The following is a 71,823-nucleotide window of genomic DNA, read 5'->3' as shown; positions in this document are numbered from 1 at the left end:
ACTCGCTATACAGTGGACGCTAGATGCAGATATGTATAGCACTGTAGTATACAATACATGGTTAGGTAGTTCACGTATTCGTCCCATCTTAAGCATTTATGCCAGTTCGCGGATTGACAAGCCTTTCAGCGACTAGAAGTTGCGTACAACAAATAGTACTAACGTCTATTCTCGTTCTATTTATATCTATAAAAGTCATCATGCTATTTATCACAATACTTGACGGCCACAACTATGACGTTCACCTTTAACCCGGACATGTCGGCGGATGCGGATGTATCAATACCGCGTATTGACAAGTTAGTAAACACAAACTGTTCTTAGACCTGTCAGGATAACACTACTCTGACATATTAGTACGAATGTATTACGCCCTCGATGCTGATGCTGTTCATTTGACTTCATCTCTATGGGCCTCAACACAAATACAATGCGCAGATGTAGTAATGTCATACATGAATATATCGTCAACTCCTGTACCCTGTACGTGCTTACGGCGTATAACATTTAATCTACAATTGGCACGCTTCTCTCGATTAAGTTGCGAATTCTGTCGTTCTATACGTTGAATTGGGCCAAATCTACTACTCCATGCAGGGTTCTTAATTCGTTCGACAAAACAAACAGCTGCGCTGGCTGTTTAGCTTGTGTTGGGTTTTTTTCACCTGGTAGCGCTGTTGCCGAAATCTTCGGATTTGGTAGAACGACGAGGACATCTTGGTGGTACCGACGCCTCGAATTTCAGTTAGCGCCGGGATTTGTGGAGGACGGGAACCAGGTTCGGAAGAATGTAAACAGTAGATAAATTCTACCGATGCCTGGTCATTGTTGCACAGTTTTCCCCAAAAGAGCGGCGCAGCAGTTCTTGCAACAGGCCCGCTGGGCGCGCTACCTGTACCGAACAACGACTAGTTCTGAAGCCGGCTGCAAGTTACTGTAACAGTGAAGACCCGTCTGTCGTTCCACAAGGTCGATGCAACTCGTTGTTGAAGCGCACTATGTGTATGAGCGGTATTTGCGATAATATTTCGGTATTTGTGTCTCGCTTGCATTTTCTGTCTGCGCCTGATTGGGGATGTCGCCATAAAACGTTACATCTGACTTCCTTTTGAATAGGATAGATGACGCACGTATGGAGAAAACATAATAACGAAATTTGTAACATGTATTACGTTGTAGGAAGCGCCTTTTCTAAATCGTTCTGTTGTCATATCTGTTTTTTTTTTTTTATTAAAATGCCTGGTAAATAAGCAGAAAGAAATCTTACGTACTTTTAAGATTTAGGCAAGTTTTTGGCACAAGTCACGTTAAGGAAGGATTTCTTCCCGAGTGTTAACATTCGCGTTTCTCCTAAACAATTTATCGATTCTAATTCATTTGAGCCATGTTAGGTTGACGATCATCAACTTGGTTTCGACCCTACTTTCCTTGACTAATCACAATTGTATCTTACTTAGATAAAAATCATTCACTCCATGACGAGACTATCACTCAGGCCTCATTTATCATTGTCGTTCAGAATGGTCATTGGTGCCGCCTTTATCTTCGTACGTGTCTCTATTACATCTCGAAACATTGTATGTCCGGCGAGTCACTTCGTTTACTCTATCCGGAAAGCGTCATTTTATATGGCCATTATTCTGCTCAGGCTGACGGTGTACTTGTCGAATGTCAGAGCCACACAATTGAGACTTCTTGGAACTTCTATTTCTACTAGAGAAACCAGTGGACCTTTATCGTTCATTAGTCTATCTATCTATCATGCATGTCATTAAGGCCGTGTTTCTGTATGTATGGTTGGATGTATCTGTCCTCTGCACACTCCTAAACTATCCAGCTAACCCAATTTGGACTTACGGGCCATCGCACCCAAACCGTACATATATATCTTATATTGCTCAAAGGATTACTAGTTTCCTTTGATTATTCGATCCCCATTTTGGCACTGGAGTATTTACCACTGGATGCCCCGTAGGTCGTTCGCGTTCAAACTACCGATGCTGTCAAACCTCATCACACCCCACGCCTTTCTCTCCACTGTGAGCCATATCCTATTAATGGCTTTGCCTGACCCGTTTTTCTACTGGTCGACCAACGAGTTTGTTCACTTGGAAATGTCCATTTCCGCATAGACATTGCCCTCATCCCTGTTGCCACTGGGGTAAAGCGATGTGCCACAGACAAGAGGAAAGTTGATCGCTAACCTTCAATGTTGCCGGTACCTGGTCCTGTACCGTCTATAATGGACGAGTCAGGCCCGAAGCGCTGAAGTCTCATAGCCCTCGTATTATTTCCCAACGATCAGCAACCCTCCTCCGTAAAGAGTACCCGTCGTATAAGCTCAGCTGGAAATACCTGGCTGCATTCGTATAGCTATGCAATCATTAGTATGTCACTAATTAAATTTCTATTGAACTGAAAATCAGTGTACATCAGAAGGTAATCTACAATGAAGAATAATCGAAGGGAGTCTGGAAGAGTTAGTTGGATGGATATCATGTAAAAAAATATGCGTTATCTAATCGAACAGTTGTGTTGGACCCTATAAAGTTATCGCATAATGTTAAGAGAGCAGTCGTAGCGATTTTAAATGTGCCCCGTGTGTTGTACTCGGAAAAGCAATACCTTCAACGATATCTAGGGAGCTAGCTTGGTAAACGGTCGTTAGTATTTTGATAAAGATTCATAGTTGCCTTCGAGTGCTGCGCAAACAAGCTGACAATTAATTGTTTATTCGAGTTCCTGACTGTATACAAAAAGAATTACAAGATTTCCATGTCTTATGACTAGCATTTCCTATTAGCTTCCTGTAAGCCCATACGGTCGTATGCGTAAAGTGGTATATCGTATATAGCCGCTCCAGCTATACCACGCGTATTTGTTTACATTGCATTTCCTACCGCCTTTGTTAATGGCGATAGCTTGGCGAAAAAAGTCTAGCCGAAAACCGTTTCGCCCGTTACGAAACACTGTTCTTTTCGGTCTTGTACATAGACATACATGTAGACTTCATATTCCTTTCGTCGACCTATCCACGACCTAGCATGTTTCGAATCTACCGATGGGCCATTCTTACTTTAGCCTAAATGTCCCGTTTTCCCAAATGGCTGCATTATAGATGTGGAATATATGACGCTATATTGATTGAGGAAAGCTCCCCTAGCCGGCGTTCTTTTCGTGCCAGAACTCCCCTATAAGCGTGTATAGCTTAACGGCCATAGGTGGCTATAGTAGTTTAACAGTAATGCAATTCTAGTCGATGCCGTAGTAAAGGCCAAAATAAAAGTCTATTAGCTACATGGAATAATGACTCGCCCCGGGTCCGGCAAAACGGTAGGATAAAGTAAAAACTACATAGTTCATGGTAAGCGGGCAACCGGACCCGGTGGAAAAGTATTGCAGCTGACCCAAGGTAAGGCTGTGAGCGCCTTCATATGAAACGAAGAGACTTTCGAGTACGAGCCGAACCTTCCTGGACACTTCTGCCAGATCATCGTTTTGTACCGTTATAGGACTTACTCTTTCTTCCTAAAAGAGTTAAACCCCACAAAATACACCCGGCTTCATAACCGTCATTTTAGGGGTAGTTGACATATGGCTCAAGGCGACAAAGCCCCAGAACAGAAAAATTCACGCCCCTTAGGCAAAATACAGCGGGTCACAAGCCCAGTGTCTGTCTTCAAGAGGTTCTACGTGTGGAAAACTGTATATATATACATATATATATGTGTATGTAAAATATAGAGTTGTCTGTGTATACCCATTGAATACAGACGTCTGTAGACGAATGTTCATAAGTAGTACACATGTTCATATCATTTACAAGAAAATTGACTTTGATAATAGAAAACGATGTATCCGCCCAGTAAAAAGTACGCTACTCACTGTGTCAGTCATTCACAGATCTACAATCAGGGGTTGTTATCTGCCTACTTCGGAGTCCATTGTCTTCAACGACTCCCTTCGGTGAATTTCAGTAACATAGTAGAAAGACTATGGAGAACTATCCCGTCCATTCGACCTACGTAGGTCTTTGGTCGCACTCGATTTTCAGCTGTCCTTTCAATTCCAGTTGTTATAAACTTCCTAGGTGTCTGTAGCAGGCGAAGTAACTCGAAGCGTAATGCCAAGCATATACTACGAGTCTAGTGGGTCTCTTACTTTTAGCGTTTTCTCGGCCAAAATATAAGTTCTTGATTTCCGCCGTATAGTTGTGCCCTTCACTACCCGAGGACAAAAGGGTATATGGAGACATCAACTACAGCAGTACCACAGGCGTACCACAATAATAATGCGTGCATGCTTTAAGGGTTGTTCTATTGTTAAGCTCGTGGTACTGACAAACACGATTTTGGGCTAATGAATCAATAGAGATTTGGCCAATTGGACGGACACAAAGACGGGGCGAGAAGGCAGCATTGAATAAGAGACGATGGGAAGTCAAGTGGACGATAGTCAGAGCTGTAGGCACATAAAAGACGTCCCATACATATTGCTGTTAGTTAGGCTAAATCAGGCAGTTTCTAAAAGATCCCGGGATTGCTTGCTGTAGTGGTGGAAGACACCATTTGAAAGCGGGCACGATTATTATTAGGTTTAGTCCACGAAGCACTCCGGTCTCGTTGCCCGTTGCTGACTGGTACAACTCGCGAGTTCCTGGAAATTTAGAGAGTCCGTAGTAATTCTTGGCCCGTAGGAGCTCTGTAGTTTTAGGTACTCCAGAGTTCGTAAGTCCAGTCGTTCTGCAATCGTCAATGGTTCAGCCATTCAACCACCCAGCGAAGTAAATACACTTTTTGATAGGATTTGGAATTGTTGAATAATTTGCGTCGTCCGCTCGCCATTGGCCTGCCTCCATCTTTTTCGGCCGTCAATTTTTAAATTACTTCCTTTTCTTATTTTCTTTTGGCGCCGGAGTATTACCAGATTGCTGCAAACCATTACTTCTTTTGGCCTTTTCCATGTTTTATAGAATATCTGTGCTTGAGTCATAGAATCTTGAGCAGTTTCCCCGACCATTTTCTACTGTTACTTAGGTGATTCCAACAACAAAGTTCAAATAAGTTACTTTTTTTCGAAATATCGAAAAGGCTCTAATATCACAGGTAAGAGACCTTCGGGTTTAGAGCCGTCTAGCAGAGTTGCTGTGCTTCTGAAAGTTTCTCGGTCGTCTCGAACTTTCTGACGACTCATCGCGCAACGCCTGAATAGACAATGGCATAATAAAAGCAAATGTACCCATTCGCAGTCGCGTTTACCTTCACAGGCAATGATGAGACTCTACCTAGTTATACACTTGCGGCATTTGTAAGTCTTTTTTTTTGTAAATTTTTCAATAAACGTTTGCTACAGATGAATGGCCTAACCAATTTAGGGATTGCTAGCAACCTCCGATAGAAGGTTAGTTCCAAGTTATTAGAACCTCGTTAGTATTACCTTAGTGAAATTCATTAAAAATTGGTGATTCGCAGAGCCTCTGAGAGATTCGCCAGTGTCGGGATCCAGGTGGATTTTATTTCACGACGTAGTTGTTGTTATTGTTATTGTGTGTCCATGTCGTATCCCTCTACCTACCTCCTACAGTTTTTCCTTTTGTTGTTCCAGGTACGCATTTCTGTTGACTATGCCAATTCGTTGTTTTCACATATTTCCATTGTCGTCGTTTTGCCGTATCTGACTTTTGTCAATGCCTCGGAATCCTCGAGGGTTTTTGATTCGAATAATGGCCTTTCTCCAACCGGCACGTGTATGTTTTGTCTATGATATTCACGAGCTTACCTGTTCCGCATCGCTATGCCGAGAGTTTAGCTGCGTTAACAGCGATAAAGAACCGGATTTCATAGTAAAATTTTGGACCTTTGAGGGTGTACATGAAATGTGCAAAAGGAGGTGCCCTCATGAAATTTCTTCGGCCTGAAATTCCATGATTCCTATCTAGGTAGACGTGTTTCATGATACATCTTTGCGGCTAGTCTTTTGTTTTCTACTGGATGTTCTTTGTTTCTGGAGCCCATTCTCTATGTGTATAGATGTGGCGGCGGATATGTGTAGGTGTGAGTCCTGTGGCAGACCTAGTGAGGGAAAACAAGAAAGGAGAAAAAAAGAATACGTGAGTGAGTACTTCCTGTATCTGTATACACACTAAATACCTTCACAAGTTGTCCTACAACTCATTTCTTCTTCTTTCCACATCTGGGCTAAAAGTGAGGAGTCGAGCGCTAGCGGCGCAAGCAATAGGACGTAGTACAATATATGCTACCAAGAAAGATGTACTTGACTGTCGACAAGACCTAAATCGAGCTATGTCCGGTCTGCTAAAATGCTGTGACTTTTATACTTCCTTAACCGCCTCAATTTCACAGACGTTTTTTTGACTTCCCCTGGCTGTGTCCTGGGTGGGCCGTGTGTGGGTTGCATTGAAACAAGCAGAAACTGAGGCTGCTCGGAGACCATGGTACGTGTCCAGGAATTGTTTAAAGGTCGTTCTCGGCAATCCCAGAATGATGATAACATAATCACACTGACTTAAGTAGGGCAAAGAAGCCTAAAAGAAATGAGCCTACAACATAAACAGGACCGTTTGGTAAACAAAGCTACGTGTGAAGACATCTAACGGAACCGGGCTGTAGCGTAACAAAGAAACGGAACGGAGGTCACGTAAAGAGCTACATGATACGAACTAAAGGACCACGATGGTTAAGAAGCCATTATAGAAAAACAGTGTCTCAGTTTATTGATCTTCCGCGGGATTGTCTGAGGGCTCTCGAGGAGCGGGATGGTCGCGGGAGACTAGGGTGTGCTCTAGGAAGTAGAAAACGCGGCGAGGGTGATGGCCCGATACGCACAAGCCGAAGGCCCACTACCAGTGGTATTTATTATAAGAAAAACAAATGCAGAAGACTGCGATGCCGCTGAGGCCATCAAGTACAATGACGAAGAGGTTTATATATCAGAAGGTGAGCGATTTTTTGTTGACGTACTATTGGCGGAACTGTAAAGCTATTACGCGCGAATCCGGCCTTCAGTTTGGACACAAAATGCCTTATGGTGAGTTCAGGCTCGCGTGACGTTTTATAAAGTGTGAACCAAGGTGTGACTCTAGTATATATGACAAGATATACTTTCGAGGTTATAATTTTGTATGACTTGTATAATTTTTAGGCATGCACATAAACGTAATTCTAATAGGTCAGTACGAATTAAATACAACGCGAATGGCTGCTTATTTGTAAGATGTGTTCATGATGCGATGCCTTTATTGAACGTAAGTTCAATTTCTGTGCGATATACTAGGCTTTTTAGGGTGATAACGTGCAAATTAACAGTTGCATTTGAGCAGTAACAAAGAAAGTTCTTAGAAGTTAAATTATGGCCACCGTAAATAAACCGCCCTCATTACTAAAATCCTGTCTGCGTCACAGTCTCATTTACCGTCCGTGAATTTTTCCCGACCGCAGCTGTACCGTATTTATTTTTCTGCTCGTAAATGTTAGCGGTCTAGTCGTATTCCCGTTTTGTTTGTGAAATCCAAAGTCAAGAAACTGTAAACTTTATTGTTTTTGACTTACCCTGTTTTGGTTTTAATTTCAGTGTTTCTTCGGGGTCAGCTGCGCTACGCTTTGTACTTTTGCTAGGTTGCTGAACGAACTTTATATCGTCTAACCAGGACAAACCTTAACATGCCAGACGTAGGCAAACGTGCATAGAAACAAATAAAGAAAACAACGATTCCATTACAGCTGCAGTACGTAGTCATACAGAATATGTTTTATGCTCTGATTGGTTTTTTAGGCATGACAGTTTGCGGCTTGAAGCCTTGCGGCGACTCTGAAAGAATCCCTAGGTATTTTTGCCTTGCTAAGGAACCCCTTAGGGCCCTATGATTTTCGATGCCACCCTGCCACTACACGCAATGAGGGGTCCTCCGAACCTCAGTAAATACATCGAGGAAGTTGGTAGAAGGGCGATGTTAGTAGGAGGGTCGAGAGTGCTGGAGCCGATTCTGGAATAAGCGTCGCAAAAGGGAAGAGAAAATGGGCAGCGCACTCGCGAAAGCTTTAAGGAAATGAGCGAGACCTTATTGAAGCGAAGGTAGGCGATAACGGAGAAAAGCGGGTGGCTAGGTTGGTGTTCGTTTGTAATCGTTGCTACAAAAAAAAAGAACCGCATGTTGCGTCTTACATACACGGAGTGGAACAGGAGCCTAAGAAAGGAGAACAGATTTACATGAGTAGTGTATGTAGCTTTATAAGGGATACGTAGAGGACGAGGGGTCGAAACATGACTACAGGCCTGTAGAGTGTATGCTGCCCTGACAAAGGCGACGTATAGAAGGGCCGCCAGAAGCAATGGGAATACAAGGGGAACGAAGTTGTCTGGTCTTGCCAGGGGTGAAATAGCTGCGTAGCTGCAGTTGTTGCATTTGCTACAGTCTATGGCAGTAGCCCAGGTTATTGCTTTATTCAACTATAAAGATGTAGAGTACTAGGCGTGGATATGCCTCGGTCAACCGAACGCCGTTATAGTTGTATAGGGACTTGCAGTCTACTGGCGTAAGCTGTGCGGTTTGTGAAATTTTTACTATTACTGCACCAAGAATCAAGAACAAAATGAGAGGTATACGTGATCTTCACACATACACTCAGACACAGAAGCATTTATCTAAGACGATACAATGTGGCTTATATATTTGCAATCATACTAGAGATGGTGCTTATTACGGGTATTGCATCGACTATAATAGCAATTACATAGACGGCGAAATAACGATAATAACCTTCAAAACATGTCTTTTGGGTGCGCAGGTGCCCTTTTTTCTCACCCCTTTTAGCCTGTGGATGCAGAAGCCTTGGGCGAAAAGAAAAGCTTAGAGTGAGGGAGAAAGACTGAAATCGATAACGGAAATGAAAAAGTTTGAGGCGTTTGAGGAGCATTGTACACAGTGGTGCACTAACCTAAGTAATGTAGAAATTGGCGTGTGAGCTTGTCGCTCACATCAAGCGACTTCGGTACTCAAGTATATGTTCGCAAAAAGAGAGTCACGTTAACGGTGTTTGCATGTAGAGCCTTCTTACGAGGCGCAACAACATGGCGTGCTGTGGTTAAAATACGCTGCAACGTGACATGTTGGAGGGTCAGTCGCGAGTGTAATCACCATAGAGTTATGTCATAAACTAGCGGTAGACCAAACAGAGTCGATCAAGAGAATCTAGACAGGCATAGACGGTAAGACAGGTGCTTTTTAGATTCTTATACAAAAAGGTCGCTCCGATACTTGGCCGAGGAAAGGGATCTGTAAGCAGCGGCCAATAAGCAATAGCCTAGAGCATAGAAACGAAGTTTTTCGTGGAAAACGGCAGTTAACACTGCTAACTCACAAGGCCTCGTTCGGAAGTCAGCTTGGCTACGCTCGCTGGCAGGAAACTGTATAGAAGCAAGCTCAGATGCTAAGCCACTGGAGAGCTGCCCGCTAGACTGTCGAGGAAAGCCTATTGATTTCAAAAGAAAAAGTACTAGCAAGAAATGCAAGAAGGCGGAACAACCAAACCAAGACGGACGAAACAACAAAAGGCGATGTAGGAAAATACGGGAAACAGCCGTGGAACCACGGGACCGTTATGGGGAAGCCGCTTCACAATGACGTAAACGAAAAAGTTTACAAAAAGCGGAAGAACAAACACCGCCTCGGGGGGGTCATGGGGACTTGGCAAGGAACGGATGCAGTGCGGAGCATCCAACATTTCCACTATTACATTATATCCAATAGAAAGGTTGGCACGAACTCTGTGTATGTCTCGTTTTCTTTATCCTTAAAAAAAACTAGGTACTTTATATCGAGGAAACGGTGAGGAATCTTTTGGGGAATATACATTTTAAATACTGATCTTGCATTAGTAACGGTCACGATGATGGCTATGTCACGGTAAGGGTGCAAGATCGAATGTTTGTCTCTCTCTCACTCTCTCTCTCTCTCTCTCTCTCTCTCTCTATATATATATATATATATATATATATATATATATGAGTGGTTGCACATCTGGGCATATTTAGAAGCAAGAGGAAATCTTTGTGGAAAAGAGATGAAAACCAAAGAAGCCGAACATAATTGAAAAACAACTGAAAGCCGTTCAAAGCGAAAATAGCCGATGTAAAAGTGAAAACCCCTTGCCCTACGCTTCCAAGAGTTTATCACTAGTACCATTGCCTCTACCAGCAACTTAAAGGCAACGACCGTTCGGACCGCCTTCAAGACCTTTGAGACGACACATCGAGCAACTTTGGATTGAAGTTAGTCTCCAGGCGGCAAAAGAAACTGCTCATCGGCCATAAACGTCTGGATTCTCTAAGACGATGAAGTGACCCCACGCCTATACATACTTACGCACCATGGCGATTTGAGAAACGCCCCAGTAACGAAGCGAAGAAGACTTCTTGCGCCTCGTAATCGAGAGAGAAAATGCAGGGAAGCAAGAAGGAGCGTGTGAAGCAATAGGCAAAACGTCTCGAGAAAGGAAGAGAGAAATGATTCTTTTAAACCGGGAAAGGCAAACGGTTTTTGCCACCTTCCGAGAAGAAGCGGCGAGTTAAAAAAGGAATCATGAGCTTGGCGTGGCAGTCGGCAGCGATGTTGGTCGATGTCCTCCCGGGCGAGTATCTAGACGTATGGCGCACAAATGTGAACCTCACGAGTTTTTACGAGTGATGACAAACATTGCCTCAAGAGCGTTGCCTGAACAGAGGTAGACGACTGAGAGGAAAGCCTTGAAGGTGATTTTCGGTTAGTACAAGCTCTGTGTATTGTATTAATTATGCTTGTAAGTGCTGTATGTTTTAGTGTATGTTTCTGTGTGTCTCAACGTCGTTCTTCATTAGGAACATGGTATATTAAATAAAGCGCGTTGCTAGCGTACCAGTCGTAGTCGTCTGCGTAAGAGATGACATAACAACGAATATCTTTTGCTTTTTTCCGGCTAAATGCTCTGCATAGCGTCGCAAACGGCTCGGCAGGCCGCAAAAAGCGTAGCAGTATTCGAGAAAGGGGCTGTTCGCTAAAAAAAATGTGGGAAAATTTCACGTTTACTCCGAGGCTTCTGTGTAGCCCAGGTAGAAGGATCGGCTTGCCATGCCTTATGGCTTCGTTCAAGTTGCTTCCAAAACTCGCTCTATATCCCGAAAAAGTCTCAGTGGCACTGAACTCTCCTTTATATGATGTTTTCGTTAACTTTCCATTAGACCTTTTGCCTCTCTTTTTTCGCTGCAGTGTTGCTCTGGGTTCATGATATGATAAGTGGGTGTCGCTCCGTGACTAGAGCTTCTCCTAGAACTGTCGCTATTGCCGCCTGATAGCCTATAGTTCTCCACCAGTGTATTAAGCAGTGAACACGTAAAGCGAAACGCATGAAGAACGAACACAAGCGCCATGCAGGACGAGGACATCTATGAGAGCCCCTATGAGAAAGAAGCATGGGCGTATGAAGGAGACCAGTTCATTGCAACATACAAACAGGGAAATTGTGCTCCGTAAATAAAGAGCTGCTATACTCAGTTCCCAATGGAATAGAGAAGTGGAACCGGAGCGTTGTACCACACCAAGGGAGATACATACGAAGTAGGGAACGAGGGCAACAGGCAGAGAGCCAGAGGTCCCCCCGTGTGGCGGACTATGTGTCGCTTATGTCAAGAGTTTTCGTATAGCAAAAGGGCGACCATCAAACAGGAATTACGGAACGACGTAGTTCCAAACTTGTAGAATACAGGAGTTGCTCTGCGACGTGCTGGAACCTGCAGGGCCCACGACGGACAGGCACAGCATCCAACCAGTCTTCATGGTATCCATGTTCTATGTGACGGTACGAGATAGGAAAGCGCGTATCGCATGAACGCGTTGTGGGTCATTAGGGCATAAAGTTGGGAACGCTGCAGGGGGTCCCAGAAAGGGTTACGAAAAATATGAGGGAAAATATAGCGAGAGAGGATGGGTTGTCGATTTCCTCGGTGTCTACGTCGACGAAAGCAAGTCCTGTAGTGGTGCACTACTTGCTCTTACTCCGACTACTTTCCGAACAATAACTCCAACAATACGATGACCCCCTAATGTACCTACGAACAGTAGCTGCGTGCACGAATTGTATAGATGGCGTTGCCAACGGCCCCTGCGAAAACGACAGAATTATTACGCTCTTTCTAGTGATGGCCGCATAAATGAGGAATGCTATGGAGGGCACGAAAGGAGCAAATATAAAATGAAAAATCAACGAAGTCTTGAATTGTACAATGGATAGTAGACATGCGACGAAATACGGGCACAGAGTAATCATGAACGTCTATGAGATCTCGACATCGCATAAGCATAATGTGCCTTCCCATTATGTATATTCTTGTGTAAGATTAATTACTACACACTACTTGAACGTAATTACGTCGTTGATTTCTATTATGCTTAAAGCCTGTATACACTAGAAATTTTTCACAGATTTTTCCTGTTTCGTTTTGACCTTATTTGAGCCCTTAAATAGCACCGCTTTACTTCTTCAATGTATTAGTCTAACACAGTTTTCCGCATATCGACGTTATGCTCGAATCACCCAACAAGGGATTAATAAAGACGTTGTTTGTCTCGTGGATGGAAGGTTCGAAAGGTGAATTGGCCATGGGCTTCCAGATTTGACTACCAGTGACATACGATGTATCGATGAGTTTCACTCATTAGGAAAGCACGAACGTCTTGGTAGGCGGGACTGTATAGGTAGACGCGCTTAAGGAAAAACGCCTAAACGGAAACAGTGCTAATATATGTGGTCCAAAAAAAAGGTTTCAGAAGAAGCAAAAACAAAAAAAAAAGAAAACCAATTAAAAACAAACGAAAAGTTCATTTTTCTCTCAAATCCAACGGAGATCTAAAACGCATATAATGAATGTGAGACTTTAGGATTGTATGCATTTACTGAGCAATGTTTCTTAAATCGTTTAATCCTTAGCAAAAAGTGGTAAGAGAATACGAATTTGCTGTGTAAATATCAAAGTATGAGAATTGCTTACTGCTGTTATAAATAAAGGAACTGAAAGGTACATCTTCTTGCAGTAGAAATAGAAGGGCGTCCCGGCGAGTGTGTAACGATGAGAACCTAATAAGATTCAATGGATACTAATCACATTAAGCTTTAAACAAACTTTATGCTTGTCGTGTGATTGAACAGAAGGTTTCTCGGATACGTTACTGGCACATTGTCTACAGAAGGACAGTAGTGTTGAAACCACAGATAAAAATGATCATTGTGTTTTTTTTTCAGAAATACTTCCAGTATATTCTGTAAAAATAAAATGAGTGGTTCGCTTCTGGCGTTCACTCGCGTGACACTTAGGCTCTGTTCCGCTAATGACATTGACAGTACGTCAGGGTAATGGTTCAAACCTCGAGTTTAGGTCGTTCCGCCCCATTTTGCCCCACACCAGTCTTGGACTGATCGGTAAGGGGACTTTGATATAAGCTTGGCCAGCTTCGACACAATACAGGCCGCGTTTGAAAAACGGGCAGAGAAATCGGTTCTCCGATTTAAAGACTTCCAATAGCGGACTCTGTAAGCTGACGTCAATCGTTTCCGGAGCCTTGTATCGGTTAGGAGCAGGACGATCATGTGTTTCGCGGGTAGTTGTGAGCCGTTGAGTCTAGAGATCAGAGTTTGGTTCGGATTAATGCTGCGCTAACAACAAGCAGAATGTTAGCCATTTTGACAGGCAATTGGCGTTGGTCGCGTTTGAGCAGGGTGCGCTCTGTTAATAAATTAATTACTGAATTCTATAGTATATACACAGTAGAGTGAAGGTTTCCTAGATAATTTGAGGAGAGGTTATATATATATCGTCTGTACAGGATGAAAGCGTCAAAAAAGGTTTTGCTCTGTCGTAGATATACAAATATTCTACCTAATACTATATGCTATGGCGTTATTTTCGTCATAGCTAGCGAGTACCTCATGCCATATCAACGGCAGGGTCAAATAGCGACCGGTCTGCTTAACATCGTATACAAACTCGATGTATATTCTCATATTGTATAGATGATCAATGAAATGGCTAGTGCCTACATATAACATAAACAGTGATATCCTATAAGTTCTGACACAGTCCACAGTCTTTCACTCTTTGTGAAGCTGCTCACATAGCGCAAGTGAGCTCCAGTAATATTCGATTGAGAACGAGCCCATCACGATAACTGGCGGTTGTAGGAGTCGTCTTAGAAGCCTTGTTATTGCTACAAAATCATCCTGTTTGTTCTCTGCCCTCGTCTTCCCCCCTACACGACGACACACTTGCCCATCAGGTTTATTCGACGTCTCTTGTTGCTTCCCAGAAGAGACCAAGTAGGGCTAGGGTAGGAATTAGCCCCAGAAATGAATTTAACTTTACCAAAAGCTGCATTACTTGCCAAATCTACACATTGAATGGTTTCACAGAAGAAAGCAAAACAAAAGCCGCTCATCAGCGGCAATAGCATAGATGCTGCACTTAGCTACAATCTGTTTGCTGAGTGCTACATGATGGATGTTAAGCGCATAGCGTATATAACTAATTTAGCTTAAACGATTCGACTTTTTGTTCGTTTTCCCTGAATGAATCGTTTCAGAGATCAGTCACAAAATGTCTCCCTTATCCGGTCAACGCTTGAGCGTTTTAACTTTCTGTTTATTAGCTGCTAGAATTAATATCGTTACCAATTTTCCCAAACGTTTGGTAACAAATAAAAATGCCAATCATCATTGTATATCTCATATTGGATTCACTGTTTCCGTCTTGAATTTGTAAGCTTTGCATTTAGTCTTAGTTTTAACTAACAAAACCCTTGTTCTAAAAATATCTAAGATTGCCAGACATATTTTAGTGTGACCCAATCATTGACACGAAGCAACAACGAAATGACTCAAATAAACCGGCAGATGCAACTAATTCCAGCGGCCAGAATTCATTAGTTGTACTATATTAAACGGTGGAAACAACTCCAGTCATAAAATGTCGACATAGCCATATTAGATAGTCCTGCCTGCTCTTCTTCCGTGACACTGTCGCAATATGTTAGAACATCGTAATATTAAGTTGTCAGATCTGCATCGAAGCGCACGATATGTCTTCGTATGCCGACCTAATATTCGCCTAACCCTTGAGGGTAAGGTAGGTGCACGAGATAAGGAAAGAGACTAAACGAAGTAACCTTTTAGAGAGAACTTAAATTTTGGTTCGCATTTACACGATTTTTCAATATTAGTTCTTAATAACGTTAAGTTTATCATAGCCATCGAACGCAGTTGTACATCGTGCGGCGAATCGCGAATGAATCACTTTAGGCTACAAACCTAACTAAGCACTTGTAATAAACATATTTTTCAAAAAAAACAAATGTTATCAAATACTGTTTCTGGTTCTTGTGCACCGCCTACTCATTTAAATCCAGCTAATGTTTCTCATACAAGCTAGCACACGGCTATAGTCTGCCATATTTTTCTGCTTATGTCCAACTATTAAACTTTATGCCCTTCTATGGCTGTATGATTAAACACAAAGATGTCATCACAGCCTCGTTCGTATTGTGACCGTGCCTACACATGACGCCCTTCATCTGTTACCCCTTACGTGTCCCATAAAGCCCCTGTATTTTTAAACACAAACGCAGAATTCACTCTGTTAGCGTCCCTGGCAAGTCTCCTGGACGATTATCGACGCGGGCTGGTAGCCTCTTGCGCTGTTGCCATCGCTACCCAGTATCTCTAAGCTTCTACAGCGTCACTTCGATCCTTTAGGCCCGACGCTAGCGGTACTCATTCTCATCGAGCAAATTTCTTATAAGTATTTAGATACAGGGAGCGATGGACTTTTCGCTCGCTACCTGCCGCTCTCATTTTCTTGCCGACAAGTTCCTTGCGGCTTTTCGGAACTCGTCCGAAGCAAGCCAGCTAGAAAGCCGTTAGGATGTGGCCTATGACCATAATCCTCAATATGCAGGTTTTTTCAAGTGCTTTTTTACAATTCCTGACTCTTGCCAACCCCAAAAGGAGCACAGAAAAGCGGCCGAAAAATTCGGCACCGGTTTTTGGTTTCTCTACTAATCCGGGTTTTCTTTCTTCCTCTCAATAAAGGTAACGGACAGTAGGTACGATAGATCTGTTTTCAACAATGCTGCTTAAGCAGCACTATATTAGCCATTGGACGGAATAATATTTACAGTTAAATGCTATAAAAGAGCGAAAATAAGGACCGATGGTGCGCGTTTTCTACTCACAGGTTCATACTTCGTACGGATGTCTACCTCGCCAATACTGTACTTAAGCTAGTATCGATTCCTTCGTCTATAGAAATACACGATCCGCAGAAAGGTGTGAATTATATTATTTTCGAATTTATCCGCCCATAATAAAATTTTATAAAACAGAGGCTATTCTTTTGGTGTAGGCAACTAACGATAGGATCAATTCAATTAATTCTCTTTTCTGTACCAATTTTCCAGACGATATCTTATTGAAGGCACTACGAAATCCAGTGTTATTTCTTAGTTATTACCCGCTTTCCCAAACCGCTGTAATTTTTCAGTTTTTTATTGCCACAGGAATTTATAGGCGCAGCGTAATTAGGTTTTCCATGGAGCCTTTCTGTTTTCCTGCATCTCGAAAATATTTAACCATACCACGAATTTTTTCCTTTTGTTCAATGTTTTCTGTACCACTTTATCCTTTTTGCTTTACGAATATCTTTACGTGTCGGTAGAGTTATGAGCCTAATTTGGTATTTCCGTTCCTGGCCATTACACTGGGATATACTGACAGATACAGACGCACACATCTACCGCGTACAAGTTCTCCTGCTTCCTTTCCGTTCGCGCCCTTGGTGCTGCGGTATTTGCCTATCGGTGTTCTAAGTCACAGTTCGCTCCCTTCTGTTTCGCCTTCCCGGGCCATCTTTTAACACAGTGGTACAGACCCAGTGTCGAAAAGCCTCCTACTGATCCATCCGCTTCCGCCAGCTGTTCGTTCGACACAGTTTGCCTGTTTCTCGAGGATCCTCCCGACCCCACTTCACCACACAACCCACCGCTGCGTGGCAGTGAGCCTCTCGTGACGATCCCATTTGCACCCTTGCGATCTCGTTGCTTGCCTTGTCCTACTTTTATCGTTTGGCTTGGTGGGACCAGAAACCGGAAGATGGCACCGAAGGACAAGCAAGAAGAGAGGGTTTCTGCTCGCTGTTTTTCTTGCTAGCGAAGTGTCGACGCCAGCACCACTCGGGATAGTCGACAGGCTGGTCCCGTTCCCGGTTGTAAGATGGTCGTCTGAGGCCCCGGGGATTTGGTGCTGTTTGGATTCGTTCCTTTTCCCGTCGGCCAGTATTCAAACTGCTTATTTAGGCCCCCGTTATTTTCTTTTTGGTAAGCTTTGACGACAACTGTGGGGTGTTTATGAGAATGACATAGAAAGAAACAGGTAGAGAAATAAGAAGTAAGAAAATGCCTCAGACAAGTGAGATACAATCATAGGCCATCTGATATGACAACCAAAAAGGCCTCATGCACATTTTTCGTACCTTTTTTTTGCTTGGCACCGCACAATGTGTTAATTCTGTTTTTAAATAAACAATGATTTATTGATTGGGGTGCCGTTGATGGATAAAGCCGTCGCAGCAAAGCAGAGTAAACCTTGCATATTCACTGAGTTCATAGAAAAAAAACTATGATTGTTATAATAATGCTTCGGTAAGAGCAGAACGCTGTACTGTTTAACATTACGAACTATATACTAGCCAGTTCAGTACTACAAGAAATTACACCGCTATAATTTAATTTCGCAGAAAAGATAGCATGTGGATATATATTAAAACTTGGTAAATCGTGGAAAAAATCGTGTCGCCAATTTAAACACGGCTCTCGCATTGCCTTTTTGCACCCTGGTAGACAGTTTTCAATGAAAAAAAATTCCACCTATTTTTTCGCTATTCTCGTATAAATATAATTCGGAAAGTCGGTCGTTAGCCCTTCCAAAACTAACAGAGTCTACCACTTGAACCAAGAATTTTCCTTTGATCCGACGTATGTGGTACCACTTCCTTACTACTTCATGTCTGCGATCGCTGCCGCTTTTCGACTCTCCTGTCTTCAGTACAAATGTACATTTGACGGTCCCAAACGATTGCATGCCGAAACAGACGCTTTTCTCACGACAATGGTAATAATGTCCTTTTTAGGACAAAGAAGTTATCTGGTCGTTAGGGCCGCCAGTTTCTTACGACCGTTACGTCGGTCAACTGCAGAACGTTGACGGCAACATCATTCATGCTCAATATAGAATGTTTGCGAGACGGTCTTATAGTTTTGAACTGAATTGTTGATCAGAATATCTAGACGATTAAAGGACGAGTTGAAGCATTATAAAACGTAGGCAACTCGCGACGAGAGAGGACTGATACAGGGAAAAAAGGAGACAAAAACTACGACCGTGAGCATCGCGATATCTGGAGGTTTGCTTTTCCTATGAGCACCACTTCTAAGCACTCCTCGCTCGACTGCGTTCCCACTGGTTCCATCTAACATGGAAAACTCACTTTGACGTGTGGGCTGTTGCTGTACGGTATGTCTTATCCCCAGTTATTAGGGTACTATACTACTTATCAGATCTATTTTTTAACGAATTTATGTACTTCACTAAATCGAGGCTCGTTGAATGTTATCATGCGGTAATGTTTTTATTATATTTCAAATATTTCTAACAGGTATTTGTTATTCAAGGGTGCATCCAACATGAGCTGCATTTTGTGGCTGTCCATATAATAAACCAACTATATCACTTAGCATCACAATCTATAGGCTATTTAGATTGTTAATTATTGCTTATTACTGTCGTCTTTAAGTAAGTGTGCGAGCTGAAATACTTGAGAAAATATGGAAACTAATAGAGGTATGAAATTAAAGACGAAGACCTGAAAATTGCAAGAGAGAACAGGCGCTCTTCAACGTAACGTCAGATCATCACGGATCATCAACTCACATGCGGAGATCATAACGCCTAATTAGTCAGTACCAACGTATAGGGTATAACAACGGCATAACTACTTCGGCTCTCCGGAGTCCGTCGCCCGCTCTGCCCTTGCCCCTTTATTGCGGCTACAAGCACCGTTTTGCCAATCGCTTCTTCATAACCACCCAAGGATTTCTCCCACAAGTCTTCTTCTCGGAGAAACAGATTGTCTTGCTTTCTTTTTCCCTCGTCCACTTTCACTATTCTTTGGGGCAACGGCTACCCGGTAATTGCCCCTGTTGAGTGGGCCAACAACAGACTGGACAACTCTTGTTTGATATCAACCTACAAAAATATCCTGGTTGAGTCAGTCAAGCAGCCATGGGTTATATACCTGAAGAGATCGGATGAGAGAAGCTATAGAAAGCGAGTGAAGCCCTTAGCCCTTCTGTAGGGTTGAAACTATCCAAGCTGTCTACAAACGGTCTGTTTAGGGTTTTACGTCCAGCACCACCGAATCACTCTATTAAATGCCTGATTTTTTACACCACGAGACAAGCTGTAGGTCTGCGTCCGGATTGTTTGAACATAGACCAACCACGCGTCCTCAAAATTAGCAGGAGAACACGTTATCCATTAAGCTATCATGGCGCCTATCCAGACTCCCTGTCATATGCGCATTACTCCTAATCGTTTTTCCTAAGTAAGCCGCCAATGCTCCTCGCTAGCAGAGAGTACACGAATGGCCTTTTGTGCAGTGGGCCCTAGCGCCTTCAACAATCGGTTCGGCAAGAAACTTTGGTATAGTAATTATGGACTTTCTTTTTTAATTCAGCCTTGTTCTTAGTTCGTCTTCTCCACCTCGAAAGTTTCCCCAGATACTTCTGATCCCAGTGGACGACCATGTTGTCCGATTCTTCTTTTTCTTGCTGCTACTCTGAGCCGTACAGGCAGTTCAGACTGTCTCTGGTAGCCGTAACCAATGTTGTTTGGTCCGTTGATGAGCACTTCTCGTTCAGGCCGCTACGACCTGTCTGCGACTGCTTGTCGACCATTCGAATTCTTCACCCTCTGCACCCGGAACTCAGGTGAAGGTGATCGGTGGTTGGGTTCGGTAAATATGAACTATTCGCCTCGTTTCGCGAACCGCTGCGTCCGCTAGCGACAAGAAGAAAGAACTTCAAAAGACTGAAGCGTCCCATGATGACCACGAAAGCCAGCCATGAAGTGAGGATAAAGTATCGTTGGAAGAGGATGAACAGCGGTGTTTTATAAGATGATAAATTAAGTGAAAATAGAATAGTGCTTATCGATTGCTAACAAAACTCCATAGGCATTTTACAAACGACATTCGAGTTAATAAGCAGTGTCACAGACAAATATGATTGCTAACAAATTCAACCTATGGCATAACTACGCCCCAGTGCATATTTACTCCGAGTATAGCAGTAACGTTGTAGATATAAGTCGAACACGATATGTCTGCGCTCTTCGGAATGACTGGTCCAAAAAAGGATCAATGTAGTTTCGTTCATTGTATGGCATATACACTTCTAGTAAATGTTCCCGTACAGTATACAAACCTAACTTTATCTCATGCGAAATAATCCATTGCACTTAAAATTTCGATGATCATTTATTAACTGCCGAGCTGCTTTGTAGCGTTGCGAAACGTCATATTGGCAAATGGCCACAGCATACATTTATCTAGTCAGGATCATTCTCAAGCTAAGTATTCGTTCAGGAAGACTCAGGAAGACTTGTTCAGGAAGAAGAAGAGATTCCAGCGTAGCCTCCTTTCGAATCGATACCTTCGTTACCGGCCATGTTATTTCTGCTAAGCGGTTGCCCAGCAATTTCTGATCGAGTGTGTTAAGTTCTAACTTCAGGCTTCTTTTATGATCTTTTGTATCTCGTAGTTGCCGATGTCACTGTCGATTAATATCTTCGAATAGATTCTAGTTAGAGCCGTTTCCTCTATCGGATAACAAAAAATAAGGCAAAACATTTTTCGAACGAGAAACGCCGTTTTGAAAAACAACGTGTTCGTCTAACGTAGCGTAACACTCAGGCGACCTTTAGGTATCGATACTTATTACGCTGTAAAACAACGACTCGTAAAATCATATTTACCCTACTGAGCTTACTAAGTACCTACTCAAACAAGTTAGACCGCGTGAAATCATATATAGACCCCCCCCCCCTCTCCTCCGCGAAAAAAATTAAATTCCAGGACGGTGACTGCAACGCTATTGTATTACGCGTCGATCCACGTGCTCGTACATGTACTTAATAGTATACAAAGGAGCGCACGATCTTCAGTCGTTTTTATAGACGATGATCCTACCACTACTGCAATGTTCCCGACCAATCCACGTTTTCATAAAATGGAAACTGCCGCAACCAGCCCTACGGACATGGCCTTAAGGCTACCTTATGGCCAGCAGTCGAATGTAGTACAAGCTACTAAACAAGGCCGCGCTCATCGTACCACTAAGGGTTTACCCCTCACCTTCACAAGGTCGTAACATCGCTAAAAGTAACATTACTTGTTGTTGAACTGATGCCTGTCTCAGCCGTGCCTCAGTAGGCGGTAGTGAAGGCCTTCAACTTCAAGAGTGCTGCATTGAAGACGCCATCCGAGACCAATAGTGCAGAGGCACCCAGTGAATACTCCAGTGCATGCGCCAGTGAACGCAGCTGAACGCGCCCTACTTGGTAGCCAACTTGTAGTAAGAAGAAGGCCGGGTTAGTTGCGAATCAACGGGAAATTCGAAAAGAGAAGGCCAGCTGCAAGTTACCGTTAGCTTCTCTGGGGGGTATGGGTCAAAATGGGGCGGCAAGATGGGAATGGCTGGATAAGATGGATTGACGACCTATCGGTCATGGGCAGCTTGCCAGCAGCTTCTTCTCTTGTCTTTCTTGCTACATTTCATAAGGATGTTGAAAGAACAACGTTAGAAGTGCAGGCTGCACAAGAAATTTTGGAACATGGTCAAATCCGTGACCTGATTGAGAGATATCTTATACAGGAAGATGGTCTGCAAGCAAAAATTCTACCAAAGTCAAAATTGACAGAAAACGGAGTATGCATTGATTACTTTAATGACTTGACACTCACGTGTCTTCAAAAAAAAGATTCGGTTGTAGGGTTCGCGTACCACTTACTGTAATAAATCCATAGCGAATCTCAAGTATATGTAACAGTAGCAGTGTGAGGGCTTTCGCTTAACGTGGCACTTCGGGCACGAATGCATGTTGTATGGACAAACCGTTACGCTATTTCTCTTGCTTTTTTCTCTGACTGTTTTAGCGTTGAGAGGAAGCAATCGATTTTACAATCTATTGCAGAAAGTAACGTTTTTTCTATCTCAGAATTGCCCCCGTGTGTTGTACCTTTTTTAGGTCGACCTCAGCACCGACTTCGGAACTCTATTCGGAAGTTTAACGCTCATATGCACTCTGGTTCTTTGTTCACTATCGTACGGAGTCTAGGTAGCAGCCCTCCATTTTACGGGATCGAAAAGTCCAAAAATACCATTGTTGTATTGCAGGTAAGCCCGACTCTAGATTCTCTCCTGGCTGCAATCCAGTTGGTTCTTTTTCTCATTGTATTCTTCCTATGTTGGTCCCTCCTGGTCAAGCTCACGGCGAGGTAGCCCAAGGCCATAGGAGTGTCCTGGACATACCTAGTCCACGCCGTTTGGCCGGGAGCCAGAACCGAGTCAAATTACAAGCAACATACACGGGGTGCCTCCTGCCGATATACGGCCTGTCGGGCATTCCTTACAACCCATTGCACTGTATGCTACCAACTACTCAAATTGACAACGTTGCCACGCACGTACCTGCTGCTCCCAAATGGTGGCCAAGTGGATGGACTTAAAGATGATACTGCAGTGGTTAAGCACCACGAGATAGTAAAGCAGGATAAAACGTAGGCTTGAACTTTAAGCCCGGGTATTTGATAGGAATGGCCACTCAATTCCCTAAACATCGAGGGTTGCCATCTAGATTGTTTGGCCAGGAAGTGCGTCTTGGGAGAGCAAAGCACGTTGCTGCGTGCACATTATACCGCATGGGTTTGCGCGATAGTATCGAAAAGCCACTGGTCAACTAGCCAAGCAGACTTTTTTAGACATTGGTATCTTACGTACTATACTCAAAAAGTACTAAGATGACCAGTTCTCTAGCTGCTACAAGTCACTTCGATAGCTTTAGTTTAGATCTTATTGCTTATTTTACGGGGAAGCACGTAAGAGTCTAAATGCGTTTCTAGCATGGCAAAATAGACTCGATATTTGACAGCCTCAATATTGTACACTATAGAATTGCCAAGTAGGATTAATCAACAGTACAAAACAATATTTCTCTATTCTATATTTCGATATTGTGACGATTGTCGGAAGCTTGGGTGGTACATTTACGCCTTACATGTACGCCTCACTAGCTATTCTGCCTGATGGATCACTTCAAGCATAAGCACAAAAACAACCTTTGAGGTAGATTACGATACAAGCTTTTCATGTCTGCTGCCCAAAGACGTCGCAGCTTATCTACGTACTACTAGCCATGCTTTGATAACTTGATCAAAGGTAGCTGTTGTCGCGTCTATCGACACACTGTTTTTAGTTATTTGACGATAATGATATTTCTGACTGCAAAAGTTCTCTTTGAACAAGTTAATTCTTATGAACAAAATTATATACGCGTACATCAAAAAATGAATAAATAACATGGCATTACAGAATAACCTTCACATGTGCCTTTTGTGCTAAATGGTCATGACCAGCTTCATCAGCATAATGATTCGCAACCCCTGCTCTATTTTTACTTACATGATAGATTAAATCTCCTTTTTTAGCTGATCGAAAACATAGTGTTGCTTCATAAGATCAAACTGCCAAGTCTTAGCACCGCACTATACATTCGAAATTCCCGTTAACAACACCCCATTATGGATGAGCACGCGACTCATAACCAGGGATTAAATAACTAACAGGAATTTCCTCGCGGTCAGCTTCCAGCCTGTTTCTTACAACTGCTTGCTGTTTGTACAACTGCTTGCATAAGTTGTTTAAACATAACGAAAAGTACAAGTAGTGAAAAACAAACGAGATCAATCATCGTTCATCAAAATGGCGTCCGGTAATCGAATAGAGGTGGTACGATCGATGCCGTCGTAACCACACCAGATCCATGTAAGTTGTGTCTGATGTATATGGGGTATGAGGAAAGAACCAAGAACAGAATTCAATTTGTGTAGATCGCTCTGCACCCTTCAAAGTTTCCGCATCGTTGTGGCTCTATTTACCAGAGGCATTCTTTACGGTAGTGACACAGAAAGACTACCAACCGCTGAGTTATGTGAATGCCCTTTGGCCATCTCTTCTAGAAATTAAGAGCCAATTTTACTTTATAACTGATGTCAATCGACGATAATGATAGTAATCAAGAACGCTTTATCGGCTAGCCGTCTAATTTCTTGAATCACTTTACTCCAGCCACTGCTGACCGTTTAGACATTGTGGGCATAGCTTTAGCGGACCTCTTGTCCACTTCTACTGAAAAGTCATCGTGTCCTGAAATCGCAACTCCCTTTGCGTTACTTTCTCTCCGTCCGATATAGTGCTCGTCCCTTCTGTTTCCGCTGTTACTGCTGCCAATCGTTCCTGGTGTCTGCTTTCCTTTCTCTAGGCGTATATCCCACATTTGTATTTCCTTTATTTCAGTTATCCAGGGTTATGGGCGTTGCTTTACGGGCAGACCGATCACTGACTGTAGATGACGGAACCGAGCTGCAATCAAAGCCAGTACGTCTAATATCCATCTGACATCGCGGCAGCTTGAAGAAAAGTGACCTGCTTTTGCATTCCACGATGAGCAATGCCATTTGTACGGCTACAAGTTCCATTCCCGCCTGCTCCCAACTGCCTCGGGTCTTTGATGTCGGCCGTACAAGATAGCTTGTTGGAGCTATGTCTCTGATCGAGAAGTTTTGTGCGAGTAATGCTGGACGGTGTGAAGCAGTTGCGGAAGAAAGCACGCCAATGTCGATTTATCAGTGCAACAAGATACGAGACAATGTTTAGGAGCCCTGTAACCTGTGCTAGTTGCAGACGACATTAGTTCTTAGGTAAAACACAACCCGTTTTCGTTGTAAAGAAGAGACGTTGTATTCTTGTAAACGTGCTGGCCAACTAGGATTTACAGAGCGCGAACAGCAATGGAACATACGGCAACGGTCGCTCAGATTCAGAGTTTTACCCTTTTCGTTTACTGCCTTAATTAAGCATTGCTTGAGATAGCCGGCCTCTTCCAGCACCGGATAAAATATGCCTGAACCTGCTTTTGAACGCGTGCACAGCTACTTACTGAAAGCATACACGGTATTTGGGCCGTATTGCCCTTATCTAGGATATATAGAAATTTTGTTGTTGACAAAAGGCCTCGTAATGTTGACATCGCTGTTGTATGGAAGCCATTTTGACCACTACCACTTCGAGGTCAGCTTCAACCTAGAAGGAAAGAAGGGTATTTCTCCCACGGAATATGCGGATGTAACTGGGTTATTAAACTCGGTGCCGATTACCATAATGGACGTAGATCACCAACGGTTAGAATAGGATAGGATAGGCTTGCGTAAAAGTTAGCTCACTATACGTATGCATGTTGATTAATCGGCTACAATACGATAGTGCCTGCCTCAAGTGACTTCTTTGCAGCTTGCCAACATTTACGTACGTTGATCCTAATTATTTATTTACTTTTTTTTTTATTAATAATTCATTTTTATGCTTCGATTACAGGACCAGGAGGTGTTGTCTCTGTGGTTAAAAAATCTCCACTTTGAGGAATATCTTCCGCTATTTGTTAACTCAGGGTATGACATGCCGACTATCTCAAGGATGACACCTGAAGATCTTACGGCCATTGGCATCACTCGGCCGCAGCACCGGCGCAAGCTCAAGCAAGAAATTTCGAAGCTAAACATTTCAGACGGAATTCCCGGTAAGCAGAACAAAGTTTGCTAAGACATTTCCCCTCGTTTTTATTTTCAGCCAAACTTAAACAGGGCATAGATTCATTTAAAATCAACTTTGTCATTCTACATTGTCGGTTTAATAAATTAACACGGATGGATTATCACTCGACGAGACATAAACGGTATAACCCTAAGTAGTTTCTCGACGCAAGTGTAGATCTTCGGTATGCTTTAATTTTATTCAGCCTTTTTTCGAAGGCAAAGCTTTGAATATGTTTTCATTATAGATTTTTCGATCGTCAATACTTCTGTGGTGCAGAACGCCTGATTCCTCCACGGAGACTGTTAGTGAATTCCCTTTAGCCACTTATGTTTACATCATCTTCGCCGTACAGGAAAGGACATTGTATCAAACGACGAACGGCTGCCGAGCCTAGTCCTTCGAAATCTTTGCGTAGCCCACCATAGCACTGTTCTGTGGGGTTATTAGTTTTTAAACAACGGCGTCCCTACGTATTGATATAACCACATACTCGATAGCTATATATTTCCCCAGACATGATTTATGCGCATTTATTGAACTACACAGAAGCTAAGAAGGGAGGTAGTGACGGTTTGTAAAATAATTGATTGTGCCATTAAGTCACTGCTGAGCTATTTGCTGACATAACGTTCTTAGTCGATCATGGATCTGAGCATTGGTGTTGTGCAAAGGACCGACTTCGGGTCGACGCTAGCATGAGCGATACCGGCTGCAGCGGATTCTACGCCATCTTATGTCGTTAGCATCACCCCTCATGTCTGCCCTACGTCAAAGAAATTATTCGGTTTCGGCAGCTTTTTCAAAGCAAGGCGACTAACTGAGCGAAGATATATTACCTGAAGGGACTAGCAATACTCATACGCTGCGATTGTCATTGTTGCATCGTGATGCGCTTTGAGTGATTTCTAAGGAACTCGTTGAGGGTAGTAGGGATGAATAGTTAAGTAAAGACCTCGAGTCACTTAAACATTAAGAGCCATTAAAATGTAAACGGTTAATAACGTTGCGTTTTGAGTACGTTCAATGATTTTCGATTTATTCCTGTCTTTGTTATTATGATCTAAGCATTTTTAGAACAAATATTTCCATGTTCTTAGCTTTTTTCCTATTGGAATTATAATAGGCGATATGAACAATGGCGTAGCTATCGAGTTTTTTAGTACTGTTGATTTGTATGACATTCAGTTGATTTTGAACAGCCTTTAAATTGATCTTTTTTTAGCTCTAATAAGTCCGACCCGAAAGAGTCTTTAGACCAACGCCAGCTACGCTGCGATACTATTTGTTGATATGAAAGCACCGGCTCCCTATGGCACCCTACTTGTTTCACTGCCTCATGCCGTAGGCTTTTCCAACGCGCAGTGAAGCTGATGCGACGCCAATCCATTATTACCGACACAAGCCACGTTGGTAGATTTTTCTTCGATGGGCTGGCCGTGGACGACAGATGACGAACGAGATGTTGTAGCGTGCTTTGCTGTCGATGGTGTCGTGGGGCGGAAACGCACTCGCGCAGAACCACTACCCTTTGCCTGTTGGCCGCCTTACCATGCAGTTCTCTCTTGTTGGGGTTCGATTTACCACGCCCCGTGGCGGACGATATCGTGGGGCGATGTGGCGCAAACCCCTCTAAAGCGTCCCAAGGGACCCCTAGGAAATGTTTAACGTAGCGAAGGTGTCGCCGTTTATTTAGGTTCAATAGCATCTAACAGTCTTCCTGTTAGATCCGTCTGGCAGGCTTTGCCCCATTGTTGGATTAGGCACTTTTTCCGCGAGTCAACCCAGCGAACAAAAATTCAGTGGGCCAAGCCACGTAGTAGATCATGGCTGACTTCGATGAGCAAGTGTTTCCCAGCAAGGTTCAGAGCGTTCCGTCGGGAACACCCTTCTGCGTCGAAAATCCGTCTTGACTCCTAGCTGATAGTAAAATAGACAGAGAGAAAACAAATAAAGAAGCTAACTTGGAGAGAAGCGATGAGCCGCTTAAGTCAGAAAGGCGTAATTTAATCCTTACCGTCTTTGCGCGTATACGGGATTAGCAAACAGGCTACAACCTATCTGTGATAAGGTAAAATATGCCCGGTAGAGCTGGGTGCGTAATTGCGACGCCCAGACAATACAACGTATGCGTATGAAAAGTTTCACGAGGAGGTGTCGAAAAGTTTAGAAGCATAAAAGAACTATGTGAAGGTGGGCTGTGAATCTAATTGATTCTAGATAAGAGAAGAAATGATCCAAGCTCATTAAGGGAGCAAACGGACGGAGTAATGAATATACTATAGTACTAATTAATAACTACTGCACATGAATATTTGTAATAATTATACTTATTGTTTTCTTTTCTCTCAGACCAAGCTGCGAAGGCACACATTCAAGAAATGATCACCTCGATCACAGGAGACGCTACTCCACGTTGGTCCAACGCCTTAATTGATTTAGTTTCGAATCATCACTCAGTTAGCAGTTCTCTCGCCTCGAATCAATCGCCATTGTTCTCTTCGCCATGCCTCACTTGTATTGAGGCCTATTTTTACCTATCATTTTATAAGCACCTTACGAGGGTAACATACATCAGCATGTATCGAGCGACAGTATTAAGTTTCTGCTACTACCAAACGCTCCTTTATTGTTTGCCTAATCGGCTTTTGCTGACAACGTCTATCAGTGCTATTACAGCCTCACAGACTAAATTGGACCTATCGTCATGAATGATAGACAGCGATGCTTCTACACTCCAAGCCGGTAAAGGTAACGAGACAAAGAGAAAAAGAAAACATTGAAGAACATTTCTGCTCGACTTCACACTTCGAGGACGCTCACTAGTTTTACCTTCGCCTGCTTCCTAAGTAAACCGAAGGTAGCAAGGATAAGCGGCATATCTTTAACAGTAGTTGCAACGATGTTGTGGGGACGGAGGAATAATTACAAGCAACCTATACCAATGACAAGGGGGTAGTTAGATGTTTCTATGAAAATCAAGATGACAATGTTTCTCGTCAATGCAAGGGCCTCGATGTTAGGATCCTTTAGAAAACCAATGTCAGTGAAGGGTTATGGTGTAGCTCTGTGATTGATAGCAAACAGTGTTAAAGTACTGAAATAAGTATAATGTTGTCCTGGGTTAAATTAGAAGAGACTAAATATGTCTAGAAAACTGGGCATGTTGGCAATCGAGTGACAATGCGCGCCGAAGCTACCCAGGAACTGGTAATCTTGGATTGATCACCTGTGCTAACTGATATACATTCAATTTACTCCGGTGTGAAGCTCGTAAAGGCTTATAGGCTGAACCCCCGTTAAGGCACGACATAACAAAAGGAAGTTAGGTAGCCACCAACTTAATCTAACATAAATTAACAGTAACAACTATAAGACGCACATATTATCAGTTATGCTATTTCCCCTAATTAATAATATCGTTCTATAAAGTATCAAAGAAAATCGTAAATGTACACCGTTCACAGATCGCGACGTGTGCGGTGACTATCATAAATTACATTTATTATTACGCCAACCGAGTAGCTTAGGAGCTATTGAAATGGCAGCATTTAAACAGTGCTTCTTTAAAAAGATTTCGACACTCGCTTGTAACAATAATAATTTCGAATTTGGATAAGTTACATATTTCCTATGTCGACATGTTTCACTGCTCTGTATAGATAAGAGCAGGGCTTTGCTTAACGCTGTTGTTGGTGGCACAAGAAAGAAGGAATCATATCAGTATATTTGTCAAAAACCTTTAATTTAGAGTCGTAAAAACTCATTCATTCTGAAGGAAATACCAGTTTGAGACTTCATTGTCACGTAGTACTACGAGATGGGTTTACATGGGGCGGAGATTACGCCATATATACGTATAGCCTTTGTCTTGCATAGCTCCAGCTTGCCCTGTGTATCGCCGTTGCTTGGATTTTTCGTAGGAGAAATTAAATACTAAGAACTGCGAGTAGAAAACTCTTTACTAGCTAATGAGATTACAATATTGCAAAACCAATAAATGAAATCTAATTTTCCGCGAAAATTTTTTTCAGATTACAAACCAGATAATCTGTTATTATGGCTCAAACTTCTTCGACTCGACGAGTACGCGCCAGCATTGGCGGCCCAAGGATACACGAGTATTGACAAGCTTGTTGCAGAGCTCGCGTGGGAGGATCTTGAAGAGATCGGCATTTTGAAACTCGGTAAGTAGCGTTAACATAGCCTGATGCGCTGGTCAAGCTTGCCAAAAATCCTTGCTTATTAGTAGATCATAGACTAAGTACTATCTATCTCGAATTGGAAGTAGCAGATGCTGCAGACTCCCCCGAGCTAGTGCAATGATTATGGGTTTGTCTACTATTAAACTTAAGAGTACGAGAGGCAACCAGAGCTAGAAACCGACTGTAGATAAATGTAAATAATGTATTACTATTTAAATAAAGTGTAAGGGGAATCAACTTAGTAAGTGGATCAAATGTAAAAAAAAAAAGTGAGAAAAAGGTGAGAAGTGTTATTTCTGTATACTACGCTTGGTAAAAGCCAGCGATTCGGACGCTAACATTTGTATCATTCAAGTCAACGAGTTGCGCAGTCAAAAAAACATATGCCGTTCGTCACCCACCAAGTAATTGAATTGTCTAATCAATATTAGAGCCCATGCCATAGAAACCATTTATATACGCAGAGAAATAAATCTAACGCTGTCGACAGATATTCACTGGGCAAGAACAGTACTATAAAAAAAAGTACAGGCCCTTACCCCCTAATCCATTCACATCGTTCATGGCCTTTTTCATCTTGTTGATAACAACAAATAACCGTTTGTCACCGTAATAATACAGCTCGGGACTTTTCCCATTCCACTGTGTGTAATGTATGGTACTCCCGCTTTCAATCATTGCAGATCCATTTAGCACAATTGTATGTTCCTCCATCCTGTATAATCGTGTGCCGAAAGACAATAGTGACTAACACAGATACACATCGCTTGGAAGCCATTTATTAAGCAAAAGAGCTGCTTCTACATAGGGATATAGGCAAAGGGAGACTAGAGGCTGAAGTGAGTATGCTATTGTTTTGCTACTCGTCTTTCTCTCGACCTAAATCTGGAAATGGGGAGGCCCACGCAGGCCCTTGAAGGCCCTTCACAGAGCCTTCGCCAACTTGGTATGGTCGTAGTAGTAACATACAATAGTAGGTTATACTTTGCTGACAGATAGAAGAATTGAGGGGCCGCTCATTGGCGCAGGTCGGCCGTCTAGGCCAGCGCAAAGGCACCACTGCACAACTTTCACAGATGGACAAGGACTCTACGGAGTGAAGGACGCTATGATTGAGAGATTCGGAACAATCAAGTATTGGCCGTTCGTTGTTAACGAGACGGCACAAACCCGCAGAACTCATATGGGTCCGTTTCCTCGACGGTTACGGCCGTTATATTAGATCGGGTAGGACTGTACTCGAATCATAATGATAGAGAGTCGTCCAACGGAAAGCGATGAAGCAGGTGCAAAATAGCATATGGGAATAGAAAGCTGGTTCGAGAAAGGACGGATTTGAACAGGTCGAAGGGTGGATCTTTCTTGCCTGCTCTGCATCGTCTGGGTACGTGTAGCAAAGGAAAAAAATGAGATATAACAGGGTCACTTTAGATCATCGGGCGTGGAGAGAAAGCGAAGGAAGCTACTATAATATAGATAGAATTTGATGTATTCCAGAACAAGTTTGATAGCACATTCATTGCTGGGTTGATGTGAAGTTTAATTGAACACATTATATTTCGCGATGTCAATTATTTCAGGACATCAAAAGAAGCTGATGCTGGCGATTAAGAAGGTGAAAGGCCAGAAAGGTCTGTACGGATCGCTTCCGGGAGCTGGTCAAAGTGGTGGTGTGGGTCAGTCGCTTGGGAACAACAACAATAACAATCAAACGCCGATCATTGTGACACGTCACCCGAGCCTTGACATGGGCAATCCCCATGCAAGACCTATTACTGTCCGTAAGTATAATATAAGACAGGTTAAGTTGTTGTGCATAGGGGAAATGCATTCGAAGGGTGCTTTAGCTTTTTTTAAATAAATTACACTTCATTTTAATGACACTCTAAACTTTTAATGCCATTAGTTTTTTTTAAATAAGTAACAGTCCTTATCTTTTTAATTAATTTACTTATTTTTTTTTGACGACTTTGCTTACTCTTACGCAAGAACAGGTGTTAAAAAATATTTCTTCGGTGAAACATCAAAAATACGCTCCCGCCAGAAGGTCTAGCCGAAGTGAATTTTGCTGGAGATACGTCTATGCTTCGATCACCGTTATGCATTCGATAAGACAGACGGCTGGCTGGCTGGCTTCCAGCATGAAATGAAGTCTGTCTATACCCGGGTTTCGAACTTAGATCACAACAAAAATGCTGTACATGTCTTATTTTTTTCCGATAGACCTATGAGACGGCATGGCAATCACATGCTATCATAACTATTTGCCAGCACTATAATTTGAATCAACGGTGACTGCACGTTCATGACTACCATGACAACGCACTCAATAAGATGCCTATTAGCTATTCAGGCCACATTGCCCCTACTTCTTCTTGCCTGGCAACTTAGTGACTCCATGACGTCAAAAATCACCTCCATAGCTTAGTTCAATACCATTATTAGCAACGTAGCACCCTCGAGAAACAGATACTTAATAACTAGAATTGTTAGTCAATATTTTTTGAACGATCGAAGGTATCAATGAAACTGTGCCATAAGCAACTCAATTACAGACGGTAACGATAAATATAGAATAAAGCAATGCAGCCTTTATAGATTTTTCTTTGTTAAGCAGGACTGACTATAGTAAAATGTCATCATATGAACGTCTCACACTCACTTCTCTTCGTTTTCGTCCCATTTTTATAGCGGTTCCTCCGAACCAGTATGAGGCCCTAAATCAACCCGGCCGTATGGTGAGCTTCTTGAATAATCGCGGCGGAGCCTTGCGGACTGTAGGCTCAGGGAGCGACCTTCAGCGTATGGACAATGAAGACCAACAGCTTTATATGGCCCTCGAACTCAACAATCAGAAAAACCAGCGAGCAACCGGCCGGTCGCTTGAGTCCCTGCAGAATGACATGTATACCTATCAACAGTAAGTTTCTAAAAGCTCGAAACTTTTTCGAACTTATTAGCGGAATTTAAGCAGTTTTCAGTTTGAAAATTTAAAAAAATAGCGGTGGTATCCTGAATCTTGACTTGCAAGGGCACCTCGGCTGTTTCTTGAAGGCACCCTAAACCCCGAAGGTTTTAGTGATTTGCAAACGAACCTCATGTGAAAACATGGCTATGCACAGTTTAGAACGAATAAGCTTTATTTTCCCTTTTATTGCAACCACACAACAGAAAAATTGCTGAGAAACGTTTGCCTTTTTTATTCGATCTTTAATGCGATAGTACTGTTCGAATGTGATGCCCGCTAATATCTGATTGCCATCGTTTTCAGGCAAGATTTAAACGGTGGCAACAATTGGCGAGCGAAGCAGTTCGATCACCAAATCGGCACTTCTTATGAACCTATGGAGGGTACTGCGACGCTGCACCGTCCCCGTGGCTTGGTCAAACCCCGACCTGTGGCTAAAGTAACTGGAACATCAACGACTTCGCTGCGAGACGCGCTCAGTGATGAAGACGCGGACGCATTGTCAACGAAGGACACGAGCAATTTGAAGGGGAGCACCAACGGTCAATCGACTAACGTCACGACCCCTGGCGCCATGTCAAAGCGTATTTTGGCACCGCTTCCACCCGCAAAGCCGCCCCTGTCTGCTGGAGTGGTCAGCGTCGTTGGCGTCGCCACACCCGGCAGTGACGCATTAGCCGACACAGCGTTTGCCACATGCGTCCAGTCGCTTACGTCCCGTTTTACCTTAGCGACCCTCGGCGGCGATCGGGAGGACAAAGACGAAGCTCTTCCGGCGGTGCCGCCGCCAATGAATGCAACGCTGAGGAGCATCTCTAAAATCAACCAAATTGCCGCCCAGTCACAGACTTCAGTTCAACAACAGAATTCAGTTCAACAGGACTTGGAACAGCAACAGTCTCCGCCAGGAAGTGCTGCTAATTCTACCGGGAAACCGTCACATCGGGGAAGCGTCGAAGAGATGAATAAGGTATGGAAGGTCGAAATAGTTTTAGCATCAACACTGGACCAGAGGCAGAGAAAGCTGTGACTCTAATGGATATTCGAGAAAGCACAAACTGCTGACTTAGGTCGCGCTTCAGTAACAAATACCTCGATGTGATGAACTGTGCCTGTGAATGAAATTTACACATTAACTGAAGTAACAAGAAACGCCAACAAAGCTGAAGGAAATGTATCGGTGGAAAATCAACACGACTCGAATTGACTCGATTCCGATGGGGTAACATGTATATGAATATAGATAGCCGCTTCAACCAGCTTCTCGGGGATTATTACGTGTAGTTACGTCGTGGTGTTGTTAGAAAGTCCTATAAAGTAATTGATGAGTTTACAGTCGTGGAGAAAAAGGACGATTTGTCCCATCTAGCTACTATGTATATGTTACAGCAATCGACCTAGAAATAAGACTTCCTGTTCGCCTATGTCAGCATTACACTAATTTCAGCAAATATAAAGACTTGTTTCTTCTTTCACGAGGCCACCACAAAGGACGTTAAGCGAAATGGGGAAGCCTGATCACATATGTGGTTAACTCGTTTCTAAGAATAGTATTCACCTTTGCTCTACATTTTCTTTGTCGTCCTTCCAATCTCTGCTCAACGCCAATATTTGGTGAATTGACGCCAAAGCGATTTATAATTACGCATATTAAAAGTTATCCTGATCGATTGTACGTATAGTACCTTAATATAATTGCTTAGCCGGATAAGCAATCCAGAAGTAAAATGTTCTATCTGATTGTGTATCATTGCAGCAGTACCGGTCTAGTTAGCGTAGTCTTCATCCATTCGCGTCTTGGTGTTACCCTCGTCACCATTATCCTACAGTGGCGTGGTCACCTTCAAGCTTTGGTAGTTTACGCCTTGCGGGCCCCCATTAGATCCGCAGAAAACTCCTAGTAATCTCCTGATATGTTCGGGTACTGTTAATGCCCCTTCATTTCTTGCTATTGTTGGCGAGCAATTCTTCCTGTATCATATCTTTTGCATGGCGTTATATTCCATAACGCATCGACTAACCGGCCATCCATCCAAATAGGAAAGCTCTCTCGTCGTTGGTGATGATGGCGAAGTGGGATTTGCGGGAAGGAGTATCCCTTCTCTAGATATAATCTCTTCTTAGAGATTATACGGGTCGATGGTAATGCAAGAAAATGTACCCGTTCGGAAACTCCAACTAAAGCGAAATGCCCTTCGAAGACAGAAAAAGGCATATCATGCAGGGACTTTGGACAGTCAGGAGTGTTTACAAACAAGCGTAGGGGCTTTAACAAGGGGGCCATCCGAACTGCTATAATCTAATCTGCTAAGTTGCCGTTTCGCTTGCTAGCAAAGTTGTTGTTCGACGTAGCGGCAGCTGCCTGATATAAGCTAGTACACGATATATCTGCGTATGTATATATATGTGACGCTAAGGGTTACTGAGCTATTACGCTTGACCGTGCACAAAACCCGATTACGTATTTGAGCCACGTATCAAATTATAATGACTCAAGGACAGTCTCTTGGTACGAGCAATGGTACAGAATTACACAATATACGGTTTAATGTGCCAATTACTTGAAAGGCAACTGTATCGAAGGAATTTTCAGGAAAAAAACATCTGACTATATCCTGCAATGGCTAGAATTTTCCTGTTCTCATGATCTGTATAGCCCGTTAAGTTGCGTCAATTATATTTCGGTAATAGCAATATCACGACTCCTTCCTTGATTCTTCCATGCAACGTTGTTCAAATTGACTTTATTTTTCATATTAACAATGATATTACACAATATTTTGCCAGTTACCACTGCTGCCCTCGTACGTCAGCTGGTCTTTATTAGACGATACCATTAAGACCTAATTATATGAAATCTTTACAACATACGTAGGGTCAAAATTTGTTGTTAACCTGTTGCTTTTATCATTCATTATAGGCAAACATGGTAGCGATGGCTAATGCACAGCAGATGACTGCTGGACTAATTACTGACCGACAAGAGCCTCCCTCGCCACCGCAGCGAGACTATCCCGTGACGCCAACAGGCCGCGATCTGGACCAACGTCGCTTGTCTTCAGGTGACAGCAGTAGTTCGTCTAATAGCAATAGCAGTCATACTAACAGCGGCGACAGCGCGATCAGCAAGGTCCACAGCAACGATAAAGTTAACGGAGCGCAAAGCTACCCCTCAGCTACACTCCATTCCCCGGCGAACAGTATTATAAGTCAAGTGAAAAGGCAGGGCTCAAACTCGAGCTTGACGAGCGACTGTGGGATTCCGTTCGCCAACGAGAACGTTGGTACAATCAAACAGAAACCACCCCATCCGCCAACCCCCGACTACGAATCACCCCTACAGGCAAAAGCTTCTACCCCCTCCGGAAATCCTCTACTCACTAGCGCAGTATCAGTTGGCGCCACCACCGTGTCGACCAGCAACATTTCGAATGCAGCGAGTCCACCCCACCAACCGAGCCCATTGTCCAGTACCTCATCCGCCGTCACATTTGAGATGTGCAGCACTCTTCCGCGCCGAGCGAAACCGGCCCCTGCGCCCGAGATGGGCGGCGGGGCCGCGTTGATCCCCAGCAGCAGTAAGAAGAGTTTCGCTGATTCGCCCCTGCTTCGTCGAAGCCAGTCGGCTCGAAGTCGAGAGCTTGCTCTTCCCGAACTTACTCCCCCACCGCCGCCAGCACCTCATCCGCCTTTGCCACCATTAGCCCTGATACGGGGAACTCCCAATTCCGTAGGGACGGTCGTCACAACTAATGGTCTCTCCGGCAGCAGCAGTAACAACGGTGGTATGCAGGCCTGTGAAACAGGTGGCGACACGCCGCACAAAGTAGCCGTTATCGATGACATTGAGCATATGCTGGCCAGCCTCACCGATCAGTTGGATGCAATGCTAGATCATACCGCCTAAGAATTGCGCTCATCCCTATCGCCAGTGCTACAAATTAATGACGACTAAAAAGCGGATAAGCAAATCATGAATAAAGTAATTCTAATAAAGTATGTCTAGGGACGAATAAATTTTTTAGAACACAAACTGATACTATACCTGCAAATCACCTAAGAGCGACCCTTACACAATTGGTTTTTCTCTGTTAAAGGCATCTAGTGTCGCACTAGTGCAATAAGTAGGAAAAAAGATAAGGTCGATAGCTGTTTGGTCTACCTTCAGAATGGTGCCACAATATATAAAAAAAAATCATCAATCGTTTCCTGAATTTGTGCTAAGGAAATTGTTTCCGGACGTTAAATTGCCAGGGGTGATAGTACAAGACTTGAGTGTTTTGAAGGCATGTGTTTCGGTAATCTATAGCGAGGTAATATACCTTTTCGATTATCGCCTCCGATAGGCAGTACAGAAGAGCACCAACAAACGGATGATTGATGAAATAGTGTATTTCATTTACGGCGCAATGAAAACGATGTGTTGTCTGTGGGTTGACGTAAAAAGCGTAGTTTTAAGCTATAAATAGTGCAGTGGTGTATCTTTCTACGATTAAGGATAACTTATAATGATCCAGGACGATGCTAACAACGACAACGCTGATCATGATAAGGATGCAGATGATGTTTCTGTCTTAGGCCAGACTAGTTCTGCATTTAACGGTCGCTTGCTAAATGGCAGGATACCTCATCGTGGGTTGCCCCACCCCTTGAAACCTTTATTGGCAACACGTTTTCTCCCTCTAACCCGTATCGTATTCAATCGATGTATAAAGTTTTCTGCACCATATGGAACGCCAGCGAGGGACAACAGTTTCGATTAACTGCATGTTTACTACTATTATTATTACTTTAGTGAGCAGTTTCCGGGATTACCTGCAACGGCACCTGTGCAAATCAAAACGAATCCAGCGCAGGCTTCAGAATGTAACTTCATTCAGTAAAACAGAAAATACTGAAAGCCACATGTGAGAATCGTTGTAAAGTTAACGTCTTGTGGAGTAATTACCAACACCGATCCGTTCACACTTTTCCTAGGTGTGAACAAGTTATGAGACAGAATAATCTACTAATTTAATTTTCATAGTAGATTACCTTAAGCAATCGTTTTTGGTTTTCCGATCAAATCTTCGTTATCGTTATCAGTCTCGTTAATATGCAAATCGATGCGCCTAGTTAGATAAAAAAAAAAAAAATCCGGTAGAGATAACATTTTCCAGAACAAGCTCATTAATTAGCAGAGCTTCAATACTGGGCCAATATTAATCATGTCAAATGCTTGAACGGCGCACGTAAGTGCAGTCATTGTTATGGTATTGGGAAAAGTGCGTCACATCCGTGTCAAGCTAAATTAAACAATTATGTAGCACGAACATGTAGCCTATAGGTACGGCTTACCCTTGTAGTTACTATTTTCATTGTTGTGACATGTGTTAACGTAATCAAATTGTAGTACTGGAAGGAAACGACCTACCTCAAAATGTTGAAAGCAGTAATCCGTTGTTTAGATGTTGTGCGTCGTGGGGACAGGCAGCGGATATAGCAGTTGTTCACAACAAAACCAATTAACTGGCACTGCGAAATATTGGCTTCGAAGAAGAAGCCCTACTTTAAAAGCTAGAAGACAAATAAGAGCAGGACAATTTCTACATGTATTATGAGATATCTATTTGATAGTAAACGCACCCAAACACGGCTGCCTGTTGAGAGTTGTACAAAAATCACGTTAAATCCCTAGAAATTGCGTAGGCTTAAAGTGTTACGGGCTATAACAGTCGGAGGCAATGCCCAGCGGCAGTACCGGGCATAAAACATGTAGGTTATAAGCTACTAATCCAAGTAGATGATAAATGTAGAGAAAATCAGCTATCGAATATAAGGCAGGTAGCTCGAATAAATGTGGAAGGGCCACGGGTTAAGATAATATGAAGGGTGGGCTTCGCGAAAGGTGGGTCCTGCGATGAAGTGCTTCCAACGCGGTTCAGGTGTGAACAGCACCGCTATCATAACAGACCTGATTAGTCAGTCATAAGTAAGACGATTGTCAATATCATAAAATAAACAAGGTCAGGACCGAGAAATAAATAGGCAAAGAATCATAGAGGAAATATAAAAACGGTTAGAATATCTTTTGTAGTTTTATTGAAATTACAATTTTTTTTTTTCTATATGTTTCTCATCTTCGGTTCTACTTAGCTAACAGTAGATTTTCAGGGTTAGGCTGAAAGATCAAGACATCAATGGCGACGTTCTCAGCAACGTCTTTTAAGCATTCGTACAATTTAATCTATTTCTAAGAGCGTGTCTAAAGTAAAAATTAAAATAAGAGGCTCCTGAATAGAAACACAAATCCTATTTTTGTGTGTAACTATTATTTTCAATTTCATTATTTTTTTTGTTTGCTAGCAGTCATTCGTTTAATGTCTCGCCTCTTAGGGCCATCATATAGTCATCGTCCTGCTTGCTGCTCGACGTCGAACATATGGGAAGAGCATAAGAGGAACGGTCCTGACGGTGGCAAGTAATAACCAAAGTGACGGAGTCGAATAAATAGTTATGAAGCGAACAGAGCATCGAACATCCAACCAGGAACACCGTTGACAGAGGCGTACTGTGGCTGTTCCTGTTAAACCAAATACACCCTGCTCCGTTTCCCAGCCTACCCCCAAACCCTGCCTGCTATAACACCTCCCGTCCCCTTCTCCTTCTCCCTGAGGCAAAGTAGCTCACCGTTATCATCAAGAAAGACAGAGTGCATGGAGCCGAGGTGAAACAAGAGGGAGACGCGGCGCTCCGTAAGGAAGAAAATAAGTTTACAAAACAAGCAAGCTCTTTCCTATCCGCAGCCTCTTCGTTAGTTCGCGTTTAATGCGCAGTACTGATCTGCATAAATATAGCATAATGTCTGACCAAGTTAGCAGAAAGAACGGAGCGAGAGAGAGATAGATAGATAGATAGATAGATAGAGAGATAGATAGAAATAGAGGGAGAAGAGGGATACGGAGAAATTGAGATAGAGATCGAGTCTGCTTTAGCACGCAGAAACATTGACGCAACTAACAACCCGTACGTAAAGAGAAATAAACAAACGGGCAAAGAACGCAACATCTTTGGTTCAAACAGAGACCCTAGCGTGGATTTCTTCATTCTTTCCGCAACCTGCTCTTGCCCCCCACAAAAAACATTTCAGAAGGATGTTTGTAGGAAATTGTAGAAAAGTATTATTTTACCCGTTCGAACGTACGGGTCCAACGTACATGTACCATAGTCACAAACGAGAGACGACAAAGCGAAGGAACCTATGTATAACGAAGTAAAAATGAGTATATAAACGAGCATTACATGCGCAGATTATACCTCGACAAAGGTTGAGAAAATCGTACAGATATGCCAATGAAAAAAAAGGTTAGACGATTGATACTGTTCAACAAACAGCTAACCGATGACGCTTTCGTTTGATTCTATAGCAGCTTTACGACACAGACTGATGTTATCTGTCACTCAATAGAGGATGATATGAAAGCAGAACTAATAATACCACGAACTGTGTTGTTATGATCACTTTAAGTGCTCCTATAAGGATTACGTGTAACGTACAATCTAATTATATCGCGATAATTCTTATTATTAGTATACACCTGAGCGAATTTAGGGCGTAGCAGGTCCTTCGTTGAGTTGTGATAACCGATGTGAGAAATTCATTTTATAGCTGAAAGAAAAAGCGACCGTTAAAGTACGAAGTACCATCATAGTACCTACGTTATGGTGAATAATAAAGCCGGAGGGAAATATAGTTTTCCACAAAAAAGTTTTCAAATGCCCTTCACGCGACACGGGACATACAGCAAGGCCGAGCAGGTGAAGACAAGCCAGTGAGAGCTTAAGAAAACGACATGTGAAGGAAAGGCCGCGAGTAGGTCATTGTTGACGGCGACATATTGAAATGCAAACATTGCTAAATATACGATTGACATGTATAGAGATGCATGGTTACGTTGATCTTCTCCGAATAATAGTAATAATCATCACGAAAATAAAAAGGATACAATTGTTCGAAGGCCAATTGATTAAGCGGGAAGCAACGATGGACTCGTCGCTTGGTAAGAAACGAACTTAGCATCCCCTCGCAGCCTACTCCACCCATTATAGATAAATGGTAATATAGTAATATATAATATGCATAGTCACTCATATCCGAGTCGATGCAGGTGTTTTGTAAATAAGAGGAACAAGTATTATTAAGGAGAAGCAACTTAAGAGATGATAGATATTTGCAGGATTACTATGTAATGGTGAAGATAATCATTATGATGATTATGGCAACAATTGATGTTAGTGCTATTACCTGTGGAACCTAGCAACCATTATCTAATATTAATATATATACATATAGTAATGAATATTAGGAAGAGCACGGTCGACCTTGGGTCAGCCATGACAGGTGGTAGTTTCTCATTTGTGGCTTTATACTATTTGTATGGAACTGGTGTTATTATTACAGATAACAATTATTATATATAATTAATTTTATTACCATTATTAAGCTTTGCGACGAAAAGTTCACGGTGGTGACGATGAATGATAAAACTAACAATGGGTAAACAAAATAGCTACCAGGCGTGCTAAAGAGCAGATTTCGCCATATTTAAAATACAAACATTGATAATTAACGGGTTGATTGCATTGTTAGAGCGATCTGTCTTGTCCTGCCTCTCCTCTCTGCAAGTACGTACGATACAGATATATTGTCATCGTGAGAATTCTATCGACTAAAATTGTAATTGTCTCTTTTCCTTTATAAGTACAACTCTTTATACATGGCACCCTTATACATTAGATGATGAAATGCTAGGACGAATCGGTGTGAGGCTCATACGATAATGGCGTATTAGGAACGTCGAAGAGAATCCAGTTCAATATGGGTTGTCGGTATAAAGCTAAACGTTCAATGATGAATCTAGGCAATGCAGAAGTGAAGAAAATAATAATGCCATCATACTGCTGTTAAAACGACAAGCGTTGAACGGTGACGTATACGACAGATGTATGAGTTAAGTAATGTGTCCGTTAAATAGGTCAAAGGCGGGCCGCGAGGGAACGATATAGACGATGGGAAAGATCCAACAGGATGTGGCAAATCAATAAATGTTGAAACGAAAGAAGGTGGTAAGGAACTAATGTTGCTGATAAGTCGAACAATGATTGCTGCGAAATAAAGAGTAATGGTATTATTGCTATCATATCATGAAACGCACTCCCTAATCGAATTCAAAGTAGCGCATCGATCAATCGGCAATAGCCAAACAGAAACAATCTACCATCCTCTCTCATAGAAACGACAATGGCGGATAGCAACAGTAACTGCGTGTTTCTTTAGGAAAATATACCAACGACGTAACTTGATCAAACTACTTACCTGCAGAGTTTATTACATCACAATATATTGTTATTATTATGTGAGGATAATCGAACTATTCATGTGGGAATCAGCAGGTACTCAACTTATGTACATACATACATACATACATACAGATATACCAGCACACATGCACAAAATGAAGCGAGACAACAAGAGCGCATTTCACAATGTCACGAATATTTAGATGATTACATGGCTAAAGAGAATTAGATTTATCTATAGATAATTAACTAATATTATATTGATAATAATCATAATGCGAATTAGTAACTGGTGTGAGGTTTAAATCGGTCAACCGGCCGGCTGTCTACCGAAAAATGAAACGAATCCGAAATTATAGAATTGAGCACGTCGACATTGCGTTACAAGATAAAAGGATGCAATCATACCCTCGTGCACGAGCATACAAAGACAACTGCGTATGGTGAGTCAAATAAAGGACACCACTACACCTCGCGACTTGCTATTAGATAGTAGACAGGCAAAGGTAATTTCTGGTCCAGCGGGTGGACGCATGGCACACACATGTATAACAGCGGGTTTCCTTAGAAGTACACATCGGAAACGGACATCGCCGGCAGAAACTTCAGCCTTGAAAAAAAGTAATTACTTCAACAATCGAATGAATTAATGGGCATTAACGCGAAGCAAATTATATATTGACAGCGAAATTGTATTGACTTTCCTCGAAGTAGGAATTGCTAGTGGAGACCGCAAAAGACAGCAGCATTTCTCCCTGAGTTTGCTTCCTGAACTCTCAGTATAATAATGCCGGGATAGCCCGGGTATCTGGAAATTTTCAATTCGCTGTTATGAACATACACTATTGTCAATTAGACATTTTTCTGTGTATGCTTCATGAGAAAGAGGTGACCATTTTTGCATTGTTTGGTAAGACGTCCTTCGGCGACTATCAAAATGCGCGCCGGCATTTGAAATCCGGTCAGCAATTCCTATAGTAAATCAAAAGAAGCAACGGTCACCAGCTTTTCTCACTTCAAATCTATGTATAGATAAAAGCAAACAAGGCTATACGCTGCTGTACCTATCATCGTTAGAGATGTAACAATGCACGAAAAATACCAGAGAATGAGTTATATAGAATGCGAAGTCACGTATACATACATACATACAGAAGGATAAATCTAATAAGCCATGTTATTATGTACCTTTTTTCTAATAAAATAAAATTCATCTCAGGAAAGGAAGCTCATATTCGTAGAGACATCAAAACAACGTCACAATAGCAAGACTGAAATTGACAGAATTTTTCGATAGCTGATGAAATTTCGTACATTGATCTTCGTGTATGCATACAACAATACCATAGAGCCAGACGAAACAGATACCGTTCTAACGAGCAAACAAAAGTTCAGCGTCTACTTCGGCGGAACGTACGACGAAACAGGCCACGTTACGTTCACAATGTAAGACGTACGCAAAAAATAAAAAGAGAATTATTAATAACGACAAGGCATCGAACATGATGAATTTCATCAATATATGGAACCCACATGCAGGAAAGGCCACAAAATGATCTGTTCATTACAGACATTACACACTATAAGTAGCATCGTAGTCAGCATGGGAAGTTCGGAGTTAAGTAGACAGTGAAAAAGTATCACAGGAACTGAAAAGCTCTCCGCTCGTACAATGCGGTCACATAATAAAAATATGCAAACCAACACCAAAAAAATGGAAACCGGCCGAGCGGTATCATCGAGTCGGCGTACCAAGTACCACAAGAAGAGATTTAAGTGCCCAACGTGAAATATGTACGGGACAAATGGTAAGAGCCAGAAGGTTATGATCATCTCAGTAGAAAGGAGACAAGCCGAACGAAACGATGGAGCTGAGATCTAGCGAAGCACTCACCCTGTACAAATGTACCTAGTTGAATTATATCTAAGTTCTCGATTAGAAATAAATATGAACATGTATTATAAGCTTTGTGATTTTTCCATGGCTAGTTATATCAGATTTGTCAGCTGTCATTGCTGAAAATCGGTACATGCATATGCGAAACAACTGCAACGAGCCTTTGTTTGTATACATCTTGTGCAGCTCCTGTATCAATGCTTACATTCTTCTATTTCCAGTTTCTAGATATTTTCGGTATTCTACACAGCGTTTTGTCCAGGACGTAAGAGGGCTAATCGATTTAACCCGATACGAGCCGACGCAACGAGGCCGAAGGGTTTGTCCGTCCACTCCCCTTTCCAGTTTTCGCGAAACCTTCTAGTCTTTGAATAGTGTTTTTATGTACCAGGAGTAACGCGATATTATCGTACTATTCTTAATGCTAGGTAATACACAACATAGTTCTAAGCTCGTTTCCAGGGTGAAATTTTTGTCTAAAGTGATAATAGCTTGACTCAAGTGAAAGAAAGCGTTTTGATGCTTCGAAACGAGTTGGATATTTTTGTCAAAGCTTCGTATTTATTGTTCGTACGGGCAGTGCTGTAGGCTGGATAAGGTCTTATCTTTCGACGATTATCTCGACAACGGCTGAATCGACAGATGGAAGTTTTTCTTAATGCGCAAAAAGTTCAAGCAGTTATTAGAAAAATAATCTTTGATTAAATTGACATAAATGCATTTTTCGGGTAGTTTTTCCGCTAAAAGTCCAAAGCACTTGTTCTAAAACATAACACAATCAATCTCACCTAATAAATACAAACGAGCTGTCATAGGGGCGACGAAAACAAGTCAATAAATTTGAATCCACTCTCAGCTTTTGTGGCACCAAAATCGTTATTAAAAGCTATTTTTAAAATATGCTCCATTGCAACTGTATATATATATATATATATATATATATATGTTGCGTTTGTAGCCAATGTTATTTCTGCATCTGTGGAACAGTTGACCTGAACCGACATATGTAAAACTGTATATGCGGCCTTTTTGCTTTTTCTGTGGAAATCGACATATTTTTAAACAGCACGCAAACAGCTATCGGGGTATTGTCGACTCGACTGAAAATACGTTGAAGTAACACGTTCTATTGTAAAATTCGATTTTGTTTCGCTTGCATACATCACAAAATCCATTGCCATGCATTTACAAGACAGAAACCGTCGCCTATGCGTTATCCTTTCGCTGGTCATCGGCTTTACAAAGCACCGACTCGAATCTTCACTTCCAACTTGCCAACGAAACTATTTTTTGAATCTAGCTAATTAATAGGCCAAAATTTAGTTAGATAGCATAACAGCTCTGAAAGTCTGCTCATTCTATCGATTAAATTATGCCAGACATTCAAAAATATTAGAATCATTGATTGTTGTTTTGTCTCGGTGGATGTTTCGTATAGGAGTACAGTTCTTTGAACGAGTCGTCATCAGATGCCGTATCGAAAGGTCGACCACAGCCACCAAGCCTTCGCTTAGCCTCCTCGAAACGACGTCGTGCAGTGGCACTCTTACGCTGAGATGTCGTGACAACCGAATTTGATGGGCCTGATAAAAAAAAAATGAATTTCCGAATTACCAAATAAAACTGAGTCGAGAACATTGATCGAAGAACCATTGTAGTACAATACATATTGTACAAGGACCGCAATGTAATTTTTTATGCTATTCGTTTTTGCTATCATCTACATGCTTATTTGCCAGTTCAAAGCCTATCATATTTTCAAGCTTTTTAATTCTCCTCATTGTCAAGCTTCACTCGTCCGTGGATGCTCGTAATCTTCGCAAATTTAACTTACAAACTAAGCTAAAGTCAAATTACTTTATTCACAAGTGATACACATTTGCCTCATAAACAACAGCAGTTTTAAGCCCGTTTCAATCAAAACATATGTTATATACATAGCATAGTCTGATTATTACGAGGTAGCAACATGCCAGGCGTTCCTACACAACATAAAAAATATACTAATTACTAGTAGTTCTTGAATGTTACTTCGATATTTGGGTAGGTAATATCGCTTACCCGCCTCGTCGCGTAACACCAGGCGGAACTTAGTGAGGAGATCGCCCAGCGACGGTGAATTGTCCTGGGAGGACGACGACGACAAATAGGCACCCAAAGGATCCAAATCGACGCAGGCAGCCTTCGCAGGAGCGGAACTGGTCCATTGTTCCTGTTCCAGCTTCACGGTTAGCGGTCCAACATCAGGGATGAGGATCCCGTCACCGAGGCCAACGGAACGATGCGGCCGAGTAGCATCGATGTTTTGATCACTCTACAGGATAAAGTCGAAGATACGATGCAAACGCATAAATAAAGATACAACAAAAGGAATAGAATGTCTAACTTTTTTTTTTAATTTTGTTAAAGTTAATCCAGTAACATAAATTCCATATAATGTTAGTGTACAGCTGGCTATAACTATCAATCGTTTCCTAAATGCACTTTTAAAACAAATACCATGTATCCGTATAATCTTATACGATATACTAGAAATATAAAAAGTTTAAGTAGAAATAAGAACAAAACCTAACGACCTAGCTCCCAGATAGGAAGTTATGGATATCTATGTATTTATCTTAGCTAACAAGAGCTAGATATCCGGTAACTTGATTACACTGGAATAAAGAATAATAAGCTAACATGTAAAACAACAGCATCGCAAAATAGCATAATTTAATCTATAAGCACTAGTTATTAGTAAAGTAATAGATATTGCAGTTTGGTGTGAACTAGGTCAATAGAGCCTTGAGAAATCGTTTGAAGACCTAATCTGAAACCGAATTTTTAAATACTCATGCGGCATTTTGCTATCGTCGTATGGGACTACTCGAACCGCCGTGCTCCATAGCTAGTCCATATAAATCAAATATAAAAGCTACGAATTTTGAAAACGTTTACCAAAGTTAAGTACTAAGTAAGACAAATGTACTTCTCGTTCTGATTGACTAGTAATTAATTCATTGTCAAACTCCCCTTACAAGTTAACCACCAGACTCTTGACCGGTAAGTCATATGATATCGTTATAATTTCTAGAAAAGGTAAATGAATAGCTTAGATAAATACATAGCTAGGCAAAATGTGTAAAGATTTCTCTCTTCCTATCCTACACCTTACCATTTCTGGCTGAACCTGAACGGCCAGCTCAATTCCAGATGGTTCATTGTGCGTTTGTGTCTCAGCGTTTTTTCGCAAGGACAAGTTTTCCGCGACCTTAAAAACCAACAAGTGGAACTATGATTATGCTATGATTTATACAATTTAATGATACCAATAATCATTGGTTCCCAAGGTCACACCGGCATTGTTGCCTACTGTAAACTACAGACATTAACTTATTTCAGCCTTACAGGTCAAAACAAGCAAGTTGATGAAGTCATATAACGTAGCAAATTTTGGTTTTGCTGCCATTAGAACGAAATAATAACATAGGACAAGTATAAGCATTCATGTTGGATTTTCTATGTTAAGATATCGGGAAACACCGATCCGATTATCCGAAAAGCAAAGGTCAGTATGCACGGAAGATGCTCCCGCAAATTCATAAATGCACAGGTAATCTCTTATGTAGCCAGCGTAAAGGATATTTGCGTAACTAGCCTGCTGGACTAGCGCCAAAACGTCCTTTTTCCTCTTGTCTGCCTCGAAACATCGACATGGCGTCTCCTGTGCCGCTTGGACTGCGTATTTTCGCTGTTGCTGAAACTTCAGCACCTTGATTAGGTGCTCCTGAAGATTCTCCAACGCATCAAGATACTCAACAATTGGCGCAGTCATCTGCGTAGAAGCAACGTACTCATCAACGGCCTTCTGGAACAATCGAGAATATCTACAAAATATAAACAACATAATAGCATAAAACCTGTTAGATGGAAGCATGCTTGTATCATATTTGAAGGTTGGTGGTCTCGGGCTAATTGTGTCAAAATGATAAGTATTTTGACTTATATTCAATAAATCGTTCAACTAATTATTAAAACGAGAGATTATCGTCAAGACATATAGACAGATATTTACGGTAATAGAATGATTGAATAGATTACCTGAGGGCTGTCCTACGCTTATCCGCCCGCCCAGCACCTTGAAGCAGTGCGTATTCGCAACAATTTGCTCGCATTTCGTTTGTTAGCCGTCGAAGATTTGCACGATGTTGAACAGAGATCTCTTTGGCGCCTAACCGAAGCCTGAAGGCAACAATGTCAAGCTGTTGTGTATAAAGCCATTTTCTTTAAGTATACAAACACTGTAGTGAATTTGCCAAATAAACATCTTGCTGAATATGTGAAAATCCTTTGTATGCTGTTAAAAACGAAAAAAAAAAAAAAAAATTCGCATGGCATTCCGTACAAATTAATTTTCTCATATGTCATATGTTGATAAACTGTCTTTGTCGGACGGCCGCTTTTTCTCGAAATTAAATTTTCTTTAAATTGTACTAGTTGCAACACCTGGTTTCCCTAAAAGCTTGACCCTGGCAGTACACTTCGTTGAAGTGAATTGACATATGCGTAACAAATACCCATGACCTGTTTCTCAAAAGAGATTAAATTTTAACTTATTAATTACCGTCTAAAGTTATTTTTAATTTGTACATAGTTAATATCAATAGTAAACAAAAGAGGGAGAAACAAGATTCGCCGTGTAAATGCTTTGAGTCTGTATTGTACCTCTGACGTACAGCCTGGTCCCTGCTCAAACGCGCTAAGGATTTTTCAATGACATAAAGTTCTTTAAATGTTTAATTGTTTAACAATATAGTATAAATTAGTATTATTTGCGAATAGCGTATCATAGTGACGACCTGACGGCAACTATTGCATTGTGTTGTTGATATTGTTCAGGCTTGTCTACGGACGTCCGCCATCTATGTGTATCGATAGCATTTGTGAATTTCATCATAATATCTCACGCTGCTGACTAGATTGATCCAACGTACCTCTCCTCTTTAACAAGCCACACACATTTTTCGAGCTGTAGCTCAAGAAGTTTACTTTGCTTGTCCATCGTAGCGAAGCTCACCAAGCCAATAATAGACAGACAGAAAATGTGCGTGAAGCAATTCTGCTAGAAGAGATATCACGCACTATTAGTTATTTGAAGCGGCGGGCAAATGAAACAATTCCAGACAGTATAGCTAACCAGTATCGCTGTCGATAAGTCCATGGCTCATAACAGCTAATTTTCGACTTGCTCCAGCCAATCTGAAGGCACTCTTCTTTACGCCAACTTAAAATTTGATACGAATTTAAATTCGTCCATATGGCCTCTTGCCGAATAGAAATTATCGCGCCTTGTTAGGGTTGGCCGCAAACAACATGATGCAGCAAACTGTCATGGCCGAACGGAGCCACGCGGGTCCACCAAACAGCCTCCACAAAGTTACTCGCTTTCGTAGCTACTAAACAAAATACTGGAACGTCTGTTTAGCATAACGTTTTTTATTCATAGATCTGACGTCACTTTCAAGAAGCGAATTGTCGACAATAAGCCCCGACGTGGTCAGAGTCATGGTTTAAGGCAAAAATCACGTCATCATTGACTACGACCACCATCTAACACTGCTTATTGTTTTGTTGTGCTTTGGCTGTCGCATAACATCGAATTGAGCGTTGACTGTCGGTTCAATCGAACGGAGCATAGTCACGACGGACTCGTGTCTGGACGGTGCAGGTGAAAACCTTTATAAAGTAAGTTGTTTTTTTTTCAATGTAGATTCGCCGATCGGTTACGTTTGCTATGCAAAAGAAAAGCTTGCTACAAGAGATTGCAAACCGTTACTAACGCAGAACGTAATTATTTATGTAGGAATTCTGGCCGTACGATTGTGTCTCAGAGACGCATAGTGGTGATATTTTATTGGCTTATAGAATATCTTCTAGTGATTTCATAATTCGTCTATATTTCATACAACATATATAAATCTTGTTTCGTTTCTTGTTTCCGAGCTCGCCCGAACCAAAACTGTATGTAAATGTACCATAGTACTACCACTACCACTAATCAGCCATTACAAACCGGAATTACTCAAAAGCTTAGTAAATTTTTTTGAACTCCCATCTTGCTCCGATGTTTGAAATTGCGGTTGATGTGGTTGGCGGGTAACCAATTGAGTGCAGGCATTTTCTAGTAAGCAAAATTCCCTTTTTTCTCCCTATAATAAATGCTTCTTTAGGCAAAATGACAACGGCAGCTCGACCAACGTTCGAACCAGCACGGGGCCGTGAGAAAGATCTCGGCGCCCTCTCGAAGCAATATTCATCCCGTGATCTCCCAGCCCATACAAAACTAAAGTATCGTCAAAGTGGCCAGGGCGGACAGGACGATGTCCGTGGACGTGACTTCCGTAGGTAGGGGCAGTGTTATAGTTTCGCATTATATTTTCACTTTTTCTTGTTATCTCTGTTTTAATACCATAAGGAATGGTAATGGGTACACTTAGATGTCGAGTATTGTCCTACTTTGACAACTAAATTGTAAAATAATTGATGTTGTTTATCGTTAGCCCGCATCTTAGTTCATATTGCATACGGCTTGACTATTGCGTTTTCTGGTGTGAGATCGAACTCGAAAATGGTGGCATTTGTTTTTTTTAGATTGTGATAGTTTTTTTCTCCATGGAGTATAGAACTCACTGAGCTGATTGTAGTCGATATTTGGTCGTCATCGGATTAACTTTTTGCCGCACAGATGAACAGCATATTGATAAGAGAAATAAGCTTTTGCTCATATGCTGTTTGTTGCTAGTACAACGAACTTTTTTTTATTTGCACCACACCAGACATTGAACAGTTCCTATGCGCTAACTTGCTATATCAGATATTTTCACTTTTACCGAAATAGCATTTAGATAGCTCTCCATATACTTAACCTTGCCATTTTATCGTCCGATCGTACATCTTTTTTGTATTTGTATTGTATGTAATGTACAAATATTGTATAAATATCTGTAATTTAACATTGAAGATCTTCTGATTGCTGTAAATATCAAAAATATCTTGGATTTTATATATCTTACTGCCGTTATATATAGAATCAAAATGATAGGTCCAATCCAACACGGAACGAACTGTGTGTCTACGCCTAGTTTCAAACCTAGACCAGCTCAATGAAATATTCTTGAATTAGTGTATTTCCTAACTGCTTAACTGTGTCATACTAACAATGTCTACTCCTCACGAAACCCTATCCATATTCTCCGCTGTGTTTACTAATATTAAAAATAATCTTGCGCTTTTCTATAAATTTCTTGCTTTGTCACACGCTTGAGGGAGCTTGAGGAACGTGAGGATCGCGAACGCAGCGGAAAGAAACGCCACAGTGATTCGCGCGGTGACCGTGATCGTGATCGGGGCGATCACCGTGAATACCGCGAAAGAGATCTGCGTGAACGTGAGATTCGCGAGCGGGAAAGACAACAGCCGATCGCTGTGGCGAGCCTTGACGCCGATGAACCAACAAAGGACTCGTCATCGGAGGATGATAGCGATGAAGAGGACGATACGGCTGAGCTGATGGCGGAACTAAATAGAATCAAACGACAGCGACTTGAGGAGGAACAGCGTCGTGAAGAAGAGAAACGCCAAGAAGATGAACGAATTCGAATGGAGAATATTCTTTCCGGGAATCCTCTCCTTCAAGCATCATCAAATAAGGACTTCAAGGTAAGAAAAAATGTATATGTTGTCTATCGTAGCGGGCATCTGTTCTACTGACACTTTTGGTGGCAAGAAAAAAGCCAGTTTTCATTTGGACCTAAAGGGCTGAGTAATCCATCAAAGTAGTTCAAAAACCATTTTTGATACACCTGGGTGCTTTATTTAGAAATTAACATTATTTTCGGGAACGGAGTATTAATTACTAACCTCTACTGTATTTAAAAGCCGCACTTTTTGAGCCTTTTGAGACGGGCAAACCTAATACAAAATACGCTGTTTTTGTAAAAGCGATCTAAATTTTACAACGTTTTAGACCAATGCAGTCGTATTGTATGAATTCAATGTAATATGTTAGGATCGGTGCGCCTGGTCGAAGACATTGCTCAGTGATTGATAGCACCTGAGGCATATCTGCATCTGCTACATCTTGTGCAGACACACGTAGCCCCTGGGCAATGAACAGTCGCGGTCACATATATGATACGATGAAACCCCATGTACTGCAAAACGCTTAGCTATGTGTCGCTTCGTTCTATCCAGCCCTTTCTGTGCTTCATTAATCAAAATTCCCGTATTATATACGTCAGAATCGATTTCCGTCATGTTTTTCTTATGTGCTGATGAATTCCGAATAGGCTGGGGTAATGGGTAGCTCGCAGATCCTCTACAAAGGGTTTTGTGTCGCCTAAAAAACAAACGACGCCAGGCCCTTAGTCAGAACAATCCGGAATTTTAAGGCTAATATAATTGAATGAAATTTTATCCCAAATTACCTAAAGACGAAGAGCAGTTATGTATTTATTGAATGCAGCTACCATGCGTATGAGAGTCAGATAGGGGAAATTATCGTCATTATAAAAGTGTTGTTGCAATTAGTAACGTAACTTGGCTTCGTGTGTTAATTGCAATTTTCTTTTTCGTCATTATTATATTAGGTTAAACGTCGTTGGGATGATGACGTGGTGTTCAAGAATTGCGCCAAAGGCGAACCGGACAGTAGTAAGAAGGGTTTTATCAACGATACCCTCAGATCTGCGTTCCACAAAAAATTTATGGAAAAGTACATCAAATAACTACAAGGAACCACTACCGTAATAGGAAGCTTGTGGCGATAGGATACGGCTTTAGCGTACAGCTATTGTGTTTTCGTTGCGGCAGATCATCTCATTTCTATAAGAAGTGGCCCTGAGGTGTTTTGTTAACGCAACGCGAAGACTTGACAAAGGAGTAACGTATTAACAGTCGGGGTGGCACGGCACAACACAACGTTATGGACCGTTCTTGGCCCAGTAAAAAGCTGTTTATATTGTAAATAGATTTAGGAATGACACTTGTATTCCATAATACTGAATAATAATAATAATATTAAGTCCAAATAACACAATTAAAACTTGTGTAGTTATTGTACCATGTACTCTGATTTCTATCTCTTTTGAAGTAAAATATGTTTAGCGAGAGCAGGTATGTTTTGTTTTTGCAGGTGTATATGAGGCTGTTCTAGTAAGTGCTTTTGCAATTTAACAATTGGGAACGAAATAGAACATTGTAAACGCAAAAAGATCAACTCCAAAACAAATTTGAAGCCGTCACGATTTACTAGTGTGGGCCAGAATCTATAAGATTATTAGAGTAAACAATGCACAATGTGAGAAACTGTGACAACAACTTGTCGTTCTCAAAATATGTTTTAGATATTTCGAAGATACTTTTGGTAGCTTTTTCTTATTTTAGCAAACGAAGTGTCAGGCCAACAGATGCTTAGTATAAGAAAAATGCTAAATAACTCAAGAGAGTTCGCCAAAATGTCAAAATGATAAGAGAAAAAAAAGATTGAATTTGCAATTAACTCCTTTTTGTTCGCTGATCCCTATCCACGCGACAACAGCAATACACTGAGGCGCAAAGAGATAAACTCTCTGCATACACGATATTGTATTTTAATAGAAAAGCCCAAAAGGCCTCTTAGCCTAATATTAACAACACACATGGTAAATTATGGTCTTGAACGGAACAAAAATTTATTTATTTTTTTTTTTGTTCTAAATAGATACAACGCTATAAATATGTTGTTGGTTAATCGTAGCTGTGCTGTGGTCTGCCTGAAGTTACCATTGGTCAAAGTGTTTTTGTCTGCCATTTCCTGTTCGCATTCCGTCTATAGCCATTCATCATGCTTGCTTAGGCATGATGAATACAGGACCCGTCTCTGCAGGACCGGAGCTAGCTGGGAGTCGTTGACAAGTTCTGGCCGGTTGTGCTATTGTTGAATCCGAAAGCCAATTTGTTTTGGTTGATCGCCTTAGTGAAAGGGAACGACAAGAGCACGTTCAACAGATAAACAAGGAATAACAATGGATAAGCTTAAGGTAATCAGTAAGGGGTATTGAGGAAGTGCATAAGGGAACTATGCATTTTTATACTAAACTTCTTCAAATAAAATCGTTGCCGCGTAAAAAAATGAAAGCCAAATGGAGGTTTCCGTGCTGTTAGAATATCCAGTATGTTTGGCGGTGTTATCGTTGCTAGAAACGTGTCTACGGGTCTTATAGAAAGGGTTTATGAATAAACAAAATGCGCAAAAATGAATAGATTGATTATATAAATAGCGGAGTTCACCTAAACTGCAGCCGTAACGTAGGATCAAGTGCGCAGGATAATGTGGTACGCGATTCAAGGACGCCGTTTGACTGAGTAGGAAAAATCCAGAATAAACTAAGTAAGTTGCCTTAGCATTGTCATATCGAGGAGTCGCGAACAAAATAAAGACAAAAGGATTGTGTAAAATCGTGTGAATTTTTCTTCCGTTAAGGAAACTGTGTGCCATAATAGAGAAAACAAAGAATAGGCGCCGAATTACGTAGTCTGCCATTTAATACACATTTATGTTGGCTTACCTTAATAAGGTCGAATAATCGTCGGATAATATTGACCACAAATTTTGTGATGTCTCTTAAAGTACCTCCTAGAGTTCTCTTTCCTTGAAGTGCTGGGGGCTGGGGCGTATCGGAAGACTCTAGACTTCGCAATAGACGTTCGAAAAATGTTGGGCTCACCTATTGATTATCATTAAGCGCGGTTAAATATAAAAAGATGATAAACATGCGACTCGTTTACTGTTTACTCAGATTGAAGTTTGATCCATCTGAACTATGACGAATACACAGAGGTGTATGCATTGTTTGTGCTCCTCTATTAATATAATGCAATAAAACTTTCCTTTGTTGATGAAAAGATAATACTATTTACTGCGCAAATATTTCAGTGCCATTTTCAGTAGAAATCCTTAGGCCGTAAGGCGAAGAGGACAAAATAAAGGCAACATGAAATAGCAACTAACAAATTCAAAGACTACCTTTATTTGCATGTACCTTGCTGGAACTTTAGTAATACACGTATAATAAGAAAATTTTAAATTAATTGATATCTAGTAAGTGCCAGCCTTTTGCAAATAAATTGAAGAATCAGTGTGGTAAACGATGGGTTAATTGCAACGCTAGAAACAATTCAGAACCTTATTTATTTATTCATTCCCTGAGGTTTTTTTTATGTGCCAAACCTTAAAGTCGGGACTGGCCAATTTGTTTATGGAGTACGAAATATCGTCCAGTGTTGTCTTTAGCTCTTTTTCGTTGGTAGGTAGTATTGGTGGAACTTCGGTGATTACCGGTACGATTGAGAGGTAGATCAAAATAGACCAATAGGATAATAATGAATAGTAACGCATTGTTACGCTTCGTCTGAAATAGGAAACAAACAAGCAATAAAAACAGTACGTAAAGTGAAGCAGCGATTTTCATTGATCCCCGTTATAAACTGTTAATACGCAAAGTAAATTTTGATATCTTAAAAAGTTATTTTTAATTTTTTAAGATATCAAATTTTTTTTAATTTTCGTGTCAGCATCGTAATTGTTGTAGCAATCATTTCGTACCGAAAGGTGGACATGGCGGAAAGTTGCCGTCTGATAGCAACGAACAGCAGACATTCCTGAGGGGATATGCGTCGTGCCAGACACACGCAATCTGAGCCCCTTTCCGCCAAAAAAGCAACAGGGTATTTGTCAGGGCTTTGTAACCGGCAGCAGATAGAAACGCCTTCAGAAAGACAACAAGAACGACGCTCCTTATAACTAAAACCTGGATTGAACATCAGTTTACCATCTGGCGTGTCGAAAATGCCGAGAAGTGGTAATACGTCAAGCAGACATGAGATAATTGGATGCCTGTGAAATCAGTGAGCTTTTCAAGAGTGCGGCAGGATAGTGTTAGCGTTTAAATATGACAAGTTCCCGTAATGGTTTACTAGTAAAGCGTTCGTCTATTATATTTAGGGATACTCAAAGGGTGTAGGTTTAAAACCGAGTGTCGGACATAAATGTTTCGTTTCGTGCTAGAAAAACCAGCCGCCTTAAATAACCTTAACGTAATATGCGAAACAATTTTAGTTAGTCTGCTTGTAGAGTGAACCATCGGCCAAGTAGATTTCCTTTTTAAGTTATGATAAATGTTCTCATTTTAATTTTACAAACTTTATTTACATATAATGATTTTATTGAATAATAGATACAGACACAATGGTCGCATACGGCATGACTACATAATGTATTTGCCCACTCTATGGAATGTGACACTTAAATTTGAACGAATCTATATGAGTTCTCACTGATATACCTATATATCGTTATGTCACGATCATGTTTCCAATACATGATAACCATCTGACTTGACATCAACGATAACTGTATATACATTTTTCAACGTTTTCTTAGAAGTGCTCTTGGCGAAAAGTAATTTTCCATGTTACTGTCGACAGGCGCTGTAAGGTGGAACAGTTGGCCCCTAGTGAGAACCAAGATATTCTCGAGATGCAACAGGATACGTCACAATAGACCAAGTAAAAATGGAATATCGAAGGTTACGCGTGGCGAAAACATTGAAATCAGACAAAACAAATACTTGTTTGAGGACCTTACCTAAAAATATTAGACATGGCACAACCTACGGAGCGGGCGACTGACCCTCGAGCCTACACCGTGCCTAACTAGTAGTATTGGGACTGGGTAGACACCAACAGGGATTTTTGTACTCAACCGCAATACAAGAATCAAGTGTGAAGATAAAAATGATTGCATGTCTAAATCACCATTGAGCTGATAATATTCCAGAGTATTCACGCATACGATGAACATATGACAGTGTTTGTCGAAACATTTCGTTAAAAAAAAATTTACAAGATAAAATTCACAAGCACATTCGGAGCTATTTCGTACTCGATAATGCTTACCTTACTTGCTAAACAAAGGTGAACTGTTGGTCCAGAGTCCAATCACTCTCATTCATACAAAATTTTGATTAATCGAAACTTCAATCACGGACCGCCAACTCCGTCGATTGTAACAGTATCATCAAACTTATGCAAAAGCCTTTCTTGCATAAGTCATCTCAGTCCCTATTAAAGGATTCGTATATCTTCTGTCGTTTCGCGCAGTAATTACGTCGCCTTTGGTTGACGAGAGTCTTCTGGCTCGATGCCTCACAACAGTACCGGCAAAAGCGGCAACGATACGTAGTACCAGCGGTAAAACAACTATATTAAGTAAGCGAAGTGTTTACTAATGAGAATAGTGCGCGAACCGTCAAATGGATCATGTCCAAAATTAAGATACGGGCTGTGGCAAAGGAAATGAAACTCATGTAAGAGGAGAAGAAACTCTTGCGTCGACTAGCTAATCGCGTCGGCACCTGACGGGCAATCCAGCCGGCCGACATATCCGGACCGCTGCCTTTGCTTTCCGCTTGCTATGCAAAGGCGCTATTCAATAAAGTATTCATAGTCTCTGTTGTGACCATCTTTTTGGGTTTTCTGGACAAGTTCAGATTGGAAAGGGGAAATATAAACGTTGTTTTGCGGATACGTCTGTCGGTTGAAATCTTCCAAACAGCAGTGCACAGTCTCACGCAAGAAGAGAAGCTGGCAAAGCCAAGCCAGCGCACTGACAGAATCGCGATGTTTTTTTTTGGAATTTGATAGCAATTACAACACAATGATATAATAGATAGAAACTGATTTTACACACTGATATTGCATGACTAACAACCGTTCTAAGTCAATAACATAGTAATTATAATGCTATTGAAACAAACTAACTGGCGTATGTAGGTTTAATAGGAGCTAAGTCTTTGCCTCCGTACAACGCATGCAAGTTCTATATTCACTAAAAAGAAAGAACTTGCATGCGCATTCCAAGAATACATTGGCAATATTTTATAAATATTACGTGGTTCTTCTTAGTGGCTTGCTATCGTCTAGCAGATCTACTGTAATTATAAAAGAATATCCAGCAACTCCCAAGCAGCCTCTTGCCTCAAACAGATTTCGAAGAATGTACCACACTATCTTCTTAAAAACATCATAGGAGAGCCGTAGCGTATGCATTACGAACGCTCTTCCTTTTATGAGTTACTGTCGTTTGCACGTTGGCCTTGATACAAAAGGTGTCCATTCTGTTATATTTCTTATCTATTATTCATTTTCTTCCTCGAAATCCCCGGATATACTGTTTTTTACGGCTGCCGGTAACTTCCCTTTCGGTTTCGGGAGCTGGAATCCACCTAAACGCTCAAAAGAAGACCCTTCAGTAAATCAATTCAGTGTGACTGTTGTTGCTGCGGTGTCCGAGTAAGTCGCAACGCGCACAGCTCGTACTTAGACATAAATACAAAAGCGTCCAACTGACAGATGACACACAAACTATCTTGACGGCAGCAGAAGCAGCAAAAACCACAGTAGATTTACCCAGAAAACGAGAAATGCCACCGAAGCGCTGCGCTCATTTGGCTATCCGAGTGCCGTTCATCGATATCGGTACCATTTTATTGAACTGTGAGATCATATCCTATGGGCATAGCATGCTTGGTTATTCAATATCATAAGACCGATTTGATGTTTCATAGGAGGTAAGTGGGCTATCGTTGATTAGGCAGCTGCTCTAAAAAAGGCGCATGTTTGCGGTTGAAACATAAGGCTTTTAGGCTTCTATTAGGGAAAGTGGAAAGGGATTTAACAGGTAGGGAGGAGACCAGGAAGTATGGACGAGCAGGTAGGCCAAGGAAGTACAAGAATACGGATACATGAGTACCTTATAGAGTTAGACTTACGACTGGACCAGACGTGACTCAGGTGAAAAATTCAGACTACCGATTGGGAAGAAAGGTAGATTTACAATTGAAATAAACAGTGCTTAATTGAAAATTTTTTTGTTCATGGTCGGATATCTGTTTCTCTCTAACTGTGACCTTACGTCATAAATAGTACAAGATTTGTTTTTGACCTCCTTTCTGGCTTCAAGTTGAACATATTGTGCGACAATATGATCCATTAGATGTTTCAAGTTTTTACGTTGAGTATCGCCGTTAGGCATGTCTTCAAACGTGCCAAGTGTAATGTTCTTGCCTTTTTTTTTTTCAATTAGATAATTACCAAATAAATAAAACGGCTTTCAGTAATTGATCCTGTTTTTTTTTTTAATTAAAAGCTCGGCATTTTATGAACTGATTAGGTTCCATCATTTTCAAAACTACCGTCATAGGGATGCCACGCGCTAAACACCTCGGGATCCATACCGCTCACGTGTTCACAACGTTTTAAAACGATTGTTCGACGTCTGTTCCTATTGGATATATTTGTCACAGACGCTTCACTAAATCTGATGATTTTTAAAGGCTTATGACTCATAGTGTTTTTCACAGACATTCTAACATACGTAATTGGTTAATGTTATTCTAATTTACATAATATTGTAGTCCTTTAAAAGCAGTAATGGATTTTAGCTGTGATCTTTGATTTGAATAGAAAACACTTTCATTTAATAATACTTACGGGGACGTGGAGAAGTTTACAAACTGAGAGATAATTATACATCTGTCTATTTTTACAACCGAGCACGCTGATCGTAAAGAGATTTTTCTTTGGACAACGGTGCTCGGGCTAGGCTGTCTCACAACTTTTTGCGCTGGAGTCTTTTGAACACTAACTATGAAACTAATGAGATGCGCCATCTCGGCCTTGTACCCACGTGATTTCCATATGTACCACTCCGATTCTCATATATATAGCTAGCCTGCCACTTTTCAGCCATTACCATGAAAACAGTAATTTCGATGGAACAATTTTGTCAAGGACCACACAAACACTGTTACTGGCTATCTGTATAAGGACGAGTTGCTTTACCATAATATTAAAGCATTACCATAATATGAGAAAAGAGCGAAACGGCTCGGTGAATGCCGCGATACCGCATGTAAAGTAATGATACGATTGGAAGTACAACGGACCCGTATTCGGAAGATTTATTTATTTACAAGAAACTCTGCTTGAAAATTGTGGTTCAGTCCCTTCAGGAATAATAATAATAATAATAATAACATGTTTCCTGAAATCGAGCTCCCGATTTAGGCAGTAGTCTAGTAGCATTTTAGGTGCTGGCGATTTGGCTAGCCGTAGATACGCATCTGGGTATTTCAAATCTGAATACCAAAATAAAACATTTACAAAAGCACTGAAATGGATTTGAATAAGTTAGAAATATGGGCATCAAAATTGAGATCGGTCGTCATTCGAATACCAATTGTAAATCTAGATTGGCGGAAACTACACCACGGAAAAGAACACCCCCAATATTGTACTCAGAATCATCATCATCATCATCGTGCTGAAACATGTAGCATCAATTCCTTGACAAGTTAGTCGTAACACGAGTTAACTTCGACACAAGTTGTCCCTTCATCAAATGGGATATTTTATTAATATGCTATTTTCAACTATTAATAATGAAACAAGAAGATTGAAGCTAAATATGTCATCTGTTAGTGATCTTAGGATAATCGAAACTGACGGCCTACATATGGCCTACTGAATCAATAAAGAAGTTCTCTTCCAAACTATACACATTATTCTATTATTTTTCAATAGAGTTTCATCGGCCCTCCTCATAACTAAAGAAATTAATTAGACCTATGATCATCGGGTCAATATTGGATACTCATTCCAAGCATGTGGAAATAGCGTTTCTATCGTGAACCACGAGCGGAGAAAACGTGTTCCCATTTAGATAAATTGCTATTTGGGGATATTGCGCCTTGAGCCTGCCTGTGATTGCCAGTCTTTTACAAAAGCAACGTATTTCCTTTTTTTTTTTTCTTTTTTTTTATGGATCCTTGATCGTCATTCGCAGGGAAGTGGTACTTCTTATTACGTAGCCCTAACGGGAAACCTTTATCTCCTTTAACGTGCCCATTGTTAACCGAATTGTATTTATTGCTAGCCAAATTAGCTTCCATAGCAGTACTTGAACAACCCTGAATCGAAACTAGTAAAGCAATCTTTAGGCCGAGATTCGGCCAACAACCAAGCATTTAGTCTAACTTTACTGGATTTTATGAACTTTTTCATTTTATACGAGTCGTGCAATGATTTTGATCTTTTTGCCTGTCGTAATATCATACATGATGCGTGGGCGGAGCTGCACTTATTGCGGAGGCGTTTAGCGGACGACTGACCATTTAGCGAAGGATAGACCGATGGGCTGCCATCGTAATGCTGTGGTAACATGTTTGTTAGTTGGACCTAAGAATACGCCGTGGCCTTTGTTTCGTGTTGAGAGGGACAACCTCAATTTCACGTGGAGCAAAAAAGAGCTTTGCTGGCTATGAGCGCTCCCAATGAATTGATAGGCAGACGCAACAGTCGGGAATCAAAAAGACAGCTTTCGAAACATTCCCTCATCCATCGATCGTTGTAGTGTTTATTCGAATCGATAGCGTTGCTGTTACTGCTGCTTTGTGCTGTATCTGACGGGATATTGACGGACCGAGTGAAGCGCGCATCTATCCGGTACACGCCATTTGAAGGTCCGCGTTTGCCCACTAAAGTACAGGTCATTAGTATTTGTCTTACTATGTAAATCATTCCTGCGTATCGTGAGCAATATAGAAATGCTCGAGCCGGACGGAGTGCTGAAAGCTCGATGGACCAGAAGTTTCTGGGGATGCCGCCTGATATATGTTTGATAAAGAGGTAATAATAGTAAGCTGAAGCTTAACGATGCAAAGGGGCGTCACCGTTCAAGGCTTTTCGCATAACACGCGGCCAATCAAAGTCTTCACCTAATAAATATGGCTAAATGGCCTGGTTGTCTCGTCTTAGCATTTTATTTTGGCTGGTGTCGACTAAAAGGCTAAACTGCTGCCTGAAACGCTGGTGGGTAATAAGGCGTTTTCGGTCGAAGAAGGTTCATGTTTTCAAATGGACATACATATAATTTTTTTTGCATCTCCGCAATGATCTAAGGACTAGTGCTTTTTGGCTGCAAAAAAAAAACTCCTAGCAACCTGGTTTGAGTCAAATTTCACGTAATATCCATTAGTTGAATGTCTACGTCAACAGAACCCTGGGCAGGTGATTGCAAGTCAGGTATTTCAGGTAGTCCTTAATATTTGAGCCAGTTTGTTAGCGGTCGTTTACGTCTATAAGCGCAGCGCAAGTTGCAGTCAGGTCGGAAAGCTATCTGGACTTTGAAAGTTTTAAATAAGAACTTGCAACACCATCAGAAATCCAACAGGCGCCACGTTCAGTTTGTAATAAAGCGATTCGTACGAATGTCAAATTCGTTGCAAATACTCCTCAAATACAGCCTAACGTGACCGCTAGTTAAAAAATAGTTAAAAATGATGCTAGTTAAAAATTGCAAATCTCTAAAGACGCTTTCAATCTTTTTTTTATGATGGATTGTTTTCACGGCAAGTTATTTTTTATACCAAATTAAATACATTGCAAATCCGTTTTTCTCTCATATCAACTTCATTTGAAGTAATTTTTATTACATGACCACGATGTATGATTGAAATGCCACATCATTTTTGATTTTTGCAATACACAGCTTCGAATCCCAGTAACTTCTCAAGATAGGCTCAAAAGGTTCCAATGTGCACTTTTTCCATATGACTTAAGTTGCTCGCAACTAATCTTCGGCAGGATCACTTAGTGGAGAGTACTAAGTAGTTGGCTAATGTGCATCTCTTCGAATGCGTGACCATTTCAATCATGAACATGCGGCTACCGCTCGTTCGAATCCTAGTGTTGGCAAGGCCTTACCATGGCATATAGTTACTATGCCGTTTCATAGGACTATCAATGAAAAACAGATAAATCCAGCAAGGTCCACCCTGGCTAGACTTTTCGTGGGGGGCAAGTCCAAGTTTGCCTGCTTGGACGAAACAATTTCAAGAGCTTATTCACACAATAGGAGCGGACAAAAGCGTTAAAAAAATATAAAAACAATTTTTTTGTAATTTCCAGTAAAATCTGCGAATAGCTACTGATTTCGATATTTCTATGTTTGAAAAAAAGCAGCGGATAGAAAATGCGAAGAACGCTAAAGCTGTCGTTGTCCAATACTTGAAAGCATGCAACGTTATTATGAACGATGAATCATATCAGTTCCTATTACTATTTGTATTGTTCCGCAAGTAGCGTTCACAACGACAATAAGCTCTTATTAATTGCACAAAGCTTCTCTGAAGAAAACTATTTCTATTTGGGTACCTACAGACTAACCTACCCAGGTCACTAAAAGGTTTCAATAAGCCTTAACTTAATATTGACTCTTGGTTACCGCTTCTATGACAAGCGTTTTGGTCCTGCTATGTAGCAGGCACTGATTTTGAGATCAGTCAAAGCTTATTTAATTCATCTAAATAAATGTCTCGAGCTATATACCTCCAGTACGGCCATGCTTAAGTATATCCCTCAGACGGCTGACCCTTAACTAGAAGCAAGGCGTTCAGTTTCTAATAGAGCCCATCTTATTGCGTGTCTTTCGGTTTAACAATAGGCAACAAACTTAACACTGCATAATATTAATGATTTATGGAAAAGTTTAGGTTAATCTTAGTCATCATCTTCTAGGTGCTCACTCTGAGTCTCCGATTCATCAATCGTAACTTTGTATCCGTAGCCAATCTTATCACTAACGTTGCCTAACGCTGAAGAAAGCCTATCCGAAGACTAACTGGTTGCCATATCATACATGTTACTTTAAAGTAACTCAATGGAGATATTGCATTGAGATATTTGCATGAACTCAGTGCGTTACCGCAGACTATTCTCTTTCAGTTTTCTTTGTTCTGACAGGAGTGGATGGACGGAGGATAAACTCTAGTCATTTTTATTTTAATTTTCGCAGTTATTATGAGGTGGCTAAGGGCCTTTCATGGACAGGTACAAAATAGCCCTGGTTTCTGTCGAGTGATATTGTATTAGTATAACTAAAACAACGAAAGATTAATCGTTTTCAAGAGTCGTAAATGTCCGCGAAGCCACTGTTTAGCTTTACTCCCCCGATACTCGTAAAATGCTTTTCCGTTGGTGTAGTTTATGAAGATTTGGTGTTTGAAAACGAATTCAATTGTTCTCGGAGTTACAAAGCGCACTTTTATTACAAGTTAGAATAAACGTATTTGTCAACTAAAAATATATTCCTATCATTAATCCTCATCAATCAATGAATCATAGGTGACAGACAATGATGATATCTTTTATTCGATATTAGTAAGTATAGTAATTATTACAAAGATAATTAATTGCTACAATTGCCTAAGTGTTATTGTTATATTATATTACTATATAATGAAGATTTGTCCAGTAGATGTTTTCCGTTGGCTAAGGTTTAATTATATCACACAGATCTACGGTAAGAAATCTAGTATACAAAGAAGATAAAATTAACTAAATGGAGGGGTTAGGAGGTTGCCATACTGATTCCTCTCGATGATTTTTTCAGTTTTGTCATTAGTCTACAATACACTGAATCATCTTGTCCACTTACTGGTGCACGAGCGCGTCGACAGAAAAAGTTTAATGAAACGCAGAATCTAAGTAGAAAACGAGCATGGGACCGGATCATGACCTTTTTGCCGAAGCAGGCAAAAAGGGACAAGGTTGAAGAAGGCTTTCATCTGGGAGTTTTTTGTGCTTCGGAGTTAACTCTGTGTCTGTCTCGAACAGTTTTCTTCAAAGAGAGTTCTTCGAATCGCCTTAGTAACAGTCGGGGCAAAGTGTAGAGATCGCCGGGCTTTTCTTTAAGCTTTTTTTTTCTTTCTGCGCCACATTGGGGATTAAATGGCAGAAAAGTTTTTGCTAAGCTGTTTCTACTTGCAATGGGAAAACAAAACAGTTCCCAGTGCATGCATCTTCCTATCTGCCTTTAACTGAGACGCTACTTCATTCATAAAAGTTGTGATAAGTAAGAAAAAGGAGCATAACCTTTCATCCAACCTTGGATGCTTGCTTACGGGCCATAACCGAAAACCTTTTTCCATCGAAAGGTGAACACATAATTAAGAATAATTACGTCTAAATCACGTAAATCGTTCAGTTCGAGGCAGCTGTTAGCATTCTAGAGAAGACGCTAAGTTTTTATGAATAGTCTCGTTTAATAGCATCGTTGACGAGGTGAAATTTTCACATCAGGAAACAAGTGTACCGTTGTAGCGCCACGGTAGGCCGCAATCGACTGTATGCGTTGCTCAAGAGTCCTCTAAAACATCTTATACATAAGAGCCACAATACAATGAATTTTTTGTAGATCTCTTATCATCCGTCTAGTTACCAAACCGGTCAAACAAAAATCTACAAATTAGGCAAAAATCAAGAGCTGCGAACTATAGTATATTTTAAGTAATAAAAATTACGGCGAAAATAAATTGTAAAATTAGCGCGGAGTTAGGATACTTGACTAATTATTCATTAATTTATTAAGTATATTATAACGGTTTATTCCAACGTGAGTAGGACTCTTCATCGAGCTATAGGATATTATGAGTCAAGTTACCGCTGTGACGGTTACACGAAGCTAAGTAAAGCATCGATTTGCTTGACTGTTTTACCGTACATATCGTGTTTATTCTATCTATATAATATATATATATATATATATATATATCTATATATAAAGCTAAGGCTACTTCCGCTTATATGGCTAGCATCCTATCAGAGACAGAATGTTGCTAGTTTGGACAAGGTTTAGGTATAAAGCTCCTAGCCGCTGGTCCATATATATATATATATATATATATAGACCACGGCAATGGATTAATGCATAAACTTATTTAAAAACATATATATATATTTGAATGAAAATTGTATCTACGAAAAATCTCATGGACAGCATAACAGAAATCTAAATGGCACTAGCATAAACTGCTGACTATAACTTCATTAATAATAACCCGCTTAGCGCCGATATAATATTCTAGGTTATATTTGTTCCAAATTTTGCACTGCGGTATTATAACAAAACTAACAAATAGGTTATTTAATCCGCTGTATGAAGTGACGTCCAAGCGTGTAAAATACGCGTCATCAGTATTTGTCAGGGGGTATGTTTCCTTATTTTAGCACGTCTACATACAGAATGACTGTGTACGTACAATTTATACGTATTTAAATCTGCAGCATGCGTAGTGTTAGCTATGTGGCGTATCGTCTTTAGGAACTCCATTGGAACTGATTCCTGCCATTAGATGAATTTTACGTTTCAGCCTAGATCGCAGCTACCAATAGAGTATGGAAAATACGTTACCCACTAAGTTACCACGGGGATAGCCTCACATATTTTTACTTGAGCTAATACTTAGCAAAGTTACGAAGAAAGTGGCATAGGCGACCCACACATAATAAACAACCAAATTTATATTTAAATATATATTAAAAATAAATAAATATATTAAAAAGTTATTATTATTCATTTATATTTTCTCACTCACTAATAGGTACATCTCAAAAGCTTCATTATATATAAACAAATACATACAATGTACGATTACGCCCATGCCCACTGGCATTAGCAAACCAAATTAATGCGTTTATAAATAATATGTAATAACATTACAAAAACAGATAATAACGATGTTTGGTTAAAGCTAGGTGATAGAGCCTCCGAGTGCTTTAGATGCATATTGAATAACCGGATTTTTAGAACGTCCATTACATTTCAAAAATTATATTGGTTAAAAATGTTTTTTTTTTTCGATTTGTCCGTGTGAGATAATGTATATAATTTAGCCGGTCTCGATTATTGACTGTCGCTTCGGTCAACAACATTTCGAACAGAAGCTATTTTTATCATTTTAAACCAAACTAGCATATGATATTTACAATAACTCTGTCATGAAAAGTTAACTTGTAGCAAGGCACGCCAGAAAACACTGTTAGATGCTTTAGATTAATAATAAATACGTTTACGTAAAGCTTTCAAGAAAAAAGATTATAATATTTCCTAGGGTTATAAGATAGTTCGATCGTTTTACAGTATTGTCTGACGAATCTTCACATATTGAGGTTCTGACACATGTAACGTGTGCCTTCGCTACGCAGGCTTCACTTCGTTTCGAGAAGTTCGAGAGAGAATTTCGAGAAGTCATCGGATTCCATTTATGTATCTTTAATAACTGCTTGGGACAACTTAAGGGTTTAGACCATTCCCTACGGTCTCGTTAGTCATTCCCTTAAAGGCGCTATAGTGAGTGGACAAGAAGTTGAATCCTCACGAACAGTTTCGGTACGGTCGGACCATTTATTCGATGGTTCAAAACAGGCCCAGAGGATAGATTAGACTATCAATATATGCAGTAGAAAAAAAGCTTAAATTTAAAAAAAAAATTCCTTTTCATCTTTTAGAGTTGTTCTTACTATAAAAATTTGCAATCGGAGTCAACCTCCTAAAACATGAGGACAAAATCGGATCGTGTGCAATGTCGTGTGATATCTACGTTTAATGGATACAGAAAATCATCTATGCATGCGAGATTAATAAGTATGTCCTTATCTTAATTCATATACAGGCTAGGGCAAGTTTAGGCTTACAATAAAGATAGACATAGGTCTACGGTGAAAACAGAACTCCAGCTAAGACGAAAATAAAGCTGTCGATTGAGAACTGATGCTGTTTTAGCTATAGGCCCGCTTCGTCTCTAAGCATATTTCCTTTGTTACAATATGTGTATGTTTGACGGCGTCCCTAGCCTACTTTAATCTTAAAATTATATAGCGAAATTACCTATAATTGATTTTTTAAGCGGTATCATTGACACTATAGGGTTCAGCGAGAGCATGTAAATTAGCATTTGTAGATTCCCAAAAAATGTTTCATATATTTAGTCCATGACTGTAACAAACAAAAAAACGGTGGACATCTATTACAATCGTTTGCTTGGCGGCTAGATCTGAATTCATTAATGGCCGCAAACACCGGGGCACAAGGTAAAGTGATTTAGGGTCTAAGCCGAGCGTAGTTTTATAGATTAGGGTTTATTTCACTTCAGTTCATGTTAGAAAGAGTTAATCGTCTAATTGTAGTGCTTGACAACAGTGAAAGGTAAACGTGAACTTTGAAATGGTCATTTTAGATTTCGACTCATTTCAAAGCAGCTCGTCCTTTCTCAATGTTAGGGTGACATAGGATTTCAAATAAAGGCCAATGTAATCCAAAACACGCAACCTCAATCTATATAAACTGCGCAAAGCGAAAAACACACACACACACACAGTACTGTTGCAACCTGGCCAAACGACATCCCTGTCACAGTCCTCGTACTTCAGCTATTTAAGCTTCTGCTGCTGTTTGTGACAATGTTATCCTTTTGAAATTTTGTCGTGATTGCTGATCCTTTATTGGTACTTTCCACCTACATGTTTGACTCTATTCCACGCCGTCCCTACGCAGGTCATTGTCAAGACCTTCTCTACTGCTCTGCAACGAGGAGTCATACTTAGGTCCGAACGACAGGACGAGGTCCCACCCTTCTACTCTGTTCTTCTAGTCTGCCTTTTTCACCAGAGCTTGACTTTACAATGCTTCTCAACAATGAATCGGCATGGCTCCATTTTTAGATCACTGAGCAACTAAATAAAAGGAGGAATATTAGAAAATATATCACTAGGACACAGAAAGGACGCACTCGTACCCGACGACGACAACAATGTCGCAACAGACAACAACTGCAATGACAAAAACAATCATCGCAATTACTCGTTGTCATGTTCGAGCCTGTGCCTGTTTGTTGGCAGTGAATGCAGCGGTAGACGGATTTGAGGGGATAGTTGACGTCACGCACAATGATTTGGATCGAAGGCATCTCAATCGCCACCATCCCTCCCCCTCCCCCCTCCCCCCGGCAACAGGCCGGGTCGGAGCTGGATGCCGGCTGTCGTTCGGTTCGCTAAATGGCATAGAGAAAGGGAAGCTACCTTTATATGGGGCGAAGATCTGGTGTAGGCCCGACAAGTGTGTGAAGGCTATACTGGAGCTGTGAAGTAGGTTCGGACATGTCTGTCCACTATTCTGGGTATAACAAGAGACCACTTCGCGAAAGAAGCTGGAACAAGTTAAAGGGCCAAAGGCAACTAGGTTTAATTACGACTCATCGACAATTGCGTACGCATATGGGTCTGTAGCTATGTGTGTGTACGCAAACACCAAGCATTAAAAAAGTAGATAATGTTGTCTATCTAACTCTCGGCTGAGAAGATAAGTAGGACAAATTCATATTAAGTTCAGTATTTCTAGCCAGCTAGTGAGGTCCATTTTGCAGCACAAAGACAATACAGAAAAACGAACGAATGGTTTGAAGAGGGTGTGGTTTACTTGTGGGTTGGTTATTTGTTTAAGCGAATGTTAGAAAACAGTTAAAAGGTGGTAATATTTTTTGTGTTGGTAAAACCATGCAGTAATATGTTAGGTCGTGGGGTTACGTATCGGAGTGATTAATAATAACGATTCGATGGACCGATGTGGCAACGGTGTGTGACTTAAAAACCGTTACTGATAGAGCTGATTGGGCATCTTTGCCTACAGTGGCCAACAGATAACGCTTTGATTAATTATTATGAGTGTTAATGCTACGCCATGGCTATCGAAACATAACAAAGACAGGTTTATTAAACTCAAAGGTTTGTATGGAATATTATTGCACATTCTGCATATAGTACTTAACTTACACATTTATTTTTTTATTTAAATTAAGTATAGTTTTCTTTCTTGGAACCACAACAACTTGCATTCATGACTCATTTCCTTCTCCTACTTAAAAGCTCACTTGTTGTTCTGCTTTGCATCACAAATACGTTGATTTAGGCCAAGCAGAACAACATGATGAGGCAACATCTTAGTGGGCGTAAAATAACTATAGCATAAGAATCTTTTTTGTTAAGAAAATAGAATTTCCACTTATTTGATTGCATCCAAAAAGCTTTTATCTGTTCGTACTGTCTTAGCTGAAGCCATGCGTAAGTTGCATTAGTCTTAACTTAATTTTGATTGAGTATTAGTTGTAGTCTCAATTTGGCAAAACGGTATGACTTCGGTGCACCCTCCATGGCCTTCGCTCGCCGTTTAGCTGCTTTTTATCAAGCTATAGGAAAACACACTGTTAATTACAACAAAAAAATAAAATAATAAAGAGTAAAAAGCTCTGATAACCTGTAGCCTAAAGGATACTGATTTCTAGCTTTATAATATTGTCGTTTATTCATTAACACAAAATACTACCACTAGGGATCATTTTAACCGTTTGGATTTTTTAGAAATTTACATAGTTAAAAGTTATCACATCTACACCAAACTTTGCGCCATTGCAACGCCATTGAAAAGTTACGTATATTGTGACAAAAAGAATTTTCTTTACGAGTGGGTTATTTTCATTGAACACGGTTTAGGTAGCTAGATAAGAATGTAAATTTAGCAAAATTAACTTTAATTCAGTGAGCTAAGTTGAATTTCGCTGCCATGAATTATCAGTGTACAATCAAATTCACACGGTATTTCATTGGTCCTCATCACGGCACAGATTTGAGCTTTTAGGCCATACTTCTATCGATCGCTCAACACTCGTAGGTCTGAGATAGAGCAAAGAACAGGAAATCGCACATTTGCAACAATCGCAATAGCAAATCAACATTGTTAAGGTACTCTCTGGTGCAAATACTGCTTCCGCTTTGCACAGCATATGCCCCGATAATTATCTATAGAAAAACCCCAGGAGCTATAGGAACTCGAATAAGAATGATAATACAGGCTATGAGCAGCAAACGACTTTGAAATGTTACTATTTGTTCTTACGTACGTCAAACCGGCTGAATGGAAGCTGACCACGTAACCTTTAGCGTTCCCTCCGCTTTTTGTTGTTGCAGCCTAAAAATACCTGAAATTAATAAATAATCTAAAAATAAATAAATAAAAAACCTAAATTATTTAGACAATATCGAGAATCTTATATTGCGTAGAAAGCTATTTTATACGACATCTAACCTTTTTAAAACATCTTCAATATTTTAATGAAAGTCTGACGCTCTCGAAAATTATGTTGCCGTTTTTTTTGACTTTAACAAATACCGACCTCACTAAGCTAGCTTGCTTTTCGCCGTAACCAGATGAGTAAACATCGAACCGTATTGTTCTATAAATGAATCCATGAATATCTCGTATTGCCGCTTAGTGTTATAATTGGCACCACGTATACGAAGGAAGAGAAATCATCAGTGAATTAAATCAAAAATGAGAGCTCATCATACAAGACGCAAAATTTGACGTGGTAGGTTGGGTTATCATCTAAAAGACGCGTTAAGTGTTTCGATACCGAATGCGCTA

The 71,823-nt window shown here is 40.9% G+C and overlaps 4 protein-coding genes across 10 annotated transcripts; 2 read left to right on the top strand and 2 right to left on the bottom strand.

The window, feature by feature from the left end:
• Nucleotides 1–18,475: 18,475 nt before the first annotated feature.
• LOC111271878 (uncharacterized) lies at nt 18,476–46,541 on the top strand. 5 transcript variants are annotated; one of them, XM_086973088.1, is made up of 7 exons: nt 18,476–18,605; nt 25,802–26,003; nt 30,052–30,204; nt 31,803–32,003; nt 32,914–33,142; nt 33,494–34,160; nt 36,111–41,110. In XM_086973088.1, the coding sequence occupies exons 2-7, from the start codon at nt 25,883–25,885 to the stop codon at nt 37,095–37,097; spliced, it is 2,358 nt and encodes a 785-aa protein (XP_086829214.1). In that variant the 5' UTR covers nt 18,476–18,605; nt 25,802–25,882; the 3' UTR covers nt 37,098–41,110. The 5 variants fall into 5 exon arrangements, 2 of the variants coding, with proteins under 2 accessions (XP_086829214.1, XP_086829213.1); XR_015315510.1 differs by lacking the exon at nt 18,476–18,605 and adding an exon at nt 46,474–46,541 and having other exon boundaries at nt 25,800–26,003; nt 36,111–37,172; XR_015315508.1 differs by lacking the exon at nt 18,476–18,605 and adding an exon at nt 45,865–45,955 and having other exon boundaries at nt 25,800–26,003; nt 36,111–37,172.
• Nucleotides 44,489–49,922, bottom strand: LOC111271875 (uncharacterized). The gene is made up of 6 exons (XM_022852899.2): nt 49,403–49,922; nt 48,510–48,650; nt 48,067–48,295; nt 47,584–47,679; nt 46,488–46,740; nt 44,489–46,009 (listed from the first exon to the last, which is right to left on the bottom strand). Exons 1-6 carry the CDS (start codon nt 49,468–49,470, stop codon nt 45,825–45,827), a joined length of 972 nt encoding a protein of 323 aa, XP_022708634.1. The 5' UTR covers nt 49,471–49,922; the 3' UTR covers nt 44,489–45,824.
• A 111-nt stretch (nt 49,923–50,033) lies between these two features.
• c12.1 (spliceosome-associated protein CWC15) lies at nt 50,034–53,511 on the top strand. Its single transcript, XM_022852900.2, has 4 exons — nt 50,034–50,153; nt 50,639–50,813; nt 51,734–52,127; nt 53,057–53,511. The coding sequence occupies exons 2-4, from the start codon at nt 50,644–50,646 to the stop codon at nt 53,192–53,194; spliced, it is 702 nt and encodes a 233-aa protein (XP_022708635.1). The 5' UTR covers nt 50,034–50,153; nt 50,639–50,643; the 3' UTR covers nt 53,195–53,511.
• Nucleotides 53,512–54,114: 603 nt separating this feature from the next.
• Nucleotides 54,115–57,871, bottom strand: LOC111271877 (uncharacterized). Of its 3 annotated transcripts, none has more exons than XM_022852901.2 (5): nt 57,410–57,871; nt 55,678–55,858; nt 55,016–55,174; nt 54,738–54,808; nt 54,115–54,419 (listed from the first exon to the last, which is right to left on the bottom strand). In XM_022852901.2, exons 1-5 carry the CDS (start codon nt 57,454–57,456, stop codon nt 54,290–54,292), a joined length of 588 nt encoding a protein of 195 aa, XP_022708636.1. In that variant the 5' UTR covers nt 57,457–57,871; the 3' UTR covers nt 54,115–54,289. The 3 variants fall into 3 exon arrangements, with proteins under 3 accessions (XP_022708636.1, XP_022708637.1, XP_022708639.1); XM_022852902.2 differs by having other exon boundaries at nt 57,405–57,859; XM_022852904.2 differs by lacking the exon at nt 54,738–54,808 and having other exon boundaries at nt 57,410–57,843.
• Between the last annotated feature and the right edge of the window lie 13,952 nt (nt 57,872–71,823).

This window comes from Varroa jacobsoni, unplaced genomic scaffold, assembly GCF_002532875.2.
Source record: "Varroa jacobsoni isolate VJ856 unplaced genomic scaffold, vjacob_1.0 contig01201, whole genome shotgun sequence".
Classification (NCBI taxonomy): domain Eukaryota; kingdom Metazoa; phylum Arthropoda; class Arachnida; order Mesostigmata; family Varroidae; genus Varroa; species Varroa jacobsoni.
The sequence above is the reverse complement of the archived record's forward strand: the minus strand, read 5'-3'. Positions and strand labels throughout refer to the sequence as shown.

Coding starts and splice junctions, on each gene's coding strand:
- c12.1 (XM_022852900.2), top strand. CDS start 50,644: ATGACAACGGCAGCTCGACCAACGTTCGAACCAGCACGGGGCCGTGAG. Junction 50,814..51,733: donor CGTGGACGTGACTTCCGTAG/GTAGGGGCAGTG, acceptor CACACGCTTGAG/GGAGCTTGAGGAACGTGAGG. Junction 52,128..53,056: donor CATCAAATAAGGACTTCAAG/GTAAGAAAAAAT, acceptor TTATTATATTAG/GTTAAACGTCGTTGGGATGA.
- LOC111271877 (XM_022852901.2), bottom strand. CDS start 57,456: ATGAGAGTGATTGGACTCTGGACCAACAGTTCACCTTTGTTTAGCAA. Junction 55,859..57,409: donor AGTTCACCTTTGTTTAGCAA/GTAAGGTAAGCA, acceptor TTCCTATTTCAG/ACGAAGCGTAACAATGCGTT. Junction 54,420..54,737: donor ACGTTACGGCTGCAGTTTAG/GTGAACTCCGCT, acceptor CCTTTCACTAAG/GCGATCAACCAAAACAAATT.
- LOC111271875 (XM_022852899.2), bottom strand. CDS start 49,470: ATGGACAAGCAAAGTAAACTTCTTGAGCTACAGCTCGAAAAATGTGTG. Junction 48,651..49,402: donor TGGCTTGTTAAAGAGGAGAG/GTACGTTGGATC, acceptor TGTTGCCTTCAG/GCTTCGGTTAGGCGCCAAAG. Junction 48,296..48,509: donor AAGCGTAGGACAGCCCTCAG/GTAATCTATTCA, acceptor TATATTTTGTAG/ATATTCTCGATTGTTCCAGA.
- LOC111271878 (XM_086973088.1), top strand. CDS start 25,883: ATGCCGACTATCTCAAGGATGACACCTGAAGATCTTACGGCCATTGGC. Junction 30,205..31,802: donor GATCGGCATTTTGAAACTCG/GTAAGTAGCGTT, acceptor CAATTATTTCAG/GACATCAAAAGAAGCTGATG. Junction 33,143..33,493: donor GACATGTATACCTATCAACA/GTAAGTTTCTAA, acceptor CATCGTTTTCAG/GCAAGATTTAAACGGTGGCA.